Genomic DNA, 72,089 nt, shown 5'->3' with positions numbered 1-72,089 from the left:
ATTTATTAAACCGGAGAGAGGCAGCATGATGTGTAGGTGGTAGTTCTCAGCCCTGGCTTCAGATCAAAATCACCTGTGGAGCTTTTAAAAATCTGCAGATGCCATGACCTCACTCTAGACCAGTGGTTCTCAGCCTGTGCTGCACATGTGAATCCCCTGGGGAGTTTTTGGAAACTAGGAGGCCTGCCAGGCTGCCCCACCCCAAACCAATTGCATCAGAATCTCTGGGGGTAGGGCCTAGAGACAGAGGCATTGCTTAATCAGTCGTCCAGGTGATTTGAATATATAGCCAGGCCCGAGAACAACCCCCCCCTCCAGGTGGACTGAATTCACTTATTCATTTAACGAATAAGTACTGGCTGCTCCTATATGCCAGGCCTTGCTGGCAACATAGCACTTAAGGAAATAAACACTCCCTGCTCTCCTGGGCTTAGAAATCTGAGTCCAAATCTTCAGGGGTGGGGCTAGGCATCTGAAATTTCTAAAAGCTGATCAACCAAGATTGAGAATCGGGGAGTAGTAGAAAGGGCAAGGAGTCCAATAGCCGTGCTTGAATCTCGGTTCCTCTGCTTACTGGCTGTTTGATCTGGGGTAAATTATATAACTGTTCTAAGCCTCCGCTTCCTTTAAAATGATGGAAAGCAAATCTTCCACTCTAATGCTGTTACGAGTTTTAAATGAAAAAAAAAATCGATAGAAATCTTGATGCAGTAGCTGGTACCTACTAGGCATCCAGTCAATGTTAGTTTTCTTTTTTCCTCGTCCCTTTCATTTCTCCCATTGTCCTTAAAGCAATATATGTGCTAAGTACGTATGATGTACAATTGAAATACCAGACACTGGCCCTGGCTTTCCAGGAGTTACGGTGTAATAAACAGTTAAAGATCGGCCACATCATACCTAAGCTATTCCTAGGTGTGTGCTATCAGCCACTTTTATTGCTTCAGGGTTTCTGAATGGAGAGAAATAATCACTGAGAATCAGGAGCCAGAGGTTTCCTGAAGAGGAAGAATTTAAGAGGGGGGTTTAAAGGTGTGTACGTTTTGTCAGCAGAAGAGCAGGGGCGGGGCAGTATGGCAGGCTGAGGAAACAGCATAGCCAAGGTAACTTCGAAATAATACCTGAAGGTAGGTCATGTGTAAAAACAATATATATATCTTTCAAACATTAGTTGACACGTGGCTATACATGTCATTGATCAAGAAAGTGGAGTTTACCTTGTTATCAGTGTGTGTATGTGAATAAAAATGTACACGTCCTACATGTTTAAGAACATGTATGAGGTTTATGTTTTTAATGAGAAATGCATTTGTTTTACATGCATATTCCTGAGTATGTTATTTAGGAAAAGACTGCATGCATCTATCTATCTTTCATTGCATTCTCCTGGGGGGTATCAGCAGGCCTTATCAGAAATAACTCACTAGCCTCATAAATAACAAGGAAGTTTTCTGTAGCACGAAGAACAAAGAACTGAATCAAGATGACACCATCTTCCTTGTAATGAATTTTCACTCAGGTGAACATTTAAGTCCTGTTGGAGGTTGGTCCAGAATGGTTAGCCCCTGACCAATTGTAAACGGCCAAGAAAGTGAATTTGCTTAAAAGCAAGCCAGTCTAGCGAGCACCAGCGAGCAGCAGTCGCCTCCGCAGGGCAGCCCGGCATTCGGTTCCAGCCTCCGCTGCAAGGTCTGGGCCTCCAGCAGGCTCTGCGGACTGTGGCTGACAGCGTATCCCTCCTCTGCTGAGATTACTTGGAATGACCTACTTTGAAAATGGTGTAAACTCGGCCGAGTGTCTAGGAGTTGGGGGAGCGAACAGGCCTGCCCAGAGGGCTTCTGGCAGAAAAGAGCAGGCTCTCTCTCGGGGGCCCCTCCAGGAGCCGTGTGTATGGTTTTGTTTAGGTGGGTAGTTGCTCTTTTTTTTTTTTTTTTTTTTTGTTCCCAGGGCCTTGGCCGTTACAATTCATCTCTGTGCTCTCAGAGTACCGGCTATTGATTGGCTGGGCCAGCTGTTACATCAGAGAAAGGCAGCCAGTCAGAGCAGGACTCTGCCTGTCTCCCTGCTGCAAACAGCTGAAGTTGTAATAAACAGGAACTCCAGGTTCAGCCTGGCACTGCTCTTTCCAGGGCAAAGCCTGGAGGAATACGAGGACTCATAGCTGAATCACAGGTCAGGGACTTCCTGAGGCCTCTACCCTGGTCCCCAGGTGGAGCACTGACTAAGCCTCCCTTCCACCCACGTTCATTATTTCCTCTGAGTATCTGACTTTTAAGGCCAACATGGATGTCTGTGGGGCGTGGGAAAGGGAGAAACCAGAGGAAAGGGGGCAGAAATGTTGGCGATTACACGATTCGACCACTTTAAGTGATGACTCTAGATAATCCCTTTTTTCTTTACCTTCAGGACCGCCTGCTTAAAAAAAGGGAGGCCAGCTTTGAATCTAGGGAAATTATCTGCACTTGTAAATCAGCTTAAAAATGAGTTTTTTATTTTCCAAAGGAGCTGCTCTGAATTCAGAATAAGTAACTTCCAAATGTTTACCATCTGATAAGACTCTTCTTAAGATGAAATATTTGTTTATACACAAATGAAGAGAATGGGAGCTGGCTTATCAACTTTTCCCTCAGGAAAAGCATGATGATTTCTCTTTGTTGAATCAGCTTGGGCTATTATCAAATATGAAGGAAGAGAGAATTTTGACTTTAACCCTTATATTTGAACCTAAAATGGAATAATCGGTATTTATCTGAAAACACTATTTAAAATTATATGCATATAACAATTCTGACCTACTGCTCAGAGTGCTTCTCTCCTTATTTATTTGTGGGTTTTTGTTTTGTTTTGTTTTGTTTTTGCGGTACGCGGGCTTCTCACCGTTGTGGCCTCTCCCATTGCGGAGCACAGGCTCCGGACGCGCAGGCTCAGCGGCCATGGCTCACGGGCCCAGCCGCTCCGCGGCATGTGGGTTCCTCCCGGACCAGAGCACGAACCCGTGTCCCCTGCATCGGCAGGCGGACTCCCAACCACTGCGCCACCAGGGAAGCCCTATTTGTGTTTTTTTAAGCTGTAAAGGTACTTTGTTTCCATGATTTTCTACCCTGAAGTCCCCTCAATTGCCAAGGACGCCTGTGAAATCCACCCCCTTCAGTTTCACCCCAATATTCTGGTCGTTCTCAGACCTTGGTTTATGGAATACAATCAACTGGGGACCAGAGAAATTTTCCTAAAAGAAAGACTGAGCAAAATGTTAAATATGGAATTATCACTCCAAAATGCATGCATGATTCTTCACATAAATTCATAGTTGGTGGCACATTGGTTAATGTTGGCAAAAGGTACTATAAAGGTTTTAAAATAGGGAAACATGAGCAAATTTTTTAACTCTCCTGCAGTGTATGGGATCTTCCATGCCATATAGACTCCGTGTTGTTGGTATTGCCCCTCTCCCACTTGTTCAGTGGACAGATTGCATGGGGGAAAGGAGAAAAAAAGGGGGAAAGTGATAGAATTAGAACACGAGTTTGACACACAAATTGCTGGCTGTACTCACGATATGGGAAAGAGCTTTACATCATCTCTGGCAAACCATCATCCCTTTCTTCAGTCTAACTCCTTGGGGACTTCTGTCTGACAGATGTAGGAATAGAGGCTGTAGGGGAGCTGACAATTTTTTATCAGCAGGATCACTCACATAGACCTCACCCTGCAGTGGGTATTACTTTTAAAAGCTGACAAAGGTTGTTGTGCCCAAGAGTTGATGGCCGCTGAGCAAAAAAGATGCAGACTCCTCTGTGGGACAACAGGTGTTGGAGGGGAGGATCAAACCCTAGGCTGAGAATAGCCTTTTGGATTCAGGAATAGAGCCAAGTGCTGAGAAAGAGACAAGAATCTGCAATGGAAGACAGAGTTAGGAGGCCACGTGTCTGTTTGTGTCCTAACCTGGAAAGCAGTCATAATGATGGAGACAGGGCTCGGTAGGCAGCTTAACCAGATGGAATGGAGAAGGCTAATGGGATTGAGTAGATATGTTCCTATTTTTTTCCCAAAAGAATAGAAAGTGGCTTCTGTTTTAGTTTTACAGTCCAAGTAAAACATTGCAAGCTTTGTGATGTTATTGTTCGTTGTTAACTAATAGTCATTAACTTATTAAACACCTGGATGCACGTGATGCTGTGTGATTTGTCACTCCAAAGAGTTTGGTAGCCCTAAAGGAATTTGTAGAAGCAAACCAAAAGTGAAGGCTGTTCATTGGAGCGCCACATCTTCCTCCTGCTTTCCCCCGTGAAGTTTTGTAGATGTTTCTATTTAGAACAGCTATTTTAGCTTTCACTAGATTAGCTACAAGAATCATGAATACAAAGAGGAAGAGAAGAAGGGTAATAAGGTAGGGGTGAAGGCTTGGATTCCAGGACAAACTATGGGATGCTTGAGCATCTCACATACTGTACCCATCCTATGTGCCAGATGAAGAGACCACCCACCTACGGCTGAAAATTCCTTAGCTTCTATTTTCCTTCTGTCCTGAAGTTTTTCAAAATTTTGAGGAAAGATGATGGGGCCAGAGGTGTGCAGACGGCCTGCCGCGGTCCCCTCTGGGGTCCAGGCTGTTTGGCCTGCTCGCTGACTCTACCCTCCACCCGATCCTACACATCACCTATTTAAAGAACCACACTGAACTGAGTGATAGTAAAAGGAAATATTGTAAGACAGATATAAAAGGAAAAACTTGTCACTGAAGATCATAGTGATTGGATAAGAGCAGGACTTGGGAAGGAACATCACATCAGCTCTAGGGGAAGGCTTCAATTCAGATGAAAACACTGTGATTAGGAAGAAACTGATTCTCACTGAATATCTGGGGTGCAAATTTTGTGAAGCCTTCCAAAGAAATAGACAAACAGACTGGAAGCATGTTTGGGGAAATGACTGCGATCAGATTTTGCTTTATCATCTTCTGTACAGGGAAGCTCATTAGTAAGCAGACAACGTTATCGTTGTCCAATTTTCCCTGGGTTGTACAAGAACAATATCTCCTGATATGGAGCTCGCAGGAATATGCATAAGGGCAGGTAGGAATCTATACCCAGTGCAAAGAAATAAGAAGAACACAGTGGTGCAAGGTCTCATTCACAAAGAGAAGCAGGTAATGCTGTACAAATATCAATTCATGCTTGGTAGGGACTTCACATTTGCTGGTACCAGAGCTATGGTTTAGCGAGGAATTCTCTTTAGTTCCGTGATCGTCAATGGGGAAAACCGATCTATACGTTACAAATATCTAAACGGCATCATTGTGGGAAGGATGTTCATTTCATCTGGGAGGGAATAAAAAATAAACGTTAAGCCTGGTCACCAGGTACCAGAGCTGCAAGAAAGTGATTTTCCTCTTTTGATTCTACGCTGAGTCCTGCTGGCACCCTGCATCAAGATGAAATTAACAACACACTACTCAGAGGGAACTTAGCATCTAAAAAAAGCTCACATTGTGCTTTAAACCGTCTATTACAAAATAATAGAAGTCATGAGGTTCAAGTTTGTTTCCGCAGTTTTCTCTGAAACATCTGCGTGACTTTTATATGGGGGGTGAATGTATATTCCACGTGGATCTTGGTCAACTGAAAATGCGGTTGAAGAGCTAGCGGTTTCATACTTAAGGCTCACTCCCCACACCGCCAGCCCTATCACACATACATGCTTTCCTCCTTGCAAGCCCTCCAGAAATGTTTTTTTAAAAAATAAGAAACCCCTTTTATGTTCACATTCACTGTCATTATTATTATTTACTGTGTCTGAACAGTGTGGCGCATTCCGGCTAAAAGCCCCCGGGAGAATAGAGGAGGAAGGCTAAGAAGCAAATTCCATTCAATAAATTACCATTGAGTACTTACTATGTTTGGCGTTATGAGGCCAGGATCCCTGAAGAGCATGCAATCCGGCAGACTACATAGGGCAGATATACTGATAACTGTACATCAGGGCAGAGTAGGGGAGGTGTCTTAAGCAAAGTTGCTAAAAACCTGGAGGAGTGGGTAGACCGCCATGTGAAAAGGCTCGGCAGAGGTTTCGGAGGGAAGGTGGTAAAGGGGGCAAAAGGCTGTGTAAGCCAGATGCCAGCTGGGCCCTCCCTGCCGTTAAGCTCTAGGTTGGACAGGCCTGAATCCCCACTTCAGGCCTCCTGGAAAACCCAGCCCTCACACTCCCCATGTGCCCATTGTCTGCTCCACTGGGAATCATTCACCATTCATTCATTCCCTCCACCGAAACCCCGCCTCTTTTCTTGATTTCCACTAAAAACCACTTACACAAGCCTTTCTGAGGTGCCATTGTTACTGAAGGGTTTGGAGAGACGGGTTACAGCCCAATGATGTATACATCTTAACACTGAACATTAGTCATCCCTGTTTTTAAAAATCCTTCAGGAGCCCTGCCATGTTGCTCATTCATTCTCCTTTTTTTTTTTTTGCGGTACGCGGGCCTCTCACTGCTGTGGCCTCTCCCGTTGAGGAGCACAGGCTCCGGACGCGCAGGCTCAGCGGCCACGGCTCACGGGCCCAGCTGCTCCACGGCATGTGGGATCCTCCCGGACCGGGGCACGAACCCGTGTCCCCTGCATTGGCAGGCGGACTCTCAACCACTGCGCCACCAGGGAAGCCCCATTCTCCCTTTTGCTGCCTCTCTTTTGCCGGGTGGAGGGGGGGGCGGAGCAAAAAAATCCAAATTCCATTCATTTTCATAAACACAGAATTTCATCCCATATTGTAGGTTACACTCTTCCTTTACCCTGGGAACTGGGACCTACTTTTCCTAACAAATGACCCACTGACGTATTATTTTCTTAAACACTGTTTTGCTCCAAGATAAATTCCGGTTGGTATCACTTTATTTTTAACATGGGACAATGATCATTGTTCAAGGCAGTGCTGGAAGGTGAGGATATTTCATAGGGTCATAGATGAGAAGACTTAGATGAATTCCTAGAGGTTTTTCAAATACCCATCCCTCATTTTACAAATAAGAAAACTGAGACTCAGCCTTGCTCAAGCCCGTGGACTTATTAGTGGAGAACTCTGCCAGTTTATTTCTTTTTCCCTGATAGTGAAGATTTGCAGGTGAAGGTATAAGGTTGGAAAACAAGGCCTTTATTATAGCAGGTGCTGCTAGGGATGTTGCTGGGTGGCAGAAGTACTCAGTCTTCACTAAGATGTGAATATAGTAAAAGTAGCGTTTTGGTTTCCTTGTAAGTGACCTCGCAAGCCACCCTACCCCGCTGGCCAATAGGAACAACCTAGACTTTTCAAGTAACAATATCTCCCTTAAGGTCATAACAGTATTTTTGATTGTTTTGGAGCCTGGAATATTGAGCCAGATTGCTAGGTTAACAGTCTCACCTCTGGCATGTATGCTCTAGGTAACCTTGGCAAGTTTTTTTATGCCTCAGTTATGTCATCTGTAAAATGGGGGATAATAATAGAGCTGCTTCCTATGGTTATACAGAGGCTAATATCTCTAAGTGCTTGCAGTAGTGCTTTGGGCATAATACATGCTACATAAATATAAGCTACTTAATATTATTCAATGAATTTTTCTTTTTAGTACTTTTCATATGTGAAGAACTCACTGTAATTATTATAAATAAATATGTTAAAATTGTGCTTTCAAATGTCAAGAGTAAAAGCATGACCTCTAAATAGAAGGACATTTCAACCTACTTCTCAGGAGTTAAATAAAAGATACTAAAAAACATAAACAAACAAACAAAACCAATATCTCAGTCTCTTCTAGTTTGGTTGCCTTGAAGTTTAAACACTGTCAATTCAAATTGCGACTCCCCATCAGCGTGGGCTGACTAGACACTACAAGCAAATACTGTCTTAGGAAAGGCCTGTCAGGTTCTTATGGCAGAAGAGGAGGGTCCTTTGGACTGTTGCTGTTCTGGAACATGGTAAAACTGAGCTGACCACAAAGGTGCAGCTAGTTCAGTCTGGCCTTCTGAGGGTGATATGCTGGCACCTGCCCCCTAGAGCACATAACCCTTGGCTGAAAACTTCAGCCATAATGGCCTCTTTGTCCCAAACCTAGGTCTTTGAGACCTTTGAGACATTCAGATAATATGGTGAATACAAACGACCGTGGGATCAAGGGCTGTTTCCCTGGAGCAGAGTGTCAAGGTTGCTGCAGGTCTTGAAGAGAACTCCAGCCTTGGACTCAGAGCCCCATACCATTTGGATAACAGTGATAGCTTGGAGGCAGTGGCAGCGGGTGTGTTAGAGATGAATCCCAGGCAGAACTTCTGGCTCTACCCCAAGTCCAGCCATAGACATGGTGATTCAATTATCTGTTGGAGTGATCTACCCGGTATCTAACTTTTAAAACTAATTACTTTCATTTTGAGGTAACTGTAGATTCACATGCAATTGTAAGAAATAATGCAGAGATCTTATGTACCCTTTACCCAGTTCACTCCTATAGTAACATCTTGCAAAGAAGCAGCACACTACCACAACCAGGGTGTTAGCATTGCTACAGTCAAGGTACAGGATATTCCTATCAACACAAGGATGGCTCAGGCTGGCCTTTTATAGCCACACCAGCTTCTCTCCTACCTCCATTCCCTGCTCAACCCCGCAACCACTAATCAGTTCTCCATTTCTGTAATTTTGTCATTTAAAATACATCATACAAATGGAATACAGTATGTAAACTTTTGGAATTGACTCTTTTAACTCAGCATAATTTTTTGAACATTCATCCAGGTCACTGCCTATATCAGTAGTTTGTTCTTATTATTGCTGAGCAGTATTCCATGATATGGATGTACTGTGGTTTGTTTAACCATTCACCCATTCAAGGACAGTCAAGTTGTTTCCAGGTTTTGGCTATTGCAAATAAAGTTATTATAAACATTCATGGACAGGTTTTGGTGTGAGCGTAAGTTTTCACTTCTCTGGAACGAATGCTGAAGTGCGCAATATCTGGGTCATACGGTAGTTGCACATTTATTTTTTAAAGCAACTGCAAACTTTTCCAGCATGCCTGCACTATTTGGGGTTACCAAATGTAGGAGTTATCCAATTTCTCTACGTCTTCACCAGCATTTGGTGGTGTCACTATTTTTTATTTTAGTCATTCTGATGTGTAGTGATATCTCATGGCTTTTATTTTCATTTTCCTAATGGCTAATGATGTTGAACATATTTTTCATGTGCTTATTTGCCATCTGTATGGCCTCTTTGGTGAAATGTCTCTTCATGTCTTTTACCCATTTTCGAATTGGATTATTTGGTATTTTTACTGTTGAGTTTTCCAAGTTCTTTATATATTCTAGATACGAGTCCTTTGCTGGATATGTGGTTTGCAAATATTTTCTCACAAGTCTGTATCATGTTTTCTTATCCTTCTAACAGGGTCTTTCACAGAGCAAACTTTCAAATTTTGATGAAGTCTAATTTATCAGTTTTTCCTTTTATGAATCATACTTTGGCATCAAGTCTAAGAGTTCTTTGTCTAGCCCTGGATTCCAAAGATATTTTCCTGTTTTTTGTTTTTGTTTTTTCTGAAAGTATATAGGTTTCTGTTTTATTTGGTTATATTGTATTTTCATTTTGAGTTAATTATTGTGTAAGGTCAAGGTTCAATTTTTTTTGTCTATAAATGTCCAGCCGTTCTAGCACTATTTATTGTGAAAGTCATGGAGGTTCCTGCCGAGTTGGAATCTAAACTGTATAGCACTTAGTGAAGTGATTACATCTAAGGACCTCCAGAAGCATGGAACATCTGGGCGTGCCCTGTGTCCGAACATGTGTGCACACAGTTCTTCTTTGTATATGAGGATGGTTAGGTAGGCAATGCCAACGTTAATACTCAGGACCCTGAGATACAGAAGGAAATCATGCATGTGGTCAGAACTCAGGTTTACACAAACTGAGGGGGCCCCAGCTCCTATAACATCCCCCACTCTCCAGGGTCCATCTACCCTCATAAAACGGCTCAGGAACAGCAGGTGAGGCTACCCCAAGAAATCAAGGATCCATTACCAAGGGGCAGGAAAATGATAGAAGAGGTAGCCTCCGTGGTGGATATTGACCCAGGAACCACTCCACATTTGGACGGCCCAGATTGACTCCCCACCCCTGATTTTCCCAGTTGACTTAACCCTGTTTGTAAATAAAACAATAAAACTACTTTATGTTCTTTAGTTGTGAGGCAGCAAGAAAAAATGGAAAAGAGAAGTGGCTTCTCAGGACAGCTTCAGCAAGTGCCAGTGAATCCAACCCAATTATTTGGAGTGAGAAAAATATTTCATCAAGTAGTTAAGCATCCTTTCCAAAGTCTTGCAGAAACCTTGCACTTTTCTGCCCTTGGCACTTAGCAACATTCCAGTTTCTTAACTCTGGAGTCTCAGTCTTCTCCTCTCCTTTCTCCTCCTCCCCTTCTTCTTCTTCCTTTTATTCCTTCTCCTTCTTCATCTTTCCTCCACTGACTCACTTTTGCACCACTGTAAAAAATCAGTTGGGCAAGTGTGTGCATCTATCTCTAGGTTTTCTAGCCTACTAATACAGTGGATTATATTGATTAATTCCCAAATATTGAATAAGACTTGCATCCCTGGACTAAACCCTACTTAGCTATGGTGTATAATTCTTTGTCCATACTGTTGAATTCTATTTGCTAATATTTTGTTAAAGATTTTTGCATCATTATTCACAAGAAATATTGGTCTGCAGTTTTCTTATTTTGTTTGGTATGAGGATAACATTAGCTTCATAAAATGAGCTGGGGGCTTCCCTGGTGGCGCAATGGTTGAGAGTCCGCCTGCCGATGCAGGGGACGCGGGTTCGTGCCCTGGTCCAGGAAGATCCCACGTGTTGCGGAGCGGCTGGGCCCGTGAGCCATGGCCGCTGAGCCTGCACGTCCGGAGCCTGTGCTCCGCAACGGGAGAGCCCCACAACGGTGAGAGGCCCGCGTAACGCAAAAAAAAAAAAAAAAAAAAAAAAAAAAAGAGCTGGAAGTGATCTCTCCTTTTCTTTTCCTCTAAGAGATTGTGTAGAATTGGTATTAACTCTCCCTTAAATGTTTTGCAGAATTTTTCCAGTAAAACCCTCTGGGCTAGGAGATCTCTTTTGGAGGAATTTTTAAAAATTACAAATTCAGTTTCCTTAATGGAAAAGGAAATTATCTGTTTCATATTTGGTGAGTCATTGTAGCTTGTGCTTTTGAAGAATTGGTCCATTTCATCTGTGTTGTCAAATTTATGTAAGTTTTTTTTATATAGTATTCCCTTAATATCTTTTTTTTTTTTTTTTTTTTTTTTGCGGTACACGGGCCTCTCACTGTTGTGGCCTCTCCCGTTGCGGAGCACAGGCTCCGGACGCGCAGGCTCAGCGGCCATGGCTCACGGGCCCAGCCGCTCCGCGGCATGTGGGATCTTCCCGGATCGGGGCACGAACCCATGTCCCCTGCATCAGCAGGTGGACTCTCAACCACTGTGCCACCAGGGAAGCCCCCCTTAATATCTTTTTGATGTTTGTAGTGATATCTTTTATTTCATTCCTGATATTGGTCATTTGTGTCTTCTCTTCTTTTTCTTTGTCAGTCTTGGTAGAAGTTTGTCAATTTTATCAATCTTTTTGAAGAGCCAGGGTTTGTGTTGTTGATTTTCTCTATTTTCTTTCCTGTTTTCATTTTAATTGATTTCTGCTCTCATCCTCATTGTTTCCTTTCTTCTGCTTGCTTTGGGTTTATTTGCTCCTATTTTTCTACATTATTGTGGTGGGATCTTAGATGATTGATTTAGGACTTTGCCCCTTTTCTAATGTATGCCTTTGGTGCTACAAATGTCCCTCTCAGCCCTACTTTTAACAGCATCCACAATTTTGCTATGCTGAATTTTAATTTTCATTCAGTTTGATGTATTAATTTCTCTTGAGATTTTCTCTTTGGCCCTTGAATTATTTAGAACTATGATGTTTAGTTTGCAAATGCTGGGAGATTTTTTTTTATTATCTTTCAATTATCAAGTTCTAGTTTAATTCCACTGTGGTTAAAGAACATATACTATATGATTTCAATTCTTTTAAAGTTGTTGAAGGTTTTTTTTTTTTTTTTCATGGCCCAGGATATGGTTTATGTTGACATGCATTCAGTGGACACTTGAAAAGCATGTGTATTGTTGTTGGATGCAGTGTTTGGTAAATACCAGTTAGATCTTATTATTTGATGGTATTGTTGAGTTCTTATATATCCTTGCTGATTTTCTGCCTGCCTGTTCTACCAGTTGTTAAGAAAAGGGTTTGAAGTCTCCAAATATAATTGTGGATAAGTCTAAATACCTTTCCGTTTATACCCAATTTTGCTTGGTACATAGACATTTTGGATTCCTATATAATGTCCCTCTCTGTCTCTGGTAGTTTTCTATGTTCTGAAGTCTGCATTATCTGATGTTAATATACCATCCCTGCTTTCTTTTGATTAACGTTTCCATGATATATCTATTCTGCTCACTTTACTTTCAACCCACCTAGAGTTATGTTTGAAGTGAACTTATCGTATAGACAGCATATAAACAGGTCATTTAAAAAGATCCTCTCTTCCAATCTCTATTTAGACCATTTACATTTAATGTAATTATTGATATATTCAGACTTAAGTCTGCCATTTCATTTTTGTTTTCTATTTGTTCTCTTTATTTCTTGTTTTCTTTTTTCTGCCTTCCTGTTGGTTATTTTAGAATTCCATTTTGATTTACTTATAGTGTTTTTAAAGCTCGCTGTGTAGTTTTTTAAGTGGTTGTTCTAGGTATTATGCTATATATACATAACTTATTACAGTCTATTGGTGTCATCATTTTGCCAGTTCAAGTAAAGTATAGAAACCTTACCTCCCTTTACATCCCTTTACTCTCCCCCTTTAAAAATATAATTTTCCGGCACTTTCCTGGTGGTCCACTGGTTAAGACTCTGTGCTGCCAATGCAGGGGTATCAGTTCGATCCCTGGTTGGGGAACTAAGATCCCACATGCTGTGCGGTGCAGCCAAAAGATAAAAAAACAACAACAAGAACAAAATATATATATAGAACAAGTTGGGAAGAAATATTTGTAACATATATAATAAAAGTTATATATATATATATATATAAATTTTTCTTATTTCCTCTACACATACTTAGAACCAGACAATATTATAACTTTTGCTTCTCCAATCAAACATAATTCAGAAAACTCAAGAGTAGAAGGAAAATCTATTATATTTACCCATATTTTTGCTTACTGGCTCTTTCTTTCTTCCTGATGTACTTCCTTTAGCCATTCTTTCAGGGTTGGTCTGCTGGTGACAAATTCTTTTAGTTTTCCTTCATCTGAGAGTGTCTTGATTTCACGAAGGATACTTCTCCTGGATGTAGGATTTTTTCTTTTGGCACTTAAAAATATTGTGATACATGATTTCTGATGAGAAATCCACTGTCATTTGAATTGTTTTCCCCTATAGGTATGGTGTTTCTCTTTTGCTGTTTTTCAGGATTTTTTTCGTCTGTTGTTTTTAGGAGTTTGACTATCATGTGCCTTAGGGTAGATTACTTTGGATTTATCCTGTTTGGGATTTGCTTAACTTTTTGAATCTATAGGTTTATATCTTTTGTCAAACTTGGGAAGTTTTCAGCCATTATTTTTGGGAGTACTTTCTTCAGTCCTCCCTCTCCTCTCCTGTCTTTACAGAGACATTCTGATGACATGGATGTTAAACCTTTTATTATATAGAACAGGTCCCTGAGGCTCTGTTCATTTTTTATTTCAGCCTATTTTCTTTCTGTTATTTAGATTGGTAATTTCTATTCTATCTTCCAGTTTACTGATTCTTTCCTCTGCCCTCTCTATTCTTCAGCTCATCTACTGAGTCTTTTGCTTTGGTTATTGTATCTTTCTCTTCTAAAATTTCCATTTGTTTCTTCCTGTATCTTCTTTTTGTTTGCTGAGCTTTTATTTTAATGTGTTTCTGTAATTGCTCATATAAGCATTTTTATCATGCTTTAAAATCTTTGTCGACTAATTCTAACATATCTCCCATGTAGCTGTTGCCATCTTTTGATTGTTTTCTTTCATTCAGTTTGAGACCTTCCTGGTTCTTGATATGATGGTGTAGTGGGTTGAATAATGTTCCCCATAAATTCATGTTCACCTGGAACCTCGGAATGTAACCTTATTTGGAAATAGGGTCTTTTCAGATGTAATTGGTTAAGGTGAGGTCATAGTGTATTAGGGTGGGCCCTAAATTCAATGACTAGTGTCCTTATAAGAAGAGAACACACAGACACACACATAAGGAAAATAGCCATGTGATGAGAGAGGCAGAGATTGAAGTGATGCAGCTACAAGGAATGGAAGGGGCCATCAGAAACTAGAAAAAGTCAAGGAAGGATTCTTCCCTAGAGACTTCAGGGGAAACATATTCTTGCTGACATCCTGATTTCTGGCTTCTAGCTTCCAGAACTGTGAGTGAATAAATTTCTGTTGTTTAAGCTATCGAATTTGTGATACTTTGTTATGGCAGTCCTAGGGACCTAATACAGTTGGTATGACAAGTAATTTTTATTGAAACCTGGACATTTGGGATATATGTTTTGAGACTTTGGATCTTACTTCAACCTTCTGTTTTGGCTGGCTTCCTCTGACACTGCTCTTGCTGGGGACAGAGTGGTAGACACTGCTTCATTACTGCCAGGTGAGGGTAGAAGTTCAGGTCCCACGTGGCCTCTGTTGACAGTCAAGGGAGGATGCTCTTCATTACTCCTAGGCGTTCTCTGACACCACCCCAGTGGGGAGAGGGAAGAATGCCTTGTTACTTCAGGGTGAGAGTAGTAGTCTGTGCTCCCTATCTGGTCTCAACCAATACCGGAGCTAGGGAGTAGGGGGTCAGGAGGAGGAATGCCACCCAGCAAGGATGAAATTCCAGCAAAGGGGTTAGGATGTTTTGTTACAGCCTGGTGATTGTGGAAGTCTAGGCCCCTAATTCAGCCTTTGCTGGTGAAGGTGGGGTCGGTTTTTTTTCTGTAATGTTTGATGCTGTAAAGCTCTTATTGTCTAAAAGTTTTCTATCTTTCTAGACTGCCTTTTTCCTGTCCTTAGAGAAAGCAGACCTCTGTTGGGGCCCTTTTTGTCTGTGTTTGTGGATTGCCACCTTCTTCCATTCTGAGTCTGCAATATATGAGACAAAAGGAAAACCCAGGGAACTCACCACTGTGTCTTCTCCCCACTCTCAAGATCCCTAGCTGGTCTGCTTTCTTTGCTTCACCTTTTGGACTTTTTACATTTGTTTTGTATATAACATCCAGGATTTTTTAGTTATACGTAGCAGGAAGAATGGGGAAAATACGTCTACTCCATATCCCTAGAAGTAGAAATCCTCTGAGCTCCTAACTTTTTATTTCCTTGACCTCCTCAACTTTCTTCCCATTGTCCTTCATTCTCATTCACTGGCAAAATGCAAACTTTGTAACAGCCTAATTCTTTGCCTTCTTCTATGTTTAGGCAGCTAAGTATGAAGAAGAAAAATTGCACAGTGGAGGGAATTGGTGCACCAAAATTCCATGGTATAAAATTTCCAGTTGCCCCCATGCTGCCAGCCATGCCTACTGTGTTTATCATCAGCCCTCTGTTTCTCTCTCCCATTCCTCACACAAGTCACTGAAGCCACCTCCTCCATCCCCTTTCCTAACATCTCACCACCTACCTCACTCTCACCTGCTACCTCATGAAGAAAACGGAAGCCATCAGGTAGGACTGACTCTGCACCTGCAATCTTGCACACATCTGCATTCATTCTTACTTCCCTCCCATGATGGAGGATGAAGCCCCTTCTTCTAAAGCCAGTCTCTGCATCTGAGCTATGTAGCCCATCATGGCCTGCACACTCAGTAACCTTGCTCATCAATTATTGCCTCTCTTCTAGTATGTCCTCAACGTCATCCCTCCTAAAAAGCTTATCTTATATCATTAAAAAAATCCCCCTTGGGCTTCCCTGGTTGGCACAGTGGTTGAGAGTCCGCCTGCCGATGCAGGGGACATGGGTTCGTGCCCCGGGTCTGGGAAGATTCCACATGCCGCAGAGTGGCTGGGCCCGTGAGCCATGGCCGCTGAGCCTGCGCGTCTGGAGCCTGTGCTCTGCAGTGGGAGAGGCCACAACAGTAAGAGGCCCGCGTACCGCAAAAAAAAAAAAAAAAAAATCCCCCTTGCTTCCTTCCCTTCTCATTACCTACCCACTTCTCTTCCCCATTTCAAAGCAAGGATTCTTAAATGTGCTTTCTATACTAGCTGTCTATACTTCCTGACATCTCATTCTCTCCTCAATCAACTGTGGTATCATATCTGCCCTCACAATGTTGAAACAATTCTTGCCAAGGCCTCCAAAGGCACTTATCACTGAAGCCAGTGGACACCTTTCAACCTTACCTTACTTGACATCTTTATAATATTTGCACAATTGAACATTATCTTCTTTTTAAAAAAAAACAACTCCCTTCTCTTGGCCTCTTCTGTTTTCCCTTAATCTCTCTGGCTACTCTCTTTGGTCTCTACCAAGTTTCCCCTTTCTCTGCCAGTGTTCCCTTTTTTAGGCTTCCCTCTTTACACAGTAAGTCTGAACGCTCATCCGACCCTTGGCTCCTCACTCTCCTTATTCTCTACATCTAATACATCACCACATCCTTCATTCAACTTCCTTTGTGTATTACTCAGCTTGGGCTGCCATAACAAAGTACCACAGACCGGCTAGCTTAAACACAGAAATTTATTTTCCCACAGTTCTGAAGGTTAGAAGTCCAAAATCAAAGCATGTTCAGTTTCTGGTTGGGACTCTCTTCCAGGCTTGTAGAGGACTGCCTTCTTAATTTGCCCTCACATGGTGAGAAGAGAATGGTGTTTCTTCTTATAAGGGCACTAATCCCATCATGGGGGGGCACCCTCATGACCTCATCTAAACCTAATTATCTCCCAAAGTCCCCATCTCCAAATACCATCACATTGGGCTTTAGGGGAAGAGGGGTACACAAGTCAGTCCATAGCACATTGCTCTGAAGTTCTTTTGCCTTTTCCATCTCTACTGCCATTTTTTCTTACCTAGATTATTTCAATAGTTTCCCAGCTGGCCTCTCTGCCTACATTATCCCACTCAAAGCTGTTCCCCATTCTGTAGCTAGACTGTTATATCTGAGGCAGAAATCAGGCCTTGTAAGTCCCCTGCAAAAAATACTTCAGTCATTTTTGATAGACTTTCTATAAAGTCTACACATCTTACTATGGCATGGAAATCCCTCCATGTTTGGGCTCCTGCTTATCTCTCTGACCCATCTCTCTTCCCACCCCCTGGTACTCAGTGATACCTCCATAGTACAATACTCAGGGTTTGCTAAACACACCATGATTATTAACACTTCCTCATTCTCAGGACTCAACTCAGATGTCACCTCCTCTAACAAGCCCTCCATGACCTTTAGGCTGGATGAGGTGCTTTTTCTAAGTAGCTCACTGTGATTCTTTCTTTCATAGCACTTAGCCCACTTTGTTATAGTTGTGTTTTACTTGTCGGTCTCCCCCACTTGGCCATAAGCTCCTTGAGGGCAGTAGGTGGTCCTAACTCCTCACTCTATTCCAAGTACAGGTGCAATTCTGAGCACAAGTAGCTATTTCATGTTTGCTTCTTAGGTGCAACTTCTGTTTTTATTGATGGAAAAACTAACAAGAGAACATAAGCTATCACTCCACCAAAGCCAAGCTAGCAAGAAGCCCAGAAACCAAGGAATGTCACTATCAATGAGTCAGCTGTCAGAGTCTCCAGGCCTAGCACTGATACTATAGAAAAAGGTGACCTTAATCAAATTATTTCACTTCTTTGGGCCTTCATCTGTAAAATGAAAGGGTTGGACTAAATCACCTCCTAAGTTTCCTTCTAATGCTAATGTTTTATAATTCCATGTAAGGAGACCATGTGTCTGGTTGGAATGTCTCAGAAATCACCAACCTGGAATATTTCTTACTCTACCATAAAGAAATCTGAGGATAGCCAGGGTTTATAAAGAACCCAGGCAATCAGGGTTTCTCTTCACTGCCCATTCATTTTTTATTAATTCAACATTTATTGAGCATCTAATCTGTACCAAGCATATAATGCTTTTCAGTTTGGAAATTTCATAAGTGCTGATAAACAATAAGTAAAAAGGACAGAATTCTCTGTGAGGACAATTTGACATATAATTTTCCAAATTTCAGACAGAAACACTGTGACTTCATAGGGGAAAATGCTACAGAAGGTTCTATAAGAACTGCTCCATTCAATTGCATTTAGAAATGGTTATGTAACTGTTACATTGAACAAGTGTGACTCATAGGATGTAATCAATCATAAAGCAACACTTCAAATTTATTCCACAGAGTTAGCACTTTCTCTGCTCTTGGGTGAAATTTAGATCAAATTTTTATCCTTCTAGTCACTTCCAGGCAATATATCCTTTGGTCCGCAATTAACCTGTCTGGATTCATGTCACAGTAAAAACGTCAACAGGTTTCTCCCATCCCCATCTCAGCCTCCTACAAAGAGCTACAGCTGGGTTAGGAGAGCAACCCATGTGCCTTTTCTTTTCTGATCCCTGCCCCCTGCAGTTTTCAGAAGGTGACTGCACACTTCTCTGTGGTTAGAATACTGGGAGGAAGATGAGGAGAGGGGAGCAAGAAAGTTCTTACTTGCCTGGCAGTCCTGTGAAGAGCTCGTATCAGAGTTCTTTGGCCTTGACAGATGTACCAAGTTGCCTCTCTTGTTGGTTTGTATGAGTTTTCCGGAGATCCTCCAGGATAGGGCTTCTCTCACCTGGATTTCCCTGCAGATGAATGGATACATCTTAATATGGCCGATCACTTACTCTTTCCTGGGGCCCCAGGAATCTGGTACCAGCTCCATAGTTTTGTTCATCTGGTTACCCATCCAAATGACCCTCTTAGAAAGGATGCAAGATAACCCCGTGTCTGCTTTCTCTTGTGAGTGGCCCACATCTGATTCAACGGAACCACTCACATTTTATTTGCCCTCAGAGATTTAGAAAGATTGGTTGGGGGAGGACACCCAGCGCACAGACTACTCTATACAAAACAACCCTCACCTCGAATCTCTAGTTTTCATTTTTAATGTACTTTGTACTTATTATACATAAGGGGTTGAAAAGCCATGTAATCAGATTTTGACAACCTGTGTTGCAAATTTTGCAACATGGAGGTCTTATACCTCACTTTAAAATGTGAAATCGATGTCTTAGTGGTTTACCTGAAACTTTCATTCTTTTACAGTTCTACCTGCCTTGTGATGCCAGAATGACCAGTTTCTAATCCCATCTTTGGTCTAGACTTGCCATATCACCGTGACAAGTAGCCTTTTCCTCCCCTAGTTTCATCATCTAAGGGAAAGTTAATATCAAGTCTTTATGTAATTTAAAGTACTTGCATAATCTGGAGATTCCTAGGGCTGCCAAAACAAAATACCATACACCGGGTGGTTTAAACAACTGAAATTTATATCTGACAGTTCTAGAGGCTAGAAGTCCAAAATCAAAGTGTCAGCAAGGCTACATCCCCCCAAAGGCTATGAGATTAGAATCTGTACTGAGCCTCTCTCCTAGCTTCTTATGGTTACTGGCAATCTTTGGCTTAACAGCTGCATCACTCCAATTTCTCCCTCTGTCTTCATTTGATGATCTTCCTGTACATCCATGTCTCTTGCAGGACCTTCTTATAAGAACACCAGTCATTGGATTTAGGGCCCACCCTAATCCAGTATGACATCATCTTAATTTGACTACATCTGCAAAGACCCTATTTGCAAATAAGGTCATATTCGCAGGTTCTGAGTGATCATGGATCTGGTAACACTCTACAATCCAGTACAGGTACTGTAATATTTTCTATAGAAAGGCTTAATATCAGTGCAAATACGATGTTGCATGTTTTTTTCCCCCCCAAATAATGTTTTTAAAACTAGGGAGATTACATCAATTTTGGAAAGGCCTATGGAAATGGGTACCTCTGGGTTGCACTAGAGTACACTGCATAGCGGTAGTCATAATCATAGAGGAATATGACAAAGGAGGCAAGCAAACAGCTTAATAAGCATGGGTACGTATCGTATGAAAGAATCAAAGCAAGCTAATAATAGCTACCCTAGAGATCAGCTAGCAGATGCTTTTTCCACAGCTGAATCCTCAGAGGGATGATGTAGTATTTGTTGATTTTGCCACGTGACTTGTAAAAACAAAAGAGATACAAAGAAGACAAATGACATTATAATTTTGAGTGGTTTGACCTTAACTGCACATACTAAAGTTATCATAGCACTAGGAGTGATGTGTTGTTCTATATACTCATCACTTTTTAAGTATCTGCAACAGTTTAGACAGTTTTCCTGAGAGTATTTTCCCCCCGTACCAGGTTTCCCCTTTTCCAAAAGTTTGAATGGTTTGTTGGAATCCTGTTCAAATCATGACATAACATCAGGCATAAAACTGAAAGCAACTAAAGGAGAGTTTTCATATTATCCATCAAAACTGGGTTTTTTTTTTGTTTTTGTTTTTGTTTTTTTGCGGTACACGGGCCTCTCACTGTTGTGGCCTCTCCCACTGCGGAGCGCAGGCTCCAGACGCGCAGGCTCAGCGGCCATGGCTCACGGGCCCAGCCGCTCTGCGGCATGTGGGATCTTCCTGGACCAGGGCATGAACCATGTCCCCTGCATCGGCAGGCGGACTCTCAACCACTGCGCCACCAGGGAAGCCCAAAATTGGTTTTTTTATACTAACTTCAAATATAGTTTCTTCATGATTTATCAATAAAGTTTATCCTGAGAAAATCTGGACCTTCAGAAAAGGGCAATGAGTAGGTCTAGTTCCTATCCATATCCTCTTGCTAATCTTGAGGAACTTCTTCCTGGACCTTTGATTTTGCTTGGCCAAGACTGCGTTTTGCAAAATCATATATTTACCCATCTCTGCTCATTCAATGAGATTGTCATGCAACTTTGGAAACTTGGAGTGACTTCATTAAATAGCGTGTATTTCTTATTCAAAATGATTTGAGACATTTTTAATTACTACTTTTCCTTCTACTTTACATGGAACTTTTTTTCTGACCGTGGCAAATGCCGCCACGTGCCTACCTTTGTATGTACAAACAGAGTCAGTGGATACTTATCCATTCTTTCGCTGCAGACGATTGATGCCAAATTTAAATCTTCCTTTGGGTAATTGTTTTCTTTGTGTCTTACTGTGTTATCGCCTCTATACTGCAATTTGTATTTTCTTTTGTAAGACATTTGGATTCTTGTGAAAGTATTACGTATGTAAATAACGGAAACAACACCCACACCATTACTTAGCTCCTGTGGGTGCTGCCACACTTCTTTTTGTTTTCTTTCTTCTTTTTCGTCTTCTTCCTCTTTTTTTTTTTTTTTTTACCATCTTTTGTGCACTTCCTGTTCATGTCTTCTGCCCATTTTTCTCTTTGTGTTGTCTGCCTTTTTCTTACAAATTTGTAGTTCTTTTTTTAAATTATTTTTAATTAGTTTCTGCTTTATAACAAAGTGAATCAGTCATACATATACATCTGTTCCCACATCCCTTCCCTCATGCATCCTCTTTTTTCTTTTTTTAATCATCATAAGAATAGTTCTGGGCTTCCCTGGTGGCGCAGTGGTTGAGAGTCCGCCTGCCGATGCAGGGGACACGGGTTCGTGCCCCGGTCCGGGAAGATCTCACATGCCGTGGAGCGGCTGGGCCCGTGAGCCATGGCCACTGAGCCTGCGCGTCCAGAGCCTGTGCTCCGCAGCGGGAGAGGCCACGATAGTGAGAGGACCACGTACAGCAAAAAAAAAAAAAAGAATAGTTCTTAGGAATAGAAATGATGCAACAGTCTTAAAGATATAGTCAGTGGTCTATTAATTAGTGGAGAGTAATGTTTATATAAAAATTGGCCTCTATAACTGACGGCCAACCTGATTGTTGTGCACTTCATACCATTTTGTGCTGGCTTAAAACACGGTAGCAGATGTGATACAGTTTGTATAATGTTCCACCATAAATTGAGCATGGCAGGATGTATAACACCATCAGTCAAAGTGAAATGGTTATATGGTAACCAGAGAAATTATTGAGCTTCTATATGGATTGGCCTGTTTTGATACAGTAAGTCAGGCCACAGAGATTTTTCTCCACCTTGGAAAAAGGACCCAAAAGTACCAGTTATGCAAAACCACTGGGCCTGTTTGTAGTCAGTAGTCGTCCAGGACTTTTAGGATATCTTTTACCTGAAGGGCTCCAAGCGCAATGCTTGGAATCTCAAGGTCTACACACAAGCAGTGCCATGAAGTCCCAGTATTATGGAAGTTAAGAGAGAGAAGGGGCTGAGGCCTGCTCCCCTCGTTCTCTGCTGGCCTCCTTCTCTTTTGTAGGAGACATTTGTGTGCAAGGCAGGTTGGGACCACATCAGCTCAGGCCACGGGAAGGGGGAAGAAGCCAAGATCCAGTGTGACAGAGGGGCCAGAGCGTTTGTCTTCCGAAGCTGGCCCATCCCCAGGAGGCAGCAAGGCAGACCAGTGTGCAGCGGTCAAAGGGCATGACTAACACAGATTGAGCCAGACTATTCGGATATCTGAGTGCATCCTCTCTGCCAGCAGTTCTGGAAGAAGTCCTGGTGACAACAGTCAGAATCAGGCACAGTTCCAGGTGATGGGTCCAGTCACAGCAGGTCCCCAGCAGAAGCTGAGAAGGGAGTAGAAAAGCACATCCTGCTTCCCAGAGGAATGGGCAGAGCAAGAATTTGGCAGAACACGAGGACCCGAGCTGAGGAAGCTGGGGTCCAGGGCTAGGATCCAATCCCTGCTGAGAACTGACATGCGTAGCAGAGAAACTGAGGCCAACTGGAGTCCCAAGGCTTTGGCCAAAGTGGTAAGAGAACTCTGAGACTCAGCATCTACAGGAGGAACCAGATTTCCAGGTCTCTAGGCAACGAAACCAGTTTTGTCTATGAATAGGTCTAAGGCTGATGACACCAATCAGGACTGGCTCAGACTGGTTGGGGGCAACTAAGAGCTTCTGGAACTTTAATGTGCATAAGAATTACCTGGGGATCTTGTTAAAATGAAGATTCTGATTGGGTGAATCTGAGTGGGGCCACTATTCTGAATTTCTAATAAGATCCCAAGTGATACTGCTGGTTTTCTAGAAAAGCAAAACTCAGAGAATCCACACTTGCTGTCATGTGCTCCCCCCCGCCCCCACTGCTCTCCACCCATTTCACCTGCCCAATCAGCTGTCCCTCCTCCCCAGCCCTCTTCCTAGTCATATCTGGCCATCTTCTTTTCCTTTTCTTTTCCCCGTCTTCCCAACCCCTTTGTCCTGCTGCACTGCTCTGTCAAGACCATCAACAGAAAAAGAGTTTCTGTTTAGATACTAGAAGGGGCAAGATAGCAAAAGCCAGAAACATTTTCCCCATTGTCAGCACACAACTAAATGCTTTTATGTTTGATAGAAATAATTAGTCCAGATTAACCCCTTTTTCAGTGTCATAAAGAGCAAGAAGAATATGTGACCTTTCCCTCCTAATATAATCCAACAGTTAAGAAATTTCTTCCGAATGCTCGCTTTGACAACACATATACTAAAGTTGGAACAGTGCAGAGAAGATGATCACAGCCCCTGTGCAAAAATGACACAAAAATTTCTGAAGCTTTCCATATTTTAAAAAAGACATTAAAATAGACATAAATTAATGGAGAAATATACTGTGTTTATGAAAGAGAGGAACCAATATAGTAAAATCTTCAATTCTACTCAAATTAATCTATAAAAAGAATGCAAATCCAATAAAAATCCCAACAGAGATTTAGTGAAACCTAATTCTTAAATTCAAATAAAAGAGCAAATGGCCAAGAATAGCTCAGAAAAATTGGAACATAAAGAATAGAGTGGGGAAAAGAAAGAAAACTACAGGCCAATATCACTGATGAACATAGATGCAAAAATCCTCAACAAAATACTAGTAAACAACAACAGCACATTAAAAGGATCATAGACCATGATCAAGTGGGGTTTATCCCAGGAATGCAAGGATTCTTCAATACACGCAAATCAATCAGTGTGATAAACCATATTAACAAATTGAAGGAGAAAAATCATATGATCATTTCAATAGATGCAGAAAAAAGCTTCTGACAAAATTAAACACACATTTATGATAAAAACCCTCCAGAAAGTAGGCATAGAGGGAACTTACCTCAACATAATAAAGGCCATATATGACAAACCCACAGCCAACATCGTTCTCAATGGTGAAAAACTGAAACCGTTTTCTCTAAGACCAGGACAAGACAAGGTTGTCCACTCTCACCACTATTATTCAACATAGTTTTGGAAGTTATAGCCACAGCAATCAGAGAAGAAAAAGAAATAAAAGGAATCCAAACTGGAAAAGAAGTAAATCTGTCACTGTTTGCAGATGACATGATACTCTACATAGAGAATCCTAAAGATGCTACCAGAAAACTACTAGAGCTAACCAATGAAATTGGTAAAGTAGCAGGATACAAAATTAATGCACAGAAATCTCTTGCATTCCTATACACTAATGATGACAAATCTGAAAGTGAAATTAAGGAAACACTCCCATTTACCACTGCAACCAAAAGAATAAAATACCTAGGAATAAACCTACCTAAGTAGACAAAAGACCTGTTTGCAGAAAACTATAAGACACTGATGAAAGAAATTAAAGATGATACAAACAGATGGAGAGATATACCATGTTCTTGGATTGGAAGAATCAACATTGTGAAAATGACTCTACTACCCAAAGCAATCTACAGATTCAGTGCAATCCCTATCAAACTACCAATGGCATCTTTCAAAGAAATAGAACAAAAAATTTTACAATTTTTATGGAAACACAAAAGACCCCGAGTAGCCAAAGCAATCTTGAGAAAGAAAAATGGAGCTGGAGGAATCAGGTTCCCTGACTTCAGACTATACTACAAAGCTACAGTAATCAAGACAGTATGGTACTGGCACAAAAACAGAAATATAGATCAATGGAACAGAATAGAAAGCCCAGAGAGAAACCCACACACATATGGTCACCTTATTTTTGATAAAAGAGGCAAGAATATACAATGAAGAAAAGACAGCCTCTTCAGTAAGTGGTGCTGGGAAAAGTGGACAGCTACATGTAAAAGAATGAAATTAGAACACTCCTTAACACCATACCCAAAAATAAACTCAAAATGGATTAAAGACCTAAATGTAAGGCCAGGCACTATAAAACTCTGAGAGGAAAACATAGGCAGAACACTCTATGACATAAACCACATCAAGATCCTTTTTTACCCACCTCCTAGAGAAATGGAAATAAAAACAAAAATAAACAAAAATGGACCTAATGAAACTTAAAAGCTTTTGCACAGCAAAGGAGAACATAAACAAGATGAAAAGACAACCCTCAGAATGGGAGAAAATATTTGCAAATGAAGCAACTGACAAAGGATTAATCTCCAAAATTTACAAGCAGCTCATGCAGCTCAATATCAAAAAAACAAACAACCCAATCCCAAAATAGGCAGAAGACCTAAATAGACATTTCTCCAAAGAAGATATACAGATTGCTGACAAACACATGAAAGGATGCTCAACATCACCAATCATTAGAGAAATGCAAATCAAAACTACAATGAGGTATCACCTCACACCAGTCAGATGGCCATCATCAAAAACTCTACAAACGGGCTTCCCTGGTGGCACAGTGGTTGGGAGTCTGCCTGCCAATGCAGGAGACACGGGTTCGTGACCCGGTCCGGGAAGATCCCACATGCCGCGGAGCGGCTGGGCCCATGAGCCATGGCCGCTGAGCCTGTGCGTCTGGAGCCTGTGCTCTGCAATGGGAGAGGCCACAACAGTGAGAGGCCCGTGTACTGCAAAAAACAAACAAACAAACAAAAGAAACTCTACAAACAATAAATGCTGGAGAGGGTGTGGAGAAAAGGGAACCTTCCTGGACTGTTGTTGGGAATGTAATTTTAATGCATCCACTATGGAGAACAGTATGGAGTTTCCTTAAAAAACTAAAAATAGAACTACCATACGACCCAGCAATCCCACTACTGGGCATATACCCTGAGAAAACCGTAATTCAAAAAGAGTCATGTACCACAATATTCACTGCAGCTCTATTTACAATAGCCAGGACATGGAAGCAACCTAAGTGTCCATTGACAGATGAATGGATAAAGAAGATGTGGCACATATATACAATGGAATATTACTCAGCCATAGAAAGAAACGAAATTGAGTTATTTGTAGTGAGGTGGATGGACCTAGAGTCTGTCATACAGAGTGAAGTAAGTCAGAAGGAGAAAAACAAATACCATATGCTAACACATATCTATGGCATCTAAAAAAAAAAAAGGTTCTGAAGAACCTAGGGGCAGGACAGGAATAAAGATGCAGACATAGAGAATGGACTTGAGGACACGGGGAGTGGCAAGGGTAAGCTGGGACGAGGAGAGTGGCATGGACATATATACACTACCAAATGTAAAATAGATAGCTAGTGGGAAGCAGCCGCATAGCACGGGGAGATCAGCTCGGTGCTTTGTGACCACCTAGAGGGGTGGAATAGGGAGGGTGGGAGGGAGATGTAAGACGGAGGGGATATGGGGATATATGTATACATATAGCTGATTCACTTTGTTATACAGCAAAAACCAACACAACATTTTAAAGCAATTGTACTCCAATAAAGATGTTAAAAAAAAAAATAGAGTGGGGGAAAAAAGAAAAAGAGTAGCGTGTGGGAGGGGAGTTCTCACTCTAGAAAAGCTCAAGACTTAATATGTAGTCAGAGTTATTAAAATGGTGTAACAATAGGTATTCTATTCAATGTGATCATAAGTGATTTTGATTTTCTTATTTGTGCTTTTTTCCTACACCAAATATGTGCTAGTTTTGTGATTAAAAAAAATAAAGCTTAAAAAATAAATGCTTTGAAAAAAGGAAATATCTTCTGAAAGATAAAATATCAGAATGGTGTCACATACTTATTTTATGTCCCTACTCCCTAAAAATATATCTATACAAAACATAGATATATATATATATATATCCGTACGTGGTATACACTGAATGTGTTTCCACTTGCAGCCCTAAGGGGTCGCCAGTTCCTGGCTTACACTAAAAAATAATCATATAATGTGAGGCTAGTGACTTAAACCCTCTCAGAAGTTTTCCAATCTGTAAAGCGGTGATATTAATAGCTCCCCCAGTTCAACTCGGAGGATTTGTTGTTGGAATTGTATGAAATATGTGAAGCTGCTTAATGAAATATTAAACAAGATACAAATGCAAACTGCTATTACTAGTTAGTATTTGAAATTAAGCAGTTGTAGATTTTAGAGTTTTGAACCATCCTGTGTTGGTTTGACTGGACTCTTCAAAGCCATTTGTGTTCCAACAGGTGAAGTGAGTTGGGAAAGCACAGTTTAAATCACAACTCCTCTCCCCACGCCGCATCTCATTTCACTACTGTTTTTCATCCATTCAATGACTATGTTTATTGGGTGCCAATATGTACTAGAGACTGGAGTCACGATGGTGAAACAGACACTGTCCTTGCATGCGTGAAGCTTACAGATTAGCAGAGTATTTGTGGACAAGAAAATAGGCACTTTCAAAATAAGGTGACCAGTGCTGTAATGTGTTAAGTCCAGGGTGCCATGGGGCTCTCGTGGGGTCACCGCCCAGGCTTGGATGGTCATAGAAGTTTTCTTCAACCATGTCATGATGAAGAGGGTGAAATATGCAGATGATTTAAAAGGTAAAGGATTGCTTGCTGATAGGGCGAGGGGGAAGGGCAACATGTTCCAGGCAGAGGGGAGAAAACTTTACTGCCCCCAGGGCAAGAAAAGCAAAGGAACTACTTTCTGGTTTTTAAAAAAGCGCCCTGATCATTTTTTGATCGATTTCAATACTTTATAATGTCTCCTAGGCCAGGCGCAGCATGACGAGTAATAGAATACATTTTAGGGTGACCCCCTCCTCCCACCAAGCCTCCGGACCACTCCCCTACTAGCCTTTCCCCTCATTGCCTGGCCTTTCCTTTTGAAAAGATAGCACTGAAGAGGTGGAGAGAGGCTTTTCTCTTTTGAAGCAGCAGCATTGTTAACAGAGAAGGAAACGTCTCCCATGAGCTATGGCAAAATCCTGCAGATTGGTTTATGAATCACTGTAGCTTAGGTTAAAGCCACCTAATTTCCTGAAAGACACCCCATGGCTTTAGCCTTCCAGAGGGGCATAAAGCTTGTATGATATTTACTTTTAGTTAAAATTAAATGGGAATTGGAAAAAAAAAAAAAAAACCCAAAGAGTTTCTTCTGGGAGATTCTATTATTAAAGAAAAAAAAATAAAGGCTACAAAGCAATGTGGATAAGATGTATATATTGCATTAAAGAAGGTTTGGGAATATACATATCCAGGTGTTAAAGTGATAACTATCTCTGAATAATTGGATTTCATGCGATTTTTATACCCTTTTTATTGTGAAATATGACACACGTTAGGGAAAGTGCATGATATATAAAAGTATAATTTAATATATTTTTATTAAGTGAACCCTCGCTTAACCCCTACTCAGATCAATAAACAGGATATGGCCCAGGGGCCCTCCATTCGCCCCTTCCCACTGACAGCCCACTCTCTCCCCGCTGCCCTTACTTTTACGATAACCTCTTTTTTAAATTTTCTTTAGTTTTACCACCCAAGTGTATATTGATGCTTATACGTATTTATCTTTTCCTGTTTTTTGAACTTTAAGTAAATGGGAACATAAAAATTTTTTTCTCTCTATCTTTGAACATTAGCTTTCGGTCTTTTAACATTAGGTTTCTCAGTTTCATCGATGCTAAGGGTATTGTGGTTCATTCATTTTCAATGCTGTATGGTATTCCAAGGTTAGATATACCACACTTTATCCACTGTACTGCTGATGCACAGTTTGGCTTGTTTTCAGTTTGGGGCTATCCTGAATAGAGTTGCTATTCTTTTGGTGCTCACATGCACATATTTCTATTGGATATATACCCAGGAGTGGGAATCTGGGTCACCAGATATGCATATCTTTAAGAGATAATGCCAGAGAGTTAACCAAACACTGCAGTAGCAATGAACACTTCCTGTAACAGTGTAGGAGTGTTCCCATTGCCCTACACTGAAGTTTTGTGCATTTTTTTCTTTAGCTCATCTGAATTTTCTATTTTTCTCTGTAATAAATATCCATTGGTTTAATTAGGCAAAATACTTTTCTAGTGTTTCTTAGATTTGTCTTTCCCAATAAGGATATTATTTTTAAACTTTTAAGTTGAAGTAAATCATTCTTAGAGAAAAAAGGCACAGACCACAGATGTATGGCTTAATGGATTATCACAAAGAGAACCCACCTCTGTATCCACCACCCAGGTCAAGAAATAGAATCTTCTGGTACCCTAGAAGCCATCTTCATGCCCCCTTCTGGCACAATCCTTTCCCTCCTCATCAACGGTAAACTATATATTTAGTTCTAACGCAATAGATTACTCTTGTGTGGTTTTGAAATTTATAGAAATGGAACGATACAGCATACCTTATTTTGTGTGTAGCCTCCTTTATTTTCCAATATTGTGAGATTCATCTGTGTTGATATGCGTAGCAGTAATTCGTTCGTTTTTTTCTTTTCTTGCCCCAAGGAAGAAATATTGACCTAAGAGAGCTGACCTACTCAGCACTTTTTCAACTCATGGACTGTACTGACCCATGCCACATGTGGATTAGAACACTTTACAGTCATTTGTATTTTTGTTTCTGCACAAATAATAAGCTTTTGGGTTAGAGATGCTGCAGGGAGAATGAATGTGGTACCTCCGCCCCGCCCCCGACCCAGCTGCCCTCTGATTTCCCTAATAATGGCTCCACTTGGAATTGTCTCTCATTGATAATGGATGTTTTCTTTGCCTTCTTCTCCATCTAAAACACAAAACAGTATCATATCCCCAGGCTGTGTACTTTTATGTAAAACAGAGCTGTCACAGGATTTTACTGGAAAGTTGATTTATTTCTGAGGATCATGAGAGTCCAAGGATAAAACTGGCATCTGGCCACAGGGAGAGCCCTTGACCTAGAAGCAGAGACAGCTTCAAAGCTGTGTTGGTATATAATGGAACAGGGCACTTTTAACATGAATCATAGCCTCAAAACTTTCTAGGGGAAGAAAAAATCCTAAAACTGTCCTCCAAAAGGAAAGGTAAAATCAATAGCTTAGGTTTTTTACTCTTTCAGATAAGCAATGCTAAACCCTTCTACACAAAACAGTTGTTGAAATCTTGCTTTTTTTTTTTTTTTAAGAACAAAGCGTCAACTGAGCTTGAACTCTTAAAGCAGAATCTTGATATCAATCTATTTTCTTAAAGCAGCCAAACAGGCTTTCATATGGTAACTCTCTGAAAGACTGCATGTGAATGTGTAGTAAATGTAATTTTTCTTTTTTTTTTTCTTTAGGCCTTGAGATGTAATTATTAAAGCTGCAAATGTCCCTAGTGATATTAGCTAGATAATCAAATTTGGATCACAGGAATGAAATAACCTAAAGTGTGCCTTCATTACTGCTCTCTTCCAAAGAATTCACTTAATTCTACCCTCCCCCACCCACAAATCTGTAACTAGACAATGGAGATAGTAAAATTAGCCAGAGGAGTCAAAATGGTCAAATCTATTCTCAAAGCAAAGAATGCCATGTTTAAACACAACAGGTAAAAATTTCTCCACCACAAAAATAGAAAAGAACATTGATGAAATCACAAGCAGAAAACACAAATCAAAATGCTGAACAGAACTGCCAAATTTAGGAGACCTTATTGCTAAAGTAGCTATGAAGTGTACCGATTAACTTTCTTAAAAAAAAAAAAAAACAGGAAAAAATAACATTTCTTAAATAGCTGATTGAGAATAGTTTTTATTAGTAAACGTATGTACCCACTAGAAAAATTATCTATGAATGTATAGGTCATTTGAACAAGAATATAATCAGTCTTGTAGAAACTTAAACTAAGCAAAATCAAGATTTTATCAAATTGAGCAGTTCTTAAGTGCTTTTGTATCCTTTCTTTTACTAAGAAGATAAAAATCCCCTTTCGTTCCCACCCACCCTTCTCTTGAATCGAGGCTAGGAGAAATTCTTCGACCAGAAAGGCTCAGGGTAGGAAGTTATTGCATAAGACTCCCTGTCCTCTTTTGCCAATGCATTTTAATCCCTATGTACCAATCTTCCCTGCTATTTCATGACAAGAGGATTCCAGCTGTGCCAGATTGTGTGATAGCTATATAATCTAGACACAATCCACAGGGGTTTAGAACAGAAATTTATAAATATATTTAAGCCTGAAACCTCAGCTATAAAGAATATCTACCAGTTTCCCAAACATTCATAGACCAGTTAGAGATTCCATCATCTTGCTTTATAAAAACCCAAGAGGGAAGATTACTATGAGAAACGTCTTCTAGAATTGGATCTTGCTTATCACAGAAATGACCACCTTCTGTGGGTGCTAAAGCAGAACAAACATTGAACTGAGAAATAGATGTCTTGGGTTCCAGTACTGAATCTGCCATCAACCAGTTGTATAATCTCTGCCAATTTCCTGCAACTCTTTGGCGGAGATTCCTGTCTATAAAATGGAAGAAAAAAAAAAAAAAAAAAACTAGATTCTGTAAGGATCCTTCCAGGTCTAGTAGTTGCGTAAGTGATATTTATAGACCACAATTAAGTAGCAGACCACCCTCTCCCCATTATTCCACATCCACTTGGATTCATCAACACTTTTTCTTTCTTGCTGATGCACTGGGAGACGGTGTTGGGACTGGGAACCTAACTCATTTCCTGGTACCCATCTCAGGTCACATCTTAGATGCAGAGTCAACTGAATATGCTTTAGCATCCTATCTCCTTAGGTTCCTCTTAGAGCAATCCATTATCATATTTGGTCCTTTTTCTGGCATTGGAATTCCCATGATATTCTATGGAGACATTATGCCAAAATGAAAAGTATGAGAATGGCTAAGTATAGAGCTCCAGGCTGCCATATATGTTTGTGATGCTCCCTGGAAAATTTAGAATCCATAAATAAATGGATCACACTCCTTTTAACCTTTGAGAGTTGCCACGTAGATCATGTCAACGTTTTATACTTGTAACTAGAGCTCAGAGGACAATTTGAAATAGTACGTTTTAAGACATCATCAATGAGACCTGACATGTGAGAGAATCTTCCTGCATTAAGAACTACAGTGAATGCCACATGGAGGAGCTGCAAACTGGGAGCAAATCCACTCCATCCTACTATGAGCCCTTCCTGTTTTGTCAGCCAGAACGGTTTCCTAAATCTCAAATTGCAGCCGAACTGTTCTGCAATTCCATGGCTAGCTATTTTGGGAGCCTAACACAGCAGGACAAATGTGTACAAGTCCACACAGTATGACAGAAGAATTAAAAATGTATTTACCATCTGTTGGTAGTTTCCTTGTGGGGCTCTTTTCTTTTCCTCTCCTGAAGCCACTAATCGGGTCTTCTTACTTACTTCCTGCTGTCCTCAGAGAGCAGAGTTCTGTCTTTAGATCTTTGGAAATGCAGGGTTTTTTCCCCCTCCTTTAAATTTCCCAGACTGTTGAACTCTCGAAGTATTTCCGCTTCCAGGATCGTTTCCCTCAAATATAAAGTGGAGTGAGTCTGTGAAGAGGTGGCAGTGTTTTATACTTTTTTGTGGCTAGGTTACTTTCAGATCCTACACCTGAGTTCTGGTCACAGTGGCCTCTGGGAAGTTCAAGGATGGAACAAGAGAAGTCCAACACAGGTCAACTGAAAGGAAATTAGGTCCTTCAGTTAGGCGTGGGAATTCATATGGGCCCTTTACAATCTATTTAGACCTTACTATGGTGGGATGTGCCAGATTTGAGTCAAAATTTCTAATAGGAAAGGGTCCTTGGAATGTGACCATGGACTTCAAGTGAGAGTCATTCCAGCCGTGTAGCAGGGTGGCTAAAAAATCATAAACTGGAATATAGTTTTGTTAGTTGGGTAACCAGTTAGGTTGCTCTGAAGGCACTTGGTTTATGTAGGACTATTCAATCCTCAATAAGAATCACTAGCTTTCATTTCTGAGATACATGTATTATTCACTCAAAAATAAAATCTAATAGAGATTAGTATTAAAAATGTTGCTTTAGCCAAAATATTACAATGCAGTGTTATGACTCCACCTGGTCTATTTCATTCAGGTAATGACTTGTTAAAAATTCTCAGGCTACGTAGGTGGATAACTTCACCTTGAAACCAGTGCTGGGTGACCTTGGACCTTGGGCAGGTCTTTTAAACTCCAAGCCTGTTTGATCATCTAAGGAATGGGAAGCATGATCTTCACTTCACTGGACTGTGGTGGGGATTTAGATGAAACGACATGTGCAAAACCCTTACCACGTTGCCTGGCACAGAATAAGAGCTTGATAAATGGTAGCTTTTAAAAATTATGATTATTGGAAGGTGTAGCTATGCTACTTTCTGTTTGTTCTCAAAACTTGCTGTCACGTTTGTACATGATTTTCAATTCTGGTTTCCAATTTTGTTTTTTAAAAGTTCTTCACAAATCTGAGTCTGAATGTGAAATTCAGCTCATTCCAACTCAGTCTTAATAGGTATACCAGATATAATTAAGTCAAACATCGAGTAAACAGAATATATACCATAGTGTGGACAAGATGCATTGGTTTTGGATTAGCTTCTAATGAGGGAATTGTTGTGTTGGAGCTTAAGGCTTTGCACATAGTAGGTCCTGAAAATATTACTGATTCATTAATTCATTTAATGGTTGATGAATCTTTAGTGGGTGTCTGTCATGTGCCCAGGACTGTTCTAGATGTTTGGGGTTTATCAGTGCATAAGACAGACACAACCTCTGCTCTCCTGACAATAAACAAACTAAAGGAAATGACTCTGAATGTTCTAAGGTAATACACTGATGGAATAATAGCAGAGCAAGGTGGACCAGGAAAGTCAGGGGGTACAATTTTAAGTAGGGTGGTCAGAGCAGGCTTCACTGGGAGGTTTTTTTGTTTGCTTTTTTTTTTTAAGACAAAAAGACTGAAGAATGCAAGGGAGTGAGCCATGTGGATATTCAGGGAGAAGCATTCCAAGTGAGGGATCAGCAAGTAGAAAGGCCCTGAGGCAAGGGAGCACCTGGCTTGTTTGGGGCTGGAGCTGTAGGAGGGAGGGGAGAGAGGACATGGGATCTGGAAGACAGAGGGCACCCTGTTTGTGTGGGGCCTTGGAGGCCATGGGAGGATTTGGATTTTGACTCCAAGTGGGAGAGAGACATCAGATGCTTTGGAGCGGAGCTGTGGCATCACCTCATGCAGATGCTCAACTATGGCCTGAACCGGACATGGTGGAAGCAGAGAGATGATTTAGGAGGTCAGTGCAATCATCCTGATGAAGGGTGGTGGTGGTTCATCCCCAGTGGTAGCAGCCCAAATGGTGAGAAATGGTCAGATGCTGGGTACAGAAGGGACAGCCAACTGGATTTGGGGGCAGATTGGATGTGGGGTGTGAAAGACAGAGAGGAGTCAAGATGCTTTTTGGCCTGAGCAGTTGGAAGGATGGAGCTGCCATTTACTGAGACGTGTGTGCAAGAACTGTATGGTCCGTCTCTTGGTGACTGTTAGAGAAGAGATACCTCGGGATTCTGGGCTCAAGTGTAAGGCCTCCCTCCACCTGCTGGGGAAAACCTCGTGAAACCAATGAGCTTCCAGTTGTGCTTTTGGAAGATGAGACTCAGAAAGACTGAGGTATTCACAAGCACTTTTATAAGACTCGAATGAACAGTTTAAAAAAAAAGCAGCAGTTTTTTGGGTTGTATTTCCTCCTCCGTTCCAAACAATTGATTTGGCTTTTTTAGTCTTTTCCTCACCCCACTCCACACATCGAAATGCCACTTCCGAAGAGGAGAGCTGCAGGTGCATCCTGGCACCAGTAGAAGGAGCCAAGGAGCCCTGGGAAGACCTTTGAGCTGAGGCCCAGTCTGGGAGGACACCACCCTCTCTCAGACCTGCAGCAACGTCTGAGCCTCTGGGCCAGAGGCCAGATGTTTCTGGGAGGATGGGGAGGTGCTTCTAGAACTCTCTTGACAACTTTCCTATTCCACTGAAACTTTTGTATATTGGTACTGTCATGGCTAAAAGACCAAACATGCATCCAGAACTGATTACCTATGTGTATCTATAGAGGAGAGTGGGCCATATATGTAAATAAAGAGAAGAAAGAAGAATGCAACAGAACTGTCACCACAGCTCTCATAAAAAGGGTGTATGAGTTTCCTGGGGCTGCTGTAACAAATAAGCCCAAACTGGGTGGCTTAAAACAAGAGAAACAGGGCTTCCCTGGTGCCGCAGTGGTTAAGAATCCGCCTGCCAATGCAGGGGACACGGGTTTGAGCCCTGGTCTGGGAAGATCCCACATGCCGCGGAACAGCTAAGCCCACATGCCGCAACTACTGAAGCCTGTGCTCTAGAGCCCACGAGCCACAACTACTGAGCCCGTGCTCCGCAACAAGAGAAGCCACTGCAGTGAGAAGCCCGCATACTGCAAGGAAGAGTAGCCCCCGCTTGCTGCAACTAGAGAAAGCCCACATTCAACAACGAAGACCCAATGCAGCCAAAAATAAACAAACTAAATAACAAAACAACACAAAACAAAAACAAGAGAAATATATTCTCTCACAGTTCTGGAGGCTAGAGGTCCAAAATCAAGGTGTCGGCAAGGCTTTGCTCCCTCTGAGGCTCTAGGGAAGGATCCTTCCTTGCCTATTCTAGCTCCTGGTGGTTGCTGGCCATTCTTGGCTTTCCTTGGCTGATGGCAGCATAACACCAAGCTCTGCCTCTGTCTTCCTGTACCCTTCCTCCCCTCCCTGTGTCTCCTCTGTGTTTCTGTGTCTCCTCTTCTTAGGAGGGCAGCAGTCATATTGGACTCAGGATCCACCCTAGTCCGGTAAGACCTCATCTTAACTGATCACATCTGCAAAGACCCTATTTCCAAATAAAGTCACACGCACTTTCCTGGGGCCTAGGACTTCAGTATATCTTCCGGGGAACACAATTCAACCTATGACAGAGGGCAACAGGAACTCACATGGAGAACTGACCAGTGGGGGGAGCCACAGAAATGGAGCAATAAAAGGAAAACAGTTCCATGTGAAATCGTAAGTGGAGGTCAGATGGGTTTGGGAGTACAGGAAATATTAGATACGAGACGCTCTCACTTAGGATAATCTCCATCTGTGCTTATGGCCCTGATTTCTTTCTGTCAGAGTTAAGAAAATATATATTGTATAAATAAAAAGAATAAGAAAATAGCACTTCTCTGACTCACACATTGGGGAGAGCTGCAAAGTCTTGTGATAATCAGGGAAGGCTTCGCAGAAGTGCTGGTGCTTGAGCTGGATCCTGGAGGGTGGGGAAAGATCCGCTGTGCAAAGGAGGGCTTCCCAGGTAGACAGAAAGTATATGCAAAAGCACAATGTTATCTAGGTGATCCACTCTTTACCCCCTTAAGTAGGGGGAAAGGTCTCTAAAAGCAAGGCCCAGATTGTCTACTTAATCTGTATTACTCAGAAACGGTATTAAAGAAACGAAGGGGCAAGAATGTTTCTGGTTTTAATATTAAATGCACAAATCAGCACACAGTAACCTGAAAGAACATTAGGAGCATCTCTAAGGCGGAGTTCATTCTTGGACGCATTTGCCAAAGCACAAATATGGAAACCCCACCCTCAGCCAGATCTGAAGAAATCAAAAGGCTGATGTGGTATAAATTCCTCTGCCCTGATTGCATAAAGGAGATCTGCCAACATTTTTGTCTCTGATATATTCCTTTCTGCACACAGAGCTGAACTGCGTTCTTAAAAACCTGATCGTGAACTGCGATAGGCAATTCTGAATCCCCACCAGGATCTAGGAAAATTAACTCCTCACTGATTCTCCTAGATAAGCACCCAGGCTCCCCACTTCTGAGATCTGCATCAGGATCTGCCTAGGTTTCTGTCACAGAGCAACTCCCTTTTTTGGCATAAGAATGTACAGGATGCCTGTAAAGTTCACACTGGGTCATCTAAGTCCCTTTAAATGCAGGATGATTCATTGCTGGGGGTGGGGGAGAGAGGAGAGTGAGGGGGAAGGAAGTGCTGAGCAGAGAGGCGGAGCAAAGTCATTATGAAATTGACTGCAGAAAGGCTCCCGCTGGGAGTGCTGGGGTCACATGTTCTTACTATTGGTATTTCAGCTACAACTTTTAAACCAGAGATGGGGGAGGGGTTGGAAGGCATCACCTTGTAACTGGACTGGCTTTCAGAGGAGATGCATCCGATGATACCTGGCATATTGATTAGAAGTACAATGGAGGATTAATTTCTCTTTTTATCTGACAAGCATAAGAATCTGGCTGTAGTGGTATGAGTGAACAATTTGTCTTCTCCTACTTGATTTACTCACATTCTAGCTGACAGGGTCTTCCATTCTGTGCATTCATTTTGTACTTAAAAAGGGATTGTTTGTAATTTACTGTTGAAGTCTGAGTGCTGTTATTCTGCTCTGTCAGAAAGCATCTGTGACAGGAGCTATCACTTCATGTCTGTGCCGCGGCACAAAGCAAATCCGGATCTTCATTCATCAGTCTTGAGGGCCCCCCCAAGTCGCCCAGCAGTTATACTTTGGAGACGCCTGATGGACAGGGGTTCTGCAAATACCGAACTGCCTGACAACCCCTGCTGAAATCCTGACACGGACAGTCTCCTCTAGTTGTTTATGTCAAAAAGCGAAGTTTGCCAATGTATTTTTCTCTGACTCTTCCTCTTTGGGGTAAACTTGGTAAATTCCTCATAAAACAGTTGTCTTAAACCCTGACCCTCATTTGGATCAGCTTTCCCTAGCCTATATTGACTCAAGAAAAATAAAGTAACTGTGAGAGCTTATGCTATGTATTTTAATGTCATGAAGTTAGAATAACGATTTGATGGGGGTTTTTAGCCTGTTGTTGCCCCTGATCTTATTTTGAAGGCACCCTAAGCTTTACCCTCACAACCCATCAACTGCCACTATCTTAAAATTGGGCTTTGATTTTAATTTGGTAAATGTATTTCTTTTGAGGAAACAAAATGCCAAGTTGTTAATGAAATGCTTTTAATAGATTTCCAAATGCTTCTGGCCAATACCAAGCAAAGTTCAACTCACTCATTCCAAGCCTTAAAATGTTGTTCATTTTCTTTTCATGTAAGAAGAACTATGTTCTATAGATGATTAAGACCATAAACTCTTGTTATTTCATAGGTCATTGCATTACGTTCAATGTCGGACATAGTTACATTAGTGAAAATGTGTCTAGGTCTTGCTTGCAAAATAAATAACAATGGTTAAAAATCATCTAATTTCCTTTTGATGTGTCCTACTATACTAAATATATTAGAAACTGTTTAACAAAAAAACCAGATTTCCTTTTGGTGGCTTTGATTTGTTTTCTAGTGAAGTAGCGATAGTATACTTTTCATTATCCATGCCCAAAGCCATCTGTCATTAAAAGGTAACACCCCCAACCATTCAGCCATAACCAGCTGTAACTTCAGAAGGCTTGTGCTTTCTAAAACAGAGAGCAAGTTTTCCATTAGCTTTCCAGGGTGGCAAAGTATTTGAGGACTCCCCCACCCCACCTCGAGAGACTGAACCTAACGAATTTTTAGTCTTACAGATACGCCTAACAGATTTTCGTTTTCCAGGCCCACATCAGGTCTACCAAGGAGACTATGCCTTCACCAATAGCTTACTCTCAGAGATCATTTTAACAGGGGGTAAGATCCATGTTCTATACTGCAAGGGGGAAACCAACCTCAGGAAGGCAGAAAAGTAACTAAGTTACTACTACACTACTGCAAAGAGCCATGCCTAAGGTCTCCAATTATGGGTTCTTAGAACTAATTCCTTCACCTTCCCAGCCCCATTGTCTATACCAGCGCCGTCCATTAGAAATGTAATGGACACATGCCATTTTAAATTATATAGTAGCCACATTAAAAAGTAAAAAGAAAGAGGTAAATTAATTTTAACAAGATTTTAATTTAACCTAATATATGCAGAGTATTTTCATTTTAATATTTAATATATGTATATGTGCGTATGTGTGCGTGTGTGTGTGTGTGCGTGTGTGTGTGTGTATGTTCTAAGTCTTTAGAATCCAAGGTATATTTTACAATTACAACCCATCTCAAGTGCTTAATAGCCATATTGGACAGTACAGACCTATACTAAAGCATTTGATTTTAATTGTAGACAAAATCTTATTTAAAATTGCCTAATGTGTGTACTCTTAAGTCATAAACTGTTGGCAGATGTTTAAATACAATGATTTTAATTTTACTCTTGACTATTGGTGATGTCACTTTCATTACCCAGAAGCCTGGGCTGCTACAGTTTGGTGGAGGGTCAAGAAAGCTGATTCAGAAGCATGTCCTTTAAGAGTCTCTGTGCCTCAAACAGAGCCCAGTGACTTCAGTTTGGGTGTGGCGAGCTGACCTCAGAGTCTATTGTGTGAGTGGTTTTCACTTCTGTTTTTAGTTTATTTTGCTTTTCTGGTCTCTCCAGCTTTATTTGGAAGTACAATCTAAGGAAAGTATATTGGTTTTGCAGGCACACTATGATTTGCTCAGATTTTAAAATGACATATGTGGGCTAACACCCTCCTTATAATACCATGGTTAAAGGTCTGTCAGTGTTTCCATTAAAAATTCAACTTCGGGGTATTTATTACACAGCCATAACAAATTGCTCCAGGCCAAAATTTGGCAAATCTTTCTTTAACATAGGAGGACATTCTTTTTAACAATTTTTAAAGAAGATATAAATAATTAAATGTTTACCATTTAAATTTACTCACGTGATTTTTTCTTTTTGGATAGACAAGGCATTCAGATAAAACATATGTTGTAACTTTACATTTTGTTTGTTTTACAAATTTGCAGTATTAATATTAGCTTTATAAATAAATTTTGCTGATGATTTACACAGTTGCCCTCCCACCACCCAAATTTTTAATGATCCTAGTATTTGATTCTCATATTTGGAAGTCTGATCAATATACTGATTCTGAGAGGTACTGGATCAATCAACTATGAATCTTTAAGTTTCATCATAGCTAAAACAGACGTTTTTCAAAAGATAAGATTTGTTTTGCTGTGAACTCACTGCAGACGGAAATGTCTTACTCATCTTTATATTCTCAGGGCCTAGTTATTGTAAATGCACAATGAACGGCTAGTGGTAAATAAGTGATAAACACATAAAAAACATAGCTCAAGAATGAAGACCGTCTCTATTCATAAGTCTCATTTAAATATTCACTTATTAAATACTATCTAATAACTTTGAAAAATCTTTGAAACTGTAAAGAACATGCTGCTGGATCTTTAACCTCTGTGATTTCCCTCATTTCTGAACAACTCAATGGATTATTGTTATTATTGAATGACCCAGTGCTATGCAGGCACGAGCCAGTTCCAAAACATCCTGTCTTATCCACCTTCGGGGAGCATTTGAAGATGCAGTGTGGAAGGACTGTAAAAAGAATGAAAAGCTACATAGGTACAATTGAAATGTAAATCCTCTCCACTGCAAACATGAAAGATAAACCCCTAAAATTACTGTGAAAGTAAACATGGTGAGAAGTACCTATACTTTTACCAACATATTTGACTCCAAATGAAGTGAACTTATCTGATGTAGTATTGGGTTAACTGACCCCAAGGTTTTTAGATAAACAGAAGTGACTCTCACTTGCCTTACTCGGTGTTGTATATCTTTATTTTTCATTGCAGAAAAGCTAAGGCATCTTTTTCAAGTATGACTACTGAGGTCCACTTTCTTTTAAGAATTCAAGCCTAAAACTCTAAATAATTATGTCTATATTCTATTTAACTTCCAATCCATTCAATCATTTAGTTGTTACAAGCTGCTGAGCCCTTTGTGTTTGCTTGTCTTTGTTTGCTTTGAACTATGTAAGAGGCTACTTCCAATGAAGACATATACTACATTTAAAAAGCCCTTACAGTGTGGAGGGCCCGTACACTTGCTTTATTAAGTACTCTTGTGCTCCCTCTGCTGCTGTGAAGAAAAGTTTCATGTTCAAGACCCTGGTATATTCCGTACAGAGTGTTCTCTTGGCAATGATGATGCAGATTTGTGCATAAATCAGGGCCCTTCTGAAATGCAGTACTATTTGACCAAAGCATAAAATGTAATAATTTTTCATTTTAAAAGTGCAAATTAATAAAAGGGGAAGGGAATAAAAAAGAATAAATAGAAGAATTAAGTTTGCATCTGTGGCCAAATTCATCTAGACAGAGCCCTGTAGTATAGACAGTGTTCTTCCTACTATAATGCACTCAGGAATCACTGTGGGGGGGGGGGGTGGGGGGGCGGGGAGAAGGGAGTTGGTTGAAACACACATTGGGATTCTGTAGGTCTGGGGTGGAACTCTCATTCTGAATGTCTAAAAAGCTTCCAGATGCTGCTGGTGCTGCTTTGAAGACTATGCTTTTAGGAGCAAGATGTGATATGTAATTGTATGATATAAAATATACTTGATAGGCCATTTTAAACCTTCAAAAGTAGACATTACCGAAACAGTGAAATAGATATAAGAGTGTTTAAGCAATGCAGAACCCAGATTAGGAGGATGGCTCAGCCGGCCTTATTTCTCAATTTCCTTTAATTTCAAAGTTCGACTTACACTTGCCTGAGTATAGTTATCAGGTTTATGACTAGGAACATAGTACTACATCTTTGCTTACTGGCTTCTTAAAAACCCTGCTCTTCTTTCATTGAGTGTTTTTTTTTTTTTTTTTTGCATGAGAAAGTATTGTTTTTAAAGAATCAGGGCCAGTTATTTGTGACTGTACATTTAAAGTTTTGCCACCTGAAACTACAACATTTCAGTACTAAAGGTAGTGAAACTGTATCATAAGTATTATGTTTATGTTGGACCTTGCAGGAAGAAATAGTTACACATTTTAATTGGCAGTTTCTGGCTTTAACCTTAATGGCTAAGTAAGTAAATGACACAGTTCTTATTATGTGTTCTTACTGTTTGGGTAATAAATGTATTTAGCTTCCTTGAGGGAACATTTAAATTAACTGACTCACTCGAATCTGAGTTATGTGTTTTAATGTGTTGAAGGTTGTTAAAATAAATTAACTGCTTGCATCAGTGTAATAATGAAAATATTGCTCTTTTTTTTTAACCCCCAATTCTCTAAATGTTAAGATATCTAAAAATAGAGTGGAGGTGGATGGGACAGTCTGCAGATTAGGAGTTGGAATGGAAACATCTCAGTTAAGCCAAAAACATGGCAACCAATATTTTCTGTTATAAAAATATTTTAGATGAATTAATTTTTTTATGAAAGCTGTCTGAAACTGAAATGAAGAGCAGAAGTTCTCTGTTTAGTCACAGGCCAGTAATAATAATACCTGCCTCAAAAAGCATACGTCTTTTTCGTGCAGAGCTAACAGCTTCTGCCCCTTTCAGAAACCGGCACTGCCAAGGGGGGAAAGATACGTTACTACCCGGTTACGTTCTGAGATATTAACCTTCACCTTGGTAATGCTTGTCAGGCAGAGCCTTTTCAGGAAACTGATTTTAATTGTCCACTAGAGGCTGTAATGAGACCAACAATGTCACTTTAGACCAACCTGGGGCTTAAACTGTAACCATCATTGATTTTTAAGTAAAAAAAAAAAAGTTGTAGAAACGAGTAAACAGTAGTAGTAGTTCTTTAAAAATAGCCATGTATATGTGCATGGTGTTTCAAAACGTGAGGAAAAAAATGATTTCCGGGGCTCTACAACCGTCCTAGCTAGGGTGCTGATTTTTATTTCTGCAGCACCTTGGCTCTACAATACAGTTGTTTAAAAGCTGACACATTTCTCTTGGTGATTCTGTATCCTGCTTCAGTTGGTGAGTAACCCTTAAGTAAGTCATAAGTAAATTCAGCCAAAAGGTTTCTCAAATACAGCTTCCAGTCAAGTGGAGGTTTCCAGAGAAAAACTTACGTTGTAAGGATCGTATTTCTAGACACTTGGTTCTAAGCACCTGAAAAAGGTTAAATGCTGCCCCGACACCTACCGGTCTTCCAGAATTATCTGCAGCCAGGAGAACGCCGCACTGAGCTCCCTTTAGCATGGCTGTGCCTTCTCTTCCTCCAGGTGCCACACCTGTTGGCCAGGTACCACCCCTCCAAAGAAGAGTCCTTCCCTTCCAGCTAACGCCTGGCGGTGGTACCCACGGAGGGACGGGGTGGCGAGGAGTTGAGAACCGCACTTAAATTTGAGTCCAGAGGAAGTTCTCCGGCGCGGATTCATGAGAACTGCCGTCTGATGCTCGGTTTGCTTTCTCTTTCTCCTACACTGGTTGCCTCATTTCCGATGAAATTAATGATCCCGAATTAGCGGCGAGAGGAGTGCGCGGATCGTCTACCCAGGGTAAAGCTGGGTAGTTCCATACCCAGAGCAGATTTCCGGACCTGCAGAAAGAGAAGGGAGAGCAGGGAGGTCACCAGCTTTCGTAGGCAGGAAAGGTGAGGGTGCACGTGCAGATAGGGGACCCTTAAAACTTTCCTGAGTTGCACGCCAAGGCAGTCCCCGCGGCTCGGTGGGCTGGCTTCCGGAACGCTGAGGCTAAACCGGTTTGAGGGTTAAAATGCGTGAAGATCGGAGTCAGCCCTCTTAGACGCTTGTCGGCGCGCCCAGGACGAAGGGAACGTCGGGATCAGAATTGGCCCACTTCCTCTCCCACTTGGGGTATTTCATGGGCTCCGACTTGCAGCTCGACAGCCCTCGGAGAGTCCTCCAGGGTCCCTGAGTTGCACCCCGCTGTCGCTCTGTCCCCTCCAACTAGATGCAGGGACCCGGGAAGGCGCGCGAGGACCTACCGGTCACCGCTAAAATTACCTCATCGCTTCAGCTCCCCGCCCCTTTCCCAAACCTGGAAGCACTGTCCCCTCCGGCCCCGGTCACCCCTCCCGCCCCGTGGCCCTTGATCCCGAGCCGGTCTTGGGGAAACGCGCCCGCCTCCCCGGGGGCCTCCGAGCCCGGGCTGCGCGCACCGAAGGGTTAAGGGCGCGGACCGGCCGCCGCGCTGTGCGCTCGCTGTGCTCAGAGCTGCTCGCCCCGCCGCCCGCCGGAGGGTGCCCCCCCGCCCCCCCCGAAGTCGGATCCCAGAGCTGCGGCGGCGGCAGCCAACTGCTCCATATTTGGCTTCTATTACACATTTACATACTGGAGCGAGCTAGCGAGCGAGCGCGAGAGAGCGCGAGGGAGGGCGGGCGGAGGGAGGAGGGAGGGGAGAGGAGCGGAGGGGAGAGGAGCGGGGGGGGGAGGAGGAGGAGGAGGAGAGAGCAGAGTATACCGCAGACATCATTTCTACTACAGTGGCGGAGCCGTACAGGACCTGTTTCACTGCAGGGGGATCCAAAACAAGCCCCGTGGAGCAGCAGCCAGAGCGACAGCAGCCGCAAGACACTGTTTCTCTCCCTCTGCCCCCCCTTCCCCACGCAACCCCAGATCCATTTACACTTTACAGTAAGTGGCTATTTTTTTTCTCCTCCGATTCTTTCTCTCCCCCCTCCCCCATCTCCTTCTCCCATGATTTAGATTGAGATCTCCCCCCCCCATCCCCGCTCTCCCTAGAGGGGCAAAAGCAACAACCAGCAAACAAACCCCAAACCCCATTCGGCGGCTCGGAAAACAGCTGGAAGAGGAGCGAGGAAATCGACGCGTTGTGTTGTGGTGTGTGTTTGTGTGTGTGTGTGTACATACACCCTTCCCCGGCTCCAGCTTCCCGGGCCGACATCCCCGCTCTGGGAGCAGGGACAACTGGCAGGAGGGCTGCAGGGGCTGGGTGGGCGCCCGCCAGGCGAGGGGGCGCGCCCGGGCTGGGGGCACGGGCGGGCGGGGAGAGCGGCGGCGGCGGCGCCCCGCTACGGCGGCTGCCGGTCCGGCCGCGAGTGCGGAGAGCCATGTCCTCCTCCCTGGAGGTGGCGTAGGGGGAGGCGGAGGCCGGGGGTCGCGCTGCCCCTTCCTCCCGCCGCCCCCTCCTCACTCCTCTCCCCGAAGAGGGCGGCGAGAGCGAGCGGGTCTGGAGAAGGGCTGGGCTTGCCCGCGGGGGCCGCCTGGCCTCGGAGCCCCGGGGTGGGGGTCTCCCCACGGAGGCCGGCCTGGCCGGGCGTGCGGCTGCGGACCGGGAAGGGTCTGCGCCCGCGGCCGCGCCGGGACTTCGCGCGCGTGGCCGGGCGCAGAGCGGTGGGAGAGCGGGGGTCGCTGAGGGGTGGGTGCTGGGGGAGCGGGTGTGCGGTGCCGGGAGCGCGGCCGGAGTGGCGGTGGCGGCCCTGGCTGCAGCTGCCGCCGCCGCCGCCCTGTTGGTACGGCAGCTTCCTGATCATGTGCAGCCGTCGCAGCGGCCCGGAGCCGGGAACCCGCGAGCGCCCCAGCCCGGGCCGCCACCCGCGGCCGGAGCCAGGGAGCCGTGGCAGGCGCTGCCCTGCCCGCGCCGGAGTGAACGGCTGTGCGGCTGCTGGGAGGGTGAATGAAGCCGGGAGGAGGGGAAGGAGGAGGTGGCGGCGGCGGCGGCGGCGCTGCGGGGACTGGGATGCGCCCTGGAGCCCCGCTGCTCGCTCACTCTGGGCCGGGCCGGGCCGGAGGCTCCGCCACTCCTGCGACCGCAGCCGCCACCTCCTACGTGGTTCCAGCGCTGCGCGCAGGCCGGTCCCGCAGGGGGCGGGGCGGGGCAGGGGGCCGGCCGGGCTGAGCAAGAGGTGAGGCGGTGGCAGAGCGCGGCGTGAGTGTGAGTGAGTGAGTGCGTGCGATTGTGAGTGTGTGTGCGCGCGCGCGGGGGAGGGGGCGGCCGGGGCCGTCGCGGTGGGGAGGGGGCCCCCTCAGTGGCCACTTGGCTGACTCCGCACCGCCCCGACCCCTTCTCGGCCGCTCCCCCCCACCGCCCTCAGGCCGCCTTCCTGAACTCCGCGGCTGGTGCTTTCATTTTATTTCAGACCACGTAGGGGGCTGACTGGAAGCGATGAAACAATTCAGGTTTTCGAGGCAGATTGAGCAAGAACCTTAGCGGGGGGTGGAAGTAGGGTGGGGGTGGAGATCCTGCCAGAAAACAAACAAAAAAATCAGTTTCCAAGGACTGTGGGGTTTGGTTCAATCCCGTGGCTGCTCTGTTTTGTTTTGCTTTCTTAGTATATAATCCTACAGATAAGAGGGTAATATAAATACTTCGGGAGATTGGGAAATTGCTGAAGAGTAGTAAGGGGGAAAAAAAAAAGCCAGTCGGAAGCTGGTTATATAATGCGCGATGTGGCTAACGAGAACGGCAAGCTATTTTTATTTTGTTTACCGTATGCTGTGCAGTAGGGACTCCTACAAACTGGTTCTGTCCCCGAAGAGATTCTTAGTTTCCCTGTGAGATCCACAGGATACAATTAGCAAAATTAGAAGACCCTATTAAACCCACAGAATAAAAATTAATGGCTTAGAGTGGCATACTCCGTGCACATCCTGGTGCATGCACGGGAATGTGTGTATGCAAATAAGTTCTTTGCCAATCTTGTAGTCACATCTCATTGACATTTGTGTTTTATAATGCAGACTGTGCTTAATATTTAAACATCATCGTTACATATCGCTCAGAGCAGCGGGTAGTTACTTGATGGTTATTTTTAGGCACAGCTAGTTACTTTTTCGACAGTGTTAGCTATTTCATTTGGGTTTCTGAGGAGCCCTGCAGTTCCTAGAAGCCCCTGTCTTAAGCCCACCGTGTGGTTTATTTGGTGGGTGAAGGTAGTTTGACACTTAAGCCTTTTTTGGAATGCAGTGTTTGCCTGAAGAAACCACCAGAGAGAAGGATGAGAAAATCCTGCAAATGAACTCTTGGAAAGGGACTGCACCGTAACGACTAATGCTTTGGCATTTCATCTCCTCTGATTGCCCTCTGTGGCTGCATCAGTCAATATTTTAGCAGCTCCACAGATAACTGGGCTTGAGTGCCACCTACATAAAGCAGAGGTTGAAGGACTCCCCTGAACCTTCTGCCTGTCTGCCTTTCTCATCTCGTAGATACCTGTCAGCGGGTGTAGGTTTTCGGTGTACTTACTCCAGCTCTGATCACTCATGTAATTAGATCAGGCTGCCATGGCAACAGACAGTGTTCCTCCGTCCATTCAGGTGGGTTTGTCTTGTGCCTGGACTACTCCCAAGTGTTTCATGCACAGTATTTGTGCTGCCCCAGCCAGATGAGAGACTTTACTATTTCAGCTGCATCTTCTTTCTGTCATTTTTGGACGGGAGACACTGAATGATGCTTCTAGTTACTCAGCTTTTATAAAGGAGACCAACAAGCTGTGCTTACTGGGTGCAGTATGTAAATGCATCTCCCCAGACAGTGAGAGGAGCCCGACAGTCCTGCTGGTGTTTATTGTGAACAGATCAACAAGTATTTGGTACTTGTTAGAAACCTTTCAGAGCTGACTAAAGCAGCATTTCTTTTGCAGGCTGTCTGGTGCCTTTGGCCTTGCAGGCACTTAACTCTTTCAAGTGCAGAAGAAGTCATCCTTTAGAACTCAAGTTGCCAGTAGTCGCGACTGGTTTTCTAAAGGATTTATTCAGTGGAAGTAATTTATTCCAGAAGGATATCCCCGTTGTTAGATTTGAAAACTGGACGGCTGTCATAATAGCAAAAAAAAAAAAAAAATGCTACTGATAGTAGGCAGTCATTCTGAATGTATTCATTCTTAACTTGGATTTCTTGGCCATGATCCTTACCTTTGTGGTAGTAGGTTAAAAGGTTTTTGTCTCAGGTAAGAGGTGATGGAGGCCTATAGCTGGTAGACTGATAATGTATGGTGCGTTTGCACAATAACTTGTACTCTATTTGGGAATATAATTTCATGGGCATGTAACAATTTAGAGAACAGCATTCTGCTCTTTGCATTAGGGGACCTCCTTATTAAGCCTGCTGAGCAAAGAAAAATAATACTGTTGGGAAAAAAAAAAGGAAAGAAAAGTAGCTTTGGTTGCTGAAGCTCTGTGTTGCTCAGGCAATCCAAATAAGGGAGAGTATTTTAATAACTCTGATATTTGAAAGAAAAAATAATTGAGAATAATAACGTCTTGATGTCATTGTGACCCTGCCAGTCAGTTTACCGTTTTACAGCCCCCTAGCTAAATTGGTAAATCCTTTGTTTTCCTCTGGGGCTAAGATTGAGAGGGCTACTCAGTGCTCCTCACAGGGTGTTTATGAATTTCTACCATTTTGTGAGTTTATGCAGTTGGTAATGTGATTGTGACCTGCTCAGATCAGGCGTTGCTGTGTTTAAAACGGGCCATTATTTCTAGGAGGTAAACAGATGGCGGAGGCAAGGATATAAAATAAAGCGCAGAAGTTTAAGTTTTACACAACACCTTGGAAGTCCTGGATTACCTTTTACAATGTACAGAAAATCGCTTCACTTGCAGCCAAACGTGAACATGTATTTTTCAGTGTACAAATAAATTCATCCTAAAATAGTGAAAAATGTGCTTGATTGGGAACTGTGAAAGTCAGTATTTTCCCTTCTGGATTTCGTTTGAAGAGGGTTTGGTAAACAGAAGTGATACTTCATTAGAAATATTATAACTAGGCTTCCCGGCCTCTGAATTGTCCTATACTCTTGGAGAAGAATTCAAGGACAACTCTTTAGCCATCAAATTATACATGAAATGTCTCTAACTGGCCTTACATTTCAACAGACCTAACTCAGTTGTCTGGGAGTCCCCGGAAAGGCCAGCCTTAAGAGATTATTAAAATATCAATAAGCATGTTTCTGTGGCTCTTGGTTTTATTGTCATTACAGAGTTTGATTCACATTCCTTTTGTATAAATGTGCCTTTATTTTTTTTCCATTCTGAAATGTCAAGTGGATTTTCTGTTTGCACTTACCTTGAATGACAGTTTTTGATGACTAACGCATGGTAATACTGGCTCATTTTGTTTCCTATAAGAAGTTGGTCGATAAACATGTTTTTACTAAAAGCCTGAAATTTAGTGAGGGTAGGAGTGAATGTTAATTCTTTCATTTATAGTTGTCTGCAAGTAACACATAGTTTAGACTATGAAAAGCTTAAATACTTGTGTAAGATGACATAGTACAGCAAGGCAGAATATTATTTTTATAGGGAGACAGATGATTTGATTCCCATTGCTTTATATCTTTTGATATGTGCAGCTTAACTGCTTCAGACAACAGATTTAGTTCTGCTCATACTTCCAAGCTTATCAGAAGCAGGCTCTCCTTATTTTGTGAAAAGCATTGAAAATAAGAAATCATAGAAATCCCAATAGAGATAATAATTTCTGTTCTAGGGCGTTCCACACAGGACTGCCCCTTTTTAAAGAATTTTGTAGTCCTCAATTATGCTGTTCAAATTTTAGTTTCATTCAATTCAGTTTAATAAAATACACATTCAGAATTTAAGAGGTGGTATAATTATGAGTATACTCCATGCTAGTGTTGGAGAATATTTTCAGATGTTGGCCGAAAGAGTTGTAATTGGATCAAGGTTTTAAAAATATGTAAATACTTAAAATTACAGGAGTAGTAAAAAGGTTTAGGTAACTAATCTTTATTGGTGGAAATAGTTTTCAGAAATCTCTTTCCTGTTTCATAATTTACGTATCTTTGTCTTTATCAGTGTAGTAATATATTTTATAATCCTTATAAATCTGAAGTTTTCAGGCCAATGTACTATAAATATGTGTACTACCTATTACCATCTCAAATGTACTAAAACACATTTTAGAACTATTAAAGACAAAAATGCAACAAACATTATATTCTCTTTGACATATTTGATGTGAGCAGAACTGATTCATTGATTTTTTTATAGCTTTTAATGCATCCCATTTGCGGAGTAATGAAAATGCAATGGTAATGGCAATAACGTAAGCAAAAATTGTATCCTAAACCTGAAAATTACTTTTCAGAAAATTCATTGTAGTGTAATCACAGTTTGAGGCTTTCGTGGGGGCAGAGGTTCCCCTGATGATGGTGTTTGCATTCAGGCTAAGAGGAACTCCTTTTTTTCTATTTAGGTGCTCTTTAACGGACACGTTTTGAATGAGTTATTTAGCAGACGTTTTTAGTGATCATTGTCATAGCTGCTAACCTGTAAACATTTATGCTTCTAATATTCAAAGAAAATGTATTTTTTCTGTCACCGCATATGGCACATTTTCTTTTAGTGCACCCCTAGCTTTGGCCTACTCCCCGAAGTATTTATATTATTTCCTGTATCCATATTATTTATATATTATCACCTCTTTACTGACTGTCACATCAGTATTAGGCCATCTTTCTATCTTCCACTATTAATAGTATTGTATTATGTTGCCCTGCTGTGCTTTTTAAATATTAAGGGTTCCATTTTTAGCAGATACATAAAACGGTCTATAGGCTGTTTTCTGGTATGTTGTTTGTATGTTTTTGCAATACAGAGTCCACTCTGCCTTGCTTTATCCTTGTGTTTCTTCCCTCCACTGGAACACAGCAAGTTATGTTAACTCTTTGAGTTAGTCTAACTGGTGTAGCAACACAAATGCTTTTGAAATAAGTAGGCATACCAACGTGAGAGTAAATTAATATTTTACAGCATTTGCATCATGTTTGACTGTTCTCTGCACTTCAGCAGAATAGGAGGAGACTGTAATTTGGACTCTATAAAACCTTATCTGCCAGGTGATAGGTAAATAGGATGGTGTGCACATACATCGATACACACGGCAACACTCTCAACTGTTAGCTCATAAAGCAAGCACTTTGCAAATCCACGGTACCTGCACCTTGTTTGAAAATGATGATCAAGTATTTTGATGCTTCATTTGAGATGTTACTAGACAAAGTCAAGATTACTACCCCTCCCGGGCCCTTAAAACAAGTACTGTGTAAGAATAAATCGAATATTATGAGTTTCTATTTAACTTGGCCACTATTTATATTTGTAACTCAACAAGCTTCTTAGTGAAGGACAGTGTCTTCCAAGGACTTCAGAGACGTTATGGTCTAGAACAGCTTCGTTCTTTCTCTGTCTACACTTACTGATTACATGTGGGGAAACCAAGGCCTAGACAACTTCCTTCTTCTGCATATCAGTCCCAGGCATGCAACAGATGCTTAAATAAATACTTGGTGAATGGATTAGCTAGAAGTACGAATACTTTGGCTATTATTCATTACTTTGCGAAGTGTTGGAAAGCAATCGAAATTATTTTCCTTTCCAGCTGGGCTGTGCTCTTAAAAATAGTGAGTGTGTATGGATGAAAATAATCATGAGATGTGTTGCCATGTACCCAAGGATAATTGGCTCACTTACCTGTTTACAGATTATTCACATTGGAGATCATATTCATAGCTCCAGAATAGTTTTTTTCTGACACCCAATATAATCCTGGGCCTTCTCCTTCCTACTGTTACCTGGCGTGGGCTTAGGAAACCCAAACTAAATTTAAAACCAGCCTAAACAAATATGCAGATCAGCTCCAGTAATCAAAGGCTGAAAAAAATCAGTCCAGCAATGACTAGTTCGGGGATTAGTTTATAATAATTGTGCTACTGATTTTATTGAATGTGGGCAATTGGGAACTACCAGTATTTTAAATAGATAGTGCTGGAAACTGTTAGCAGATCGAGTCCTCAACTTCTTCCATTTCTATGCATAGGTCTTTACCTCACAAAACCTACTACCAAGCACCAAGCTCCCTGATGGAAAGGTATACGGAAGATTCATTCATTCTCTCTTTCATTCATCCATTCACACATTCACTCATTCATCATACAGTGGGTAATTTTTACTTAAACATGCTCAAGATATTGTGGCAGAATGAAAATCAAGTAGACATACCTTCAGTAATTAAATCATTTAAAGTTTAGTGGAAAAAAAAGTCTAGTGAGTATATGCATACTTAAAATTTTTTTTTTCTGCATTCGATTCTTCTATCCCATTAGACTGGTATGCTAATAACTGTGCTCTGTTTCATGATTGTGCCTCAAAGTTGCATGTTGATAGTAAGATATGCCTCATGAAAGTTCAACTCTGGCTCAATTACTATTCAGTCCATGCCCATTTTCACCTGATAGTCCTGTGATTACCAGCATGTGTTTCTGAGGAAATTGGCTAGAATCATTAGAGAAAAGACTGACAGTAGCTGTCTCAAATGGGGAGACCAAGCTCTTAATTTGATTGAAGGGGTGACCTTTCTGTGTGTTGGCCTCCCTCTGAGCCCTGTTGAATAAAACCAGACCTGCCTTTTGAGCTGGCTGGTAGCTGTGTAATTCTCATAAAACAGTGCCAAATTTGATGTTCTTAAAGTTTAGATTTCAGTGCATGGGCACTTTCAGGTGGAATTATTTTTTAAAGCCATTCGTTCTGTTTCTCATTTTGGATTTCCTCTTCTGCACCCCCTGGACCATTGCAGGAGGATCGTGCAGCAAATCACCAGGGTGGTCCATTCAAGCTGCAGATTTGTCTGTCATCTTTGGACAGCAGGCTCGTCCTCCGCAGCCACTGCAGGAAAGTGCATCACCCATCAGGTGAGAGTTTTGCGATGCTCTCTAGTTTCCATCTGAGGATAAAGTCTGACCTGGGAAAATCGCCTACTAGCCGTACTTTAGCACTTTGTAGACTGTTTAAGATAATTGTCTTTGCAAACTGTATTGTGTAGGAAATTGAGAAATCGTCGAGAGTTTTTTTAAAGCTCGGATTAAAGTATTTCTCTTTTTGATTTATTTGGTTTATGAAGTAGTCTACCTCTGACTTTGTGGATGGTCGATTATTGTGTGTGTTGGGCTTGAGCCTGATCATTTTAATTGTCACCTGTACTTCAAGCTGCTGAGAAAGTTTTGCTACCAAATGGTTATCTTAAGTCATGTTTTAGGTTATTGTTGTAGTATGACCCTGTCATACTACATAGGGAGACCGGCTCGTTTGTTTGGTAGCAACCCGTATTTGTTGGATCTCGAATTTCTCTGTGTCTGTTTGGATTTTACAACTTCCTGATTTCTTCATGTACAGTACATTTTTCTCATCTGGAGAGTCATGCAGACCCAGGGTGGATGCAGGGTTGATGACTCACGGTTCTCTGTTGAAGGGAAGACAAGAGGAGAGTGCCTGCATGAAATCAGGAGACCGTGGAAGTTAGTTAGAAGTTGGGGCAGTAAGGGCTTGGGAACACTGGTATTCGCAACTGGAGGAGATTGTGAAATAGATCCCTTCTTTCTGTTTGCCTTGGGAGTAGTCCTGCTCCAAGCTGTGGAAATAGTGGACTAGTTCAGAGGTTCCTGAGCCTGGCTGGGCACCAGAATCACCGGGAGAGGTTAAAAAAAAAAGAATAGGGGCTCCACCCTAGATCTACTGAATCAAGATGAACCTTAATGGTCTCTTGGAGTCATACTGATGTTCCACAGCTTTGGCAAAGGCTGGATCCGGTGGTCTCTGGGCAGCTCTTCCTGAGTCATGTTAGATTTCCTTACGTGGTGAGATCCACAGTCCACTTTTACCAAACCTCACATACAAAACTCTGGATTTTCAGTTAATGTTTAAGAGGTGAATACTTGCTTTATCAAAATGTTCATTTTGAAACTGATTCAGTAGATTTCATTAAATAAAGAAACCGCTCCCCCCCCCCCCCACTGCCAACCCCGGGCTTCTAAGATCCAGTTTTTAACTTCCATAGAAATTCCATGGTGTTTGAGATAAGAGCGCAGGGCTCTGGAACCAGCCTGTCTGGATTTAAAATCTAGAGCTGCCACTGTGAACTTGGGCAGTCCTGTAACCTTCCTGTGCCTCAGTTTCTTCTGTGTAAGATGGAGATAATATTAGACGTTTCTCTAGGGCTGCTGTGAGGATGGAATGACGTAATATTTGTACACTGAGCAGAATAGTACCTGGTATATGGTTTATGATCCATGAACCTATGCTGTCACTGTGAACCTGTGACTTGTCTTGACAGGATGATTGTAATGTTCTTGTTTGGTGATGGTTCCATCTCAACCATACATGACTCGGAATAAGTAAATATCCCTGTACCTTGGTCTTTGGACCAACACTGTAGACATTTGCAGCCCTGCAAAGCCAACGGGCCTTTTATTTATTTTTCTGAACTTTGTGTTAGTCTACCTTGATTCCTGATGCAGGTTGCCTATGTATTGTTTTTATATTGTAGGATGAACTGCTGAGTTGCAGGCATAAGTGACATTACTTGTGGTCTGAGTAAAAGCACACACATACCTGAATGCCGGAAGTACTGTGCCTCAGAAAGGGGGGTCAGTAAAGTCCTACTGGGGGGCGAGGCAGGGGAGAGAGGAAGTTATCATACACATTCTATCCTTGTGAAATATGGAACTGGGTACTTTACATTTTATGGGCTGTCGGTTAGGGAAAGCATCTTTCAAAGGAGATAGAACAACTCTAGGATTCGGTGCCGAGTTAAGCCTCCTAAGGTCTACAGGTGTCAGCTCCGTTGAAAGGGGTGCGATGTCTTATTGCTAATTTCTCTCTTAGGGGTATTGTCCATTTTAGGCAGAAAATCCTCACCTTGAAGTTTTGGGGGAAGTGGCTTAATTGCATATGTGGTTAACACACATGCAATGTTTTTCAACCTGTGGTGTTTAAAGAGAATCATGTGTTAAAACAGGAATGTCTCAAGAATTTATTGTGAAAAAAACGGGCAGCAAACAGTCCTATCTCTTGGGCAGTACGTGTAGCTTATTGAGAAGAGATCCAGGTTTTTATAGTACATAATACAGTATATTAAGTGTCATAGGAATACTCATATTACTGACAAAGCAGTACAGAGTCACCTTGAGTTTTAAGCAGCTGACATTTCCTAGGATCGCATTTAAAGGAAGCTTATAAGCATTAGCTAAACGTTTTGCATAAATAGTGGCCTCATTACAGTCCTCGCAATTGATGGCTAAATGTAAGCAAGGAAACAGTATCATTCACGTTGTACTCTGTTATACTCATTAAGGTTTTTTCTTTTTTTGAAAAAATAAAATAAAACCTAGATTCCAGTTATTTCTGGTTCTAGCTACTTTGTCAATACAATACAGCTATAGCAGTTTATGACCTACCTCATTCACAGGCATTGTCTATGTAAAGAAATGATTCATTCATTTATTCACTGTGTATTTTTTTTTTTTTTTTTACTACTGCACAGAGTGAGTAAGAGCTCCTAGGAGGAGGTTATATTCTTCGTGGTCAAGTAGGGGGAAGAAGAAATGCTCTGAAATAACTAATACAAAGCAGAATGGGCTGGGTTGTACTTACTGGGGCAGGTTCTGACACAGAAGGAATTCAGAAGAATGATGCTGAGTAGGATGATGGGGAAAGACTTGGAGGAGGAGGGACAATTTGAGTTGAACTCTGAAGACTGGTTAGCATTTCTGTGGGAAGAGATGGAGAGTGTGAGGGTGACCGTTTCAGTGCCAGGGCCATAACAAGCAAGTGCATGGTATGTAATTGATGAGGCCACTGTGGCAGAAGCCCAGGTGCCCGTGGACATCTGGGTTGCTGGAGTCCAGCGGACAGTAGAGTGTGGGAATAAGATTACTGAGAGGTCCGGTCTGGAGATAAATCTGGAGGAGCCATTGGCATGAAAGTGATCTTTGAGATTGGGCTTTGGGTTCTTGTGCCTGGCAGGAAGTTTGACGGGCAGGCGGGATGAGTGTATTTCAGTGATGACGTCAGCCAGAGTGGACTATGTAGAGGGAAGTCAGAGGCAGTGGAGGCAGCAGACATGGAGCATCGGTGTGGCACAGGCTTTGTATGTTTCCTGTTTAAGACCTGGGGTGAAGGGAGGGGGGATGGAGAAATTGGGATGATGTACAGGGTGGGTAATTGGGGGGGGGCGTCTTCCCTAGACACTCAGGCATCTTGGAAACTCAGGGCTGAGCTTTAGCTCAATGAAATCTTATTGAAACCTGTATTCTTTAAGACCTTTAAAAAAATAGAAACTTGAGCTAATTTTAGCCAGATCTAACGTGTGTGTATGAAAATGAATGCTGCTTTTGAAATTCAGCGCATGCAGTATCTCTTTTCATTTAAACAAATGATCCCTCTATTTTCCTCTAAACAGTTTTATTAAGAAGATTTTCAGTGAAGCCCTGTACACATTAACAACGATTCCAGCTTTGCCTTTGATCTTTTCCACCGTGGATTTATTTATCTCATGTGATATGCGTAAATCACATTATGCCACCTACTTGACTCTGGAGCAATTGTTCATTTGTGGCAATTCATTTATTGTACTTTGATAAATCACATTAATATGGGTGTGTTTCATAACTTCAGTGTGGACACTTAAATGTTATTTGAGTGTGTGTGTGTTTGTGTGTATATGTGTGTGTATATATATACATATATATATATTTCCAGCTACAAGTTACAGTTTTCTGAACAATTTGGCTTCTCATTTATACTTTATAGAAAATGTAGTTAGTGAGCCTTGGCTCTGGGGAGAAAGACTTCATAGCTCAAAGTGAAGGAGAAAGCTGGACATTATCTGGTTGTATCTGCTGTTATTGGGGAGTCAGTCTTAATATAATGAAGGAATATTTGAGGATTATTTAAGATATTTTTTTAACCTGAGTTATTTTTGATGGGGTGTCTGTAGTCCCCTAAATGGCCCTGAATGAGGCTGTGACTTACCTACCTTTCATAAAAGACAAGAAGGTTAGGATAGGAGTGACAGGAATGGAGAAAACAACTCAACAACTCCAGGGGGCAGACCATGCTGTCTGCAAAGATTCAATGAGCATCTAATATGTGAGAGGCATTATGCCAGCAAGACCCTAAAGGAAATATGGAGATGATCAATAGTCCACACTTTCTGTGTATTAACTCTTTCAATCTTCACTGTAATCCTTTGGGGTAGGCACTGCTATTATCTGCATTTCACAGGTGAGGAAACTGAAGCACAGAGAGGTTAAGTCACTTGCCCAAGACTGCTCAGCTGTTAAGTGGTAGAGTCATGCTGGGACCCCAGCCTGTATTCTTTTTTTAAAAAATTTATTTATTTTTTATTTTTGGCTGCATTGGGTCTTTGTTGCTGTGTGCAGGCTTTCTCTAGTTGTGGTGATCGGAGACTAATCTTTTTTTTTTTTTTGCTGTATGCGGGCCTCTCACTGTTGTGGCCTCTCCCACTGTGGAGCACAGGCTCCAGACGCGCAGACCCAGCGGCCATGGCCCACGGGCCCAGCCGCTCCGCGGCACGTGGGATCCTCCCGGACCGGGGCATGAACCCGCGTCCCCTGCATCGGCAGGCGGACTCCCAACCGCTGCGCCACCAGGGAAGCCCCGGGGGCTACTCTTCGTTGTGGTGCATGGGCTTCTCATCGCGGTGGCTTCTCTTGTTGTGGAGCACGGGCTCTAGGCGTGCAGGCTTCAGTCGTTGTGGCACGCGGGCTTCAGTAGTTGTGGCGCACGGGCTTAGTTGCTCTGCGGCATGTGGGATCTTCCCAGACCAGGGCTCGAACCCGTGTCCCCTGCATTGGCAGGCGGATTCTTAACCACTGTGCCATCAGGGAATCCCCCAGCCTGTATTCTTAACTGCTGCCATGCACTGTCTCTCAAGCCCTCAGCCCCTCCTGTAAGGCAAGGTGTGCCAAGGAGTAGTATTTAAAGACCCACAGCAGAGTTGCGGCCGGCTCTCAGAGGTCAGGATCAGAGAAGTTTCACGGACGATGAGCCCTCCTTTTCCAGGTGTGCCTGTCTGTTCAAGGTCACATACAGGCTGTCTTTGCTGTGTTGTTTCCCTTTTTTTCACTCTTTGTCCTCCTCCCTGAGATTCCTACGCACTTTCAATAATTATTAATTGAAGAAAATGATGACCATGGCATATGCTTATCTGTGTTTCAGGGGATTGGCTTAAGTTGGGCTCCAAATGTTTGGTGTCCAGTGAGGAACTTTTGACTCTTGAAAGCGAGGTGATGAACTTTTGACTCTTGAAAGCGTTTCACTGGGTCAGTGCTCAGTTTGCAAGATTTGGCCGATAGGAACTATTTCTCTCTGCAGTTTGATAGATGGTGGGTGGCACCCAGTCCAACTCAAAGAAACATGGGGTGAAAGGAAATCACGCTTCAGTCAGGGAGGCCATCGGGAAGCTCAGAGCTTGTATCCCACCCCCCACCTCTGCCCGCCCCCCCCCGACCCCGTCCCTTCATCTCTGGTCCCTGCTCCTCCCAGGTTCATTTTCTCACCTTCACTGGACCAGGGATGAGTCTTGACCAACTCATGTCCAAAGGATAGAGGGGCTTCCCTGGTGGCGCAGTGGTTGAGAGTCTGCCTGCCAATGCAGGGGACACGGGTTCGTGCCCCGGTCCGGGAGGATCCCACATGCCGCGGAGCGGCTGGGCCCGTGAGCCATGGCCGCTGAGCCTGCGCGTCCAGAGACTCTGCTCAAGGATAGAGAAGAAAGATCAGTTTTCTCTTAGGCTGCCCAGGGAAAACTAAGAGTTTGTCTTTCTCACAGCTGAAGAATGTAAGCGATGATCATTTTGTAACGTGTAGAACCATCACATCCCTCTGTTGTGCCCTTGAATCTAACAGAGTGTTGTAGGTCAATTATACTTCCATAAAAGAAAGAAAATTACCAAGGATGTTTTTAAAAAAAATGTCTTCAGAGGCAAGTCTTGCTTTGTAGACACACAGAACAGGAGGATTTGGGATTTACCCTCTGTGCACACGCGGATGGCAGCCCCAGCCTTCATCCGAGCTGTAATCATATGTGATGCATTTTATTTACAGATTAGGAGGCTCTGACTCCGACATATGACTAACGGGGAAGCTCCTCCCTTACAGCAGTTGTATGTCATCTGCTTCAGAGAACTAATTGCTTGGCAATTCCCCTTTGGTAATTCCCTCTTTATTTTCTGATGAGTTACTTAACAGTGACGGGCTTGTTGAGCGGAGCATTGAGTTTAATGTGTGCTCCAGAAACTCCACTGTAGGCCTGGGGGATATGTTTTTCGAATTCTGTTTAGCTTTACTGAAGGAACACTGAAACCATTATATGGCCTGTTAATATTTCACTCAATACGAGGTTAAACGCTGAGCGGTGTGCAATTTTCCAAAAGAAATAAAAACCAGGCTTCTTTTTTTCACTGTGCCCCTGTGCATTCGAAAATTATTAAAAAGGAATTTAATATTCATAGAATGTTTAATCCTTTTTTTCAAAATAAGATTTCAAATGGAGTAGCTTTCCAGGACACCACAGCGTGAGTGGGGTGTGGTGGAAAGCTGTTGGGCGGGTTTTGGGGAGACCGAGTGTCTTTTAACTGCCCTGCTGCAAGGTGAGATGGACCACCCACTCTGCCTTGCTGGGCCTCAGTTTCCCCATTTACAGGAAAGAAAGCGGGTGAAAGAAGTGATCGCTCGGGCCTCTTCTAACACGGCACAGTTCCATGAATAGATTTTATTGTAATTCTTCCTCTCGGCTCCCCCCACCCTCCCCCAGAGACCTTTGCTCTGTCAAACATCATTTGCTGTTGTTTGACTTTGTTCAGTTTTGTATCTAATTAGAATTTACATTTTCAGCTATTATTGTGTCATTATTTATAAAGTAAGTCGTAAGGGGTGCCTAAAATCATTTATCACCCCATCTCTATTAGTTTCGTACCTTACCGTTTCCTCAGCTCCTTTTTCCTCTTCTTGCTACCATGCCCCAAACAACATCCATTTCTGGAGTGGCTGTGCTATAACTGGAAGGAATCTTTCTGCTAATTATGGAATAATTTTTTGTAAGGAGAGCGCAGAAGCTCTGCTCTTTGCGGTAGCATCGAGGGTCACATTCTGCTTTTAAGTTACAAGTAGAAATCCTTTGGATGTCATTTGGTTTTACCTGCAGGTGCAGATTTGAGGCTCGAGGTAATTCGCTTTTTCTTCCGCATCAACTTTCCCAGTTAGTGTGCATAGCATTACTTTGTCCTGTTGGTTCATTTGTAAACCGTTCATACTGATGTCTCTTGACTCATTGAATAGTGTTTTTCGGCAGCCAGTACAAATAGAAGAGGTGACATTTAAGAGTGTTTCGTTTTGTTGTTTTGTTTGTTTCATAGGCAGAGAGGAAGGGAAGAGGCAATAGGGGTGTTAAAAGTGAGGGCTTTGAAGACGGGGAGGTTAAGGTTTGAATTCTGGCCCTGGCTCCTTAGTTGTGTGTCCCAGGCCACATTTCTTAAATCTGTGATCCTCAGTTTTCTCATCTGTAAAATGGGGATGATGACAAGGTCTGTCTTACAGGATTGCTGGAAGGATCAAATGAGCATTCACTGTATATTGCCTGTGGTGGGATCCCAGTACATAATTTAAAGAAAAGAAAGGAGGGGAAAGTATAGAATTTAAGGGCTGGAAAAAACAACCAAGAACTAAGGAAAGAGTTGTATCTTTGGGGGTACTCAGGGTAGGAGGAGCCCTTCACAGTCCTTTGTGGGCAGGTTTGAATTCCAGACGGACCATTGAAACTTGGGAGGGCCTGGACCGCCTTCCCTCTTCTGGGTGTGATGTTCTACTGAAGGTCGACCTGCTCCACAGAAGAGGGTGTTAGTTGCTGTGCAGTGGACAGAAATATTACATTTTAAACATCTGTTGTCTATACTTTACTACAATAAGAGAAAACCAATGAAAGCAAAAGTTCCCTTTGATTCCACCATCCCAGTCCATAAGTCACTATTAGGTGTTGTCTTTTAGTTCTTGACAGTTTAAATATATCTTTTTTCACTTTTGCTTTTTCTATTTAGCATAAACATTCTGATTTGCAACCTAGACTGTACAGTTATCCTTTGCAAGGATTATATAATATACCATCAAGTTGTTTTCTCTTAATTTAGGTTTTGTATTATTTATGGACATTCGAGTTGCTTCTAATTGTTTACTGTTATAAAACTGCCGTGATTACCTTTGTACACTTAAGTATTTTCTTAGGATACAGTCACGTCAGAAGGCTTATTCCTAGATGGAGGGGCCTTGCTCTGAACTGCTTTCTAAAACACAACATTTACATTGTTACTGATGATATATGACTGTGTCTTGCTTCAACCTGATTAATTATGAGACTTACTCTTTTTTGGCTAATTTAATAGGCGTCTTGGTTTTAAAATTTGCATTCCTTTGATCCCTCTCAGTTGCAGAACATTTCCATCTGTGTTTACTTACTGATTTTCTTTTATACAATTAGCAAACGGGAGTCTTGATAATTTCTCATCTGTGCCTATGAGCTCTTTGTGTGCTCTAGAAATTGATCTTTCTTAAAGTCATATGTACTGCAGCTGTTTCCCCAGTCCGATTGTTTTTCATTTGGATTCTCTGACTTTTTGTTGTATGTAAGTCCAAGATTTTCTATGATGTCTCTTTTCTTCTGTGATCATACCCAGGGCCAGCCTGGAAGGAAGAAGGCAGATGACTGCAGCTCACATCCTGTACCTGGCCGGCCAGCGGCTCGGCTTGGCTGGGATAGTTCTCATTCTCACTGCTCACCGCTCCCCTGTTGAACACCAGGGAACCGCTCCCTGTTGAAACCCTAGTGCTTTTCTACTGCCGAGGGCCCCTTTCTACCTTCCTTCCCACCTGTTCCTCACTCCTTGACCTCGATCCATCCTGGGCCAGTCTCCTAGATGTCTCGTCTCCTCTGCCCACCTTTGGGGCTCTCCGCCCTGTGTTGCTGACTCCCGTTTCTCTCGGGGAGCCCTGCCGTGGGGGCCGTGCTGGAGGCCTGGCAGCCTTCCTCAAGTGGGCCTGGAGAGACAAGTCAGGAGTTCCAGGCTTGGCGAGGTTGAACTCTTCTTCGAGGATCCTGGGTTGGGCTCTTCACACCTTCTGCTCACTTAGTCCGACAGGCCGCCTGCTGAGGAGTGAGCTTCGTGGGTTTGATTTTCATCCAGGTTAGACTGAGGGGCCCACTGCTGCCCAGCTTCCCTTGCTATTGTAGCTCTTCCCTGGAGACAGCTCTGTGGGCAGGAGGGCGGGAGCAGTTTCCCGGGTATGGAGCTCTGGGGGGAGTCTGGTCTCCAGGCCTGAACTGGGACCAGTGGCCCTGCTGGGTTGCAGTGGTTTAGGATGTGCTCTCCCTCCTCAGTGGCCTTTCTCACTGTGCACTTGTTCTGGTCCAACCCGTTTTCCTCTCCGAGGCCAAAATGAACATTTCTTACTCTTAGACATCTGTCTGCATCTCTGTTTCACCTACTTGGTTTTTCATTGACGTTCTGAATCCTTAACCTGGCCCAGCAGCTTTGGGGTCCCTTGCTTATCTCCCCGGCACTGTCACTCATCTGTTGCCCCTTCTTCGCTTCAGTCACTTAGCATTTCCTCCTTCAAAGTGTCCTGTCCTTCCTTATTATGTCCCAGCTTTTAGTCGTGCTGTTCCCCTTCCTTGACATCCAACTACCCACCTCTATCTGTGTGGCTAACTTTGCCGCATCCTTAGAATCTTGGTTTAGAGTCCTTTCCTCGGGCAGCTGGGGGACTAGGCACGTGCTGCCTGTCGGGGATTCCCAGAGCCCCCTGCTGTTCTTCTCGGGGGTGGGGGTGGGGTGGGGGTGGGGTGGTGGTTTGTAACATTTTGCACCTCTTTTCCCAGCTCAGTGATGGCAGGGACAGCAAGGACTGTTTCCCCCACCCCCCCAACCATTCTTGGCATTTGGCATCCAGTAGGGCTGCAATAAATGTAAGCATTTCCCCTACAATGTGGGTTTGTACGATGCAAATTGGTTGCAATTCCATCTCTTTATATAGACCATGACTTACAGGATTGTGGTCTGGAGCCAGCCCTGGGGCCTAGTGGTCCACAGTGGTGGAAAAAGCTATGGCATCTGTTGAATACCTTTGTGCATCAAAGAATGAGTGATAAAGGTGACCAAAATTTATAAGAGGGCTCTGCTCAGGAGAAAGAAAAGCCTAGTGACGAATTTTCTGGAACAAAAGCTATACGGAATAGATTGCTGGATTTGCTCAGTGATATTTAAATTTTATACACTTATAACCACACCAAACACTATTATCATTGAACTTCAACACAGGAAAAAAAATTACTGTGTTTTTGAATGTCTAAAACTGTCTTCCTTTGCAATGAAAACATTCCTGTTGGATTTCGATGATGTGAGAGGATTCTTAGAAACACCGCTAACTTGTGGGATGAATGAGTGGATTTGAGGTTCACCTCCTAAACACCTGTTCTCTGCTTTGATCAGTCTCCCTCACGTGCTCTTGTGACCCTGCTTCCCGATTCAGGTGAAAGTTCTTGGTGGGATAATTTTCCCAAGGAGATCATTTTATCTGGTAGAGAGTAGCTCTGGAGTCTTAAGCAAGGTTGGTCAAGTGGAGGTAAAGCACGCCATGGACCAGGGAGCCCTGAAACCCTCCTCTGCGTGACCCCGCCCAGGAGGAATGGGGCTGGTGGGGTCTGACCGTGGTGTCCCTGCCCCTTTGAGTTGGCGGGGACAACCTCCTCTCTCTTGCACGTGAGTTCGTCTAGAAGTTGCCCTGTTGGTGGTGGGTGAAAATACCATTTCCAGGGAGAGGGTGTCCATTGGTGATCTACTGGTGTGAGGGTCTGCATGCTTCTGATGGAGGTTCTGACAGGTATGGAAAAGGGTCTGACCTTAGAACCGAGGCCTGGGCCCATTGTCCACCGCAGTGCCCCAAAGCCCTTTCTACCTTGCTCTGTTCTGGCAAGTTCCAAATGGGGGCAGAAAGGACTCTGGATGAATTTTGTTTGGATTGTTTTTCCCCTTTTCAAGGCTCCGTGCTGTAATCCAGACCGCTGAGAAGTATGACCCCAAGTTGTGGCTTTTCTGGGGAGACGGTCTTTTTATCAGGAGCTGGGAAAAGAATGTTTCCCTTTGGTTGCTGCCTCTGGTGCCTGATCTGACACTTTTCATAGGATTAGCAGTTTTGTTCCTTTTGTAAGTGGTCGTAGGCCCATAAGACAAGTTATCTATTATTTGTTGACCGGAGAAAAGATGATCTAGTTTTTATTTAGAAATCTTCTTCCATAAAACCTTGTTTTCTGTTGCATTTGAAAGAAATACAGTGATAGCATCTAAGCCCAAATTTTTTTGTTGTACTTTGGCTTTCCTGTTCTGCTGAAGCCTCTGTAAGCCTTTGTACCTCTCTCTACTCTTCAGAAGGAACAGGTTATATATTTTTTTCCATCTCAGAATCATCCAAATGAACAGGACTGTTTTAACAATCTGTGTAAACAGATGCAAAAAAAGGGGGAAGACTACTTTCTTTCTTTTTTTTCCTCCCCTCCCAGCAAGCTTTAGATCCATTTTGGTCATCCTAGAGATTAGAATAGGCCAATGTGAGTAAGAAGCAATGTGAAATGAAGAAATATTTTTGCATGTGTCCTTGAAACATGGGTCTTACCCAGGAGTATTGAGCCTTCTCCAAACAAAACTCTGGAAGTCACAGTTCATATCATCTTTAAGCCCTGGAGAGAGGGTTATTAATCTATGAAAATGAACAAACACTAGCTGTTTGCTATTCTGCTGTGCAGAGAACATTCAGTGACCTGACTAATCTCAGAGTTTCTTTCTCTAAATGCTGCACTTTTTACTCTTTACCCTGAAGTCTCAGGAAACGATTTCCTTAAAAAAATTTTTTTAAACTTTTCCATTTAAATGTGCAGGGGCTTCAAAGACTTCACTGGGATGGAAGTCCTATGTTTTCCTGTTTCTCTTATAGGACTAGTCACAACTACCCTTTTCTCTTGGTGGTGTTTTGCAGTCTGGGCCTCTGATTTAGTAAACATAGCCCTAAGGACCACAGTCATCTGGACCGTGTGCAGTGGCTAGTGTGTCATGGGTCCATCTCAGCTGATAATAGTGTATCACAGGAGTCAGAGTGCCTTGTATGACTGGTTGCCCTGGGCAGTCCTAATGATCCCTAGGAGCAGAGAGTATCCTCTTCCTTTTCTAGAGGAGGAAACAAAACCTAAGAGGTTGACAGATTTGCTGGGTTTCAGGGCTAAAACACACATGGCTTGTGCTGGCACCTGGCCTTCCGACTTGCATGAAGTTAAGTGCTTTCTCCATCACCTTGTGAAGCCAAGATCCCCCAGGCCTTATGCAGTTGTGTCTCTGAATCTGTAGCTGGAAATACAGAACTTTGCTTCATCGAAGGGGCCTAATAGAGCAGTTTTGAGATGGAGCTGGAAAGATGGAGAAAGACAAGAGTACAGCCCCTTGAATGTACACCATCCCCTCTTACCTCTTATAAATGTTGACATTAGTTTTTGTAGTGCCTAAGCTTGAACTTGACGGATAGGTAGAGAGTGTTTTTTCTTCTGCAGCCACTGCACCTTTAAAGTTAAGCTTCTCGAGCTATATTTCCTTTAATGCATCAGTGTTAGCAAAGTTAAAAACATCAGGAAATTGTACTGATCTCAACCAGGGAATCTCGAAAACTGATGCCATCTTCTCTGGGAAGTTCTTTCCTATGTGGGTGGGAAGGCATTACAGTCAGGTCACTTCCATATTGGTAGGTCCCTCCTGTCTTTCTGCTGGATGCTACAAAAGAGGGTAGAGGAAGCTCACGCAGCCACCTGTGAATCAGATGTATGCCTCCTGGTCTGGAGAGAGCCAGTGCGAGACACTGAGTTGCTTTCATGATGAGTATCTGCTGTCCTAGGACATCTAGCAGTTAATCTTTTAGTAAAAATCACCATCCATCTCTTGATGCCAGAAGCACGTATAATAACTGTTATATGAAGCCTTTTCTGTCTTTGCAGAAGTAACTGGTGCTGACGACCGTGCTGTTGGTTTCAGAAATACTTGGAATCTGATTCTCTTTGAGGCTTACAGAAGCTAGATTTTATATGTGGAATCCTCCTCAGTGATTCTGCAAACCAGACAAAGGCCATCTCTCTTGTAGGCCTGCCTCCTCCCCGCAATCTCTTTACAGCTTTTTCCGAGGAGTCAAGGCGCTGTAGCCTAGCTGGGGAGTTTTGCTTGGTGACGGAGTAGCTAAGAATGTTTCTCTCTAACAGGTCACAGAGAGCGCTGGTGGACATCTCTCCTTGCCCCAAGATCTTCGGTGGAAGTCCACGGGACTTGGTGTCTGTGCCGTTCAAAGTATATATGAACTCGCCAGGAGGCATAATGCGTCACCATTTAATTCTGGGCCACCCTAAAGGATGACACCCAGCTTCAGAGACCACCTCTTGGACATCATCCCCGAGATCCAGTGTTTTAGCTCCCCATTGTCTGAAATCCGTTTCTGACCGCGTTTGAGCTGCCTTAGGCTTAGGCATTCAGTGGCCAGTACCATGTTGCAGCTCCACACCTTTTGTCCCTTTCAGAGCAGCAGCTCGCTCTGAGCTCTTGTTGAGTCTTTTACGCAGATATGCTAGAAAACAGGCACCAACCCATTCTTCCCATCTTGGCATTTGCCCACAAGCCTAGTCCTGGGATGACCTGGAGCGGAGAGGCAGTGGAGGATAAATTCATCTTGTACAGACTTGTTGCTGCTAGTTCTAGCCTGTCTCTCGCCACAGATCTAGCTTTTAAATCCTCAAGTGATTGGTTTTGTGTAGGAATGTGTGGATTGTTGGATCGCAATAATTTTCTCCCTGAATTTCTAGTGTTTATATAAGCAGATGTATATTAAAAAAGTTCTATCATTGGTGTAAACAGCAGGGCCTATTTTTAATAGTTACAGGTGCTTAAAGATGGTGCAGAATAAAAATGTAAGGTGTTTTTTTTTTTAATTGCAAGTTGTGACACAACCAAAAGTCTGTATTAATGTTTTGCCAGGAAAGGGTCAACACGGAAAATTTGCAACAAAGACAAACTAGAATAGAACCAGTGCAAACAGAAGCTGACAAATATATGCCCCATGTTGGGAGTTCAGCCCCTGGAATGTTATGTAGGACAAAAGGAATGGAAGAGGTATTTCAGTAACATTTTGTTCTGTGTCAAAAACCTTGTGAAATATAAATCTGCTGTGTATTGGAGAATGGATACAGCAATTGATTTAGGTTGAATAGCTTTCATTTAACTAGAATATCCCCACAGAAAGCCGTTCTTGTTCTGACAACCATAGTTTTGTTTTTCTTGACTTAACGAAAATTGAATTCATGTTTACATATTTTATAGGATTGTTTTATGGACAAAGACACAGGTCAAATCCCATCCCAGCACAGTGGCTATTGTTATAGCAAATAGAAACATTTCTAACTGAAATAAAAACCATTTCTAAGCCATGGCCTGTGGCCCATAGTAATCATACGACATTGGTGTTATGAAACCGTTTGCAACTATCAATAATTCAGTCGTAGATGTGCTTTTTTTCTAATTCTGTTTTTAAAAAATATTCTAGTCTCTTGCCAACACACATACCCATGCATATACTTCACTGATTTGCATAGTAGAGAAGGAAGAATATGAATATGTATAATAGGAGTCAACTTTATTTTGGACTTTCTGGAACAGATCACTTTTTTTTCCTCCACATGATGGCTCCGTGAATTGCTTCCAATTATTGAACTTTCATAATTGCCCACAACTCTGTGTCCTTCTAAGGGTCTTGCCATGTTAACCAACCCAGCCAAAAGCTTGTAGCCAGTGATAGTGGTTTAAGAAGCTGAACTTCAGAATACCCCTGCAAAGGGTATTCTGTTATTCTCCATTTCTACACTTCTCAAGAAGAAATTAGGTGCTTGTTGTTTAGTTTTTTCAATTCCCAGATCATTCTGGCATTGATCTTGGACTCATTTGCAAACTATTACTCCTGAAACATTTTGGCTCTCTGTGGCCTATGGTTCAGTAGAATCTGAGGTTTTCCAGGTACATCAAAGACTTCAATTTTAGGGAAATTAATGAAAAGAAAACTTCTCTAGGAATAAATGTCTTTTAGGTTTTAGCGCTATTCTCCCTTCAAGGTTCTTAACTGGATGCCTTATATTTTATTTCCTTTCTGTATTTATACTAATTCGCTACTTGGGTTTACTGTTTTCTATTTGGAAACAGCTTTTAAAAAGTAACACAGAGCTTAAAAATATAAAACAGTTCCAACCTGCTCCATTCTTACCTTGACTATCTTTTCTGCCTTGTTGCTAGACCACTGCTTCTCTTTCTACTTCTCTTCTGGGATTTTATCTTGCTCAGCGATTCTAGTGTGTGATTCTGAATTCTATGGTTTGAGTTTCCTGACCAACTTCTCTTTGCATCTGAGTCTATTTCCTGTGCGTAAAGCTTTGGCATTCCATTCTCTGATCCTAGTCAAAAGTGAAACTTTTAGTGCTAATAAGATTAGTCCTTGCGACACTATTAATTCTTTACTCTCCATTTCTCACTCCATTGTTATTTCTCAAAGGCCAACATTTCTTTGTCATTAAGAACGTCATTAGGAGATGGTAACTACACTTGATGTGATTTCACAGTGTGTACAGATCTTGAACCATGATGTTGTACACCTGAAACGAATGTAATGTTTTATGTCAGTGATACCTCAATTTTTAAAAAAAGAGGAGAATAAAAAGACTTCATTTTGGTGTCACTTCCTTAAGACCTCCTGGACTTTTGTTTTACTGATAACACTCCACAGCTTCGAACTGCAGGAACCATCAACAGGTCTTCGACAAATTAGTTGTCCCTACACATGGTTTACAATATTACACTTGCTGTCTAAAAATAATTAAGCTTCTCTCAGTGTTCTTTGCTGTGGGTCAGGAACTTTATTTGCTTTGCCATCCAACACAGAAGTTAATCACAAATGGGTCCTCTGAACCAAATAATTAAAAATAGAGCAAAGTTTCTGAACCAGGCGGCTGGCAGAAAAGTCTGTACTTCCATCTGTGCATGGTTAGGGAAATATTTCATGATACTGAAATAGCATCAGCCTTGCTCTCTTTTGTGTGAGAGTGTATCTGTGTGACTGCATGTCATTCAGCTCTGAATGTTTGTTTGACAGTTAGCTAATCTTATATATATATATATGTATATGTATAAAAGTCACTGGCAAAGAAACAGGAAAGCAAATCCAGGTGTTCTGTGCATACATTCTTTCTTTGCTGGTTTCTGTGAAGGGAGAATGGTCTTGCTCTTGCTTTTCTGTTTAGTGAAAGTTTTCTCTAAGCATGTGCTTCAGAAACTTAAAGAGCATTACATTTTGACTTGAAAATCTTTATGTCTTTTGATTCTCTGTCTATGAATAACCTTTGCTGATAACTTTTATTTTTTTTTGTGGTACGCGGGCCTCTCACCGTTGTGGCCTCTCCCGTTGCGGAGCACAGGCTCCGGACGCGCAGGCTCAGCGGCCATGGCTGACGGGCCCAGCCGCTCCGCGGCATGTGGGATCTTCCCCGACCGGGGCACGAACCCGTGTCCCCTGCATCGGCCGGCGGACTCTCAACCACTGCGCCACCAGGGAAGCCCCTTTGTTAATAACTTTTAGGAGCTGTTCTTAGGTGAAATGCTGATGGATCTGTTTCAGTTTGGAATAATGACGGTTAGGAGTTTCTGCTCTCTGGAAGGAGACGTATGCCTGGAATATATATCAAACTCATAAACACTTTATGACAGAGGTACAGACATGCAAGTGACTGATTTTGAGAGAAATTTAATCCTTCAGTTTGGATTTTCCTTTGTTTTCACCAGTAATCAGTAACTTACCAAATATGTTCAGTTTTGGCCAGTTCTAAACCTATGCTATGACTTTAAAAGTATATTTTCTATTTTTAAGGCTCTAATTGCTATATGAAATAAAGATTATTCCCCTCTAGTATTTCTCTATTGCAACTATCTCTCTTTATCCCTGGAAAAGTCTTATTTTTTGGTTGATTTTCTTTCTCCCAGGAGAGCCACTGTATTAAATAACAACTAATGCTCAATAAATACACCAAAGGGAGATTTAGGAATTATTAAGAGAGAGGAAAAAAAAGGAAATGTCTTAATTTTCTTCCTTTGGCTCCGAAACATACGTATTTCTCAGAGTCACCAGTTTCTTTGTGCTTCCGGACACTTAGAGCCTAGGTGTACTCTTAATACTGTGATAATAGAATTAAATACTGAAAGTAAGAGCTGTGGATTGACCATGCTCACATAAATTGAAATTAAGGAAGGAGGAATATCTTCAATAAATGTCATTATTAATGTAGCAGCTAATTCTTGAGTTTAGCTATGAAGATCAACTAAAGTTGATGATAGTTTGATTATTTAGGTAGTTTGTCATTTATGAAATTTAAAACTTAATAGTTTGATTATTGAGGTACTTTGTCATTCATGAAACTCAGAATTTAATAGTTTGATCATTTGGGCAGTTTGTCATTCATGATGTTTAAGAGACCCTACACATCTCTCTGTCCAACCTCCTGAATTTACATTCAACTTAATTTTGTTCATTTCTTACAAACCTATGAATGCCCAGAGGGAACAATAAAGTTGAATAAATTGTGGCCTGTGGCTTCAAACAAATTAATCTTTGATTTCCTTTTCAATATTATTGGGGGAATAGCTTTTATTTATTTTTATTTATTTATTTTTAAATTTTATTTTTCGCTGTGTTGGGTCTTCATTGCTGCACGCAGGCTTTCCCTAGTTGCTGTGAGCGGGGGCTGCTCTTCGTTGCCGTGCATGGGCTTCTCACTGTGGTGGCTTCTCTTGTTGTGGAGCACGGGCTCTAGAGTGCGGACTCAGCAGTTGTGGCGCAGGGGCTTAGTTGCTCTGTGGCATGTGGGATCTTCTCGGACCAGGGCTCGAACCCGTGTCCCCTGCATTGGCAGGCGGATTCTTAACCACTGTGCCACCAAGGAAGCCTGGGATAGCTTTTAAAAAGATACACATGGATTTTGCTAATTGTTATTATTTGCTAATGTAAGATATTAGGATTTAACATATTTTGTGCACTCTGAATACTCATAAGGGCGAACGGTAGATGTCCTACTTTTCTTTTTTTGGCCATACCGTGTGGCATGTGGGATCTTAGTTCCCCGACCAGGGATCGAACCCCTGCCCCCTGCACTGGGAGCACGGAGTCTTATCCACTGGACCGCCAGGGAAGTCCTGAATGGTAGATGTCTTTAGACTTTAAAGTTAGTGCTGGATTGATCTTCTCTTATACGAGACAGCTGACATTGCTGATATTAATTAGACTCCCCTGAAAGGGTGCCTGGATAATCAAGTTCTTCACACTTTGCTTGTGGGAGTGTTAAATTTGTTTCTCTCATTCATTTCGGCATCTTCTGGACAACAGTATATGGCCTTTCAGTTTAAAAAACTCCATTTGATTGTTGATATCTTTATTCAATAAATCATTTGGTTGGCGAATATTGATTTACCAGATTCATGATCCAAAACACAAGAAACAGCACACACAGTAAAGAAAGGTCATTGTGCAGAGAACCTATCCTTTTAATAATAGTAATGGCTAGCTGGCAAATGGAGGATTTAGGGTATGTCAGTCACTGTGCTGATCACTTAATCTTCACAGTAAACCTAGTTGGTAGTTATTATCTCCACTCAACAGATAAGGTAACTGGGTTAGTAGCTTGCCCAAGGTCACACAACTAGTAAGTGGGAGGACTGGGATTCAACTCATACCATTTTAACTTCACACCCTATGCTCTTAACTAATTATACTTTATTGCTTACCACCCATGTCATCATGAGATTTGCAAAATTGCTTTTATGAATGTGAGGTATATACAGAAGCATAGTTGCAAACCAAGATAAACTGTGAAGAATGAGGATTCAGTGAGCACTCAACTAACTCTCCACCCAGATTTCGTAATTACCACGAATTCGATGTCCTCTCTATGGGGTCCTCCCCCATCACGTCACCTTTCTTCCCACCTCAGAAGTAGCCACTAAAGAAAAATGGTGTTTGA

General features: G+C 42.3%; 1 protein-coding gene and 1 non-coding gene across 2 annotated transcripts; both read left to right on the top strand.

Annotated features, from left to right (window-relative positions):
- Positions 1-23,659: 23,659 nt before the first annotated feature.
- LOC132498046 (U6 spliceosomal RNA) lies at positions 23,660-23,766 on the top strand. The gene has a single exon (XR_009533669.1). It is a non-coding gene; the product is annotated as a U6 spliceosomal RNA (small nuclear RNA).
- A 10,732-nt stretch (positions 23,767-34,498) lies between these two features.
- On the top strand, positions 34,499-69,925 carry LOC132497831 (uncharacterized). The gene is made up of 6 exons (XM_060111379.1): positions 34,499-34,622; positions 38,908-38,979; positions 43,678-43,758; positions 44,612-44,761; positions 52,689-52,803; positions 66,252-69,925. Exons 1-6 carry the CDS (start codon positions 34,499-34,501, stop codon positions 66,400-66,402), a joined length of 693 nt encoding a protein of 230 aa, XP_059967362.1. The 3' UTR covers positions 66,403-69,925.
- Positions 69,926-72,089: the final 2,164 nt, after the last annotated feature.

This window comes from Mesoplodon densirostris, chromosome 10, assembly GCF_025265405.1.
Source record: "Mesoplodon densirostris isolate mMesDen1 chromosome 10, mMesDen1 primary haplotype, whole genome shotgun sequence".
Classification (NCBI taxonomy): Eukaryota; Metazoa; Chordata; class Mammalia; order Artiodactyla; family Ziphiidae; genus Mesoplodon; species Mesoplodon densirostris.
The sequence above is the reverse complement of the archived record's forward strand: the minus strand, read 5'-3'. Positions and strand labels throughout refer to the sequence as shown.

Coding starts and splice junctions, on each gene's coding strand:
- LOC132497831 (XM_060111379.1), top strand. CDS start 34,499: ATGCAGATGCTCAACTATGGCCTGAACCGGACATGGTGGAAGCAGAGA. Junction 38,980..43,677: donor AGAGATCATTTTAACAGGGG/GTAAGATCCATG, acceptor AAAGCTGGGTAG/TTCCATACCCAGAGCAGATT. Junction 44,762..52,688: donor AGATCCATTTACACTTTACA/GTAAGTGGCTAT, acceptor GGACCATTGCAG/GAGGATCGTGCAGCAAATCA.